This window comes from Stegostoma tigrinum, chromosome 22, assembly GCF_030684315.1.
Source record: "Stegostoma tigrinum isolate sSteTig4 chromosome 22, sSteTig4.hap1, whole genome shotgun sequence".
Lineage (NCBI taxonomy): Eukaryota > Metazoa > Chordata > Chondrichthyes > Orectolobiformes > Stegostomatidae > Stegostoma > Stegostoma tigrinum.
The window spans coordinates 18022887-18094975 of NC_081375.1; the positions used below are offsets into that span (position 1 = coordinate 18022887).

At 40.0% G+C, this 72089-nt stretch overlaps 1 long non-coding RNA gene across 2 annotated transcripts; it reads right to left on the reverse strand.

Annotated features, from left to right (window-relative positions):
* Nucleotides 1-9284: 9284 nt before the first annotated feature.
* On the reverse strand, nucleotides 9285-53406 carry LOC125463810 (uncharacterized). Of its 2 annotated transcripts, none has more exons than XR_007249912.1 (3): nucleotides 53230-53406; nucleotides 46460-46529; nucleotides 9285-9426 (listed from the first exon to the last, which is right to left on the reverse strand). It is a non-coding gene; the product is annotated as an uncharacterized LOC125463810 (long non-coding RNA). The 2 variants fall into 2 exon arrangements; XR_007249911.1 differs by lacking the exon at nucleotides 9285-9426 and adding an exon at nucleotides 38033-38317.
* Between the last annotated feature and the right edge of the window lie 18683 nt (nucleotides 53407-72089).

The window sequence follows — 72089 nt, forward strand, 5'->3', positions numbered from 1 at the left end:
CATCTTCGGTCCGCCTCCCCCTCTCTCCCTATTTATTCCAGCTCCCTCTCCCCATCCCCCTCTCTGATGAAGGGTCTAGGCCCGAAACGTCAGCTTTTGTGCTCCTGAGATGCTGCTTGGCCTGCTGTGTTCATCCAGCCTCTCATTTTATTATCAGACAATTGCAAATATTAGCTTTTATTTACAGCTGGCAAAAATGAACATAAACAAGATGAAAGGAGGCTGCAGTTTGCTCCCACAATGTAAAGCAAACGCTGCCATCATGACCAAGGATTATTTTAAAGTCCAGGATTGCCTGCTGCATCCAGCTCTCATCTCCATTTAGCTGGGTGTCAGTGAGATTCTGTCTGGCATGTCATGTTTCAAGTGTGCAAAGTGCAGCACTCTAGGATGATGTGACACTCACTGTCTGGACTATACTGGAGAGATGCCCCAGATCAATCCAAGGAGTTGGAACAGCATCTTCGTCGATTCCACCGTGGCCCTATTTGAAGCAAGAGTAACATTCGATCTATGCTCTGCATTGGTCATTTGTACCCTCAAACACAGCAGGAACACAAGAATGCTCCAGGATGAGTATCAGCAGCTGCCAGACTAGTGGGCACACATCTCCAAGGCATGGTAACAGTGATCATATATCTCCTGAAGGAACCGTTCTGATGCTGAATTCCACAGCATTGTGATCCTGCCCTCTCAGTACCACGTGTGTGCCATTGATGGCACCTTGCAACTGTATTTCTGAATCCTACTGCCTGGGCTCCAGTAATGGCCTCGTCACTGGGAATCAACATGTGCTGATGTGACCTTGCTCTAATGGCAGTTAATGTTCTGATCTATTTATGTGCGCATGACTAAGAGATCCATTGCTCCCTCAAAGCAGCCTGTTGCATAGAAGTTCAAAGCAGTGTCACCTTCACAGGTACCAGGTACCCACCTCCTGCAGCCCTCAGGTCTCACTCCAGTATCTGTCATCGTTCCATCCCAGTGTCCCAGGACATTTGGAGTCTGCTTCATCATGGTGCCTTGCTCATCCCGAGAAAAGTGGAGTTGGAAGTGAAACACTCTGGTCGTTCCATGGCACCGTTGCTTCCTCTGAGGGGCACTAAGGCTGAGGCCTCAGGATGGCCTCTAAATGAGCAAATAGCAGGCAGACTTGACCTGAACATCCAGTAACAGTGCTTAACTTGTTTTTGAATGCAGCAGTGTTTGACACAAATGCCAGGTCACAGTGGCCTTTCAAGAGGGGATTGATCCATCGAAATGTGACTTGAAAGGAAAATCTTGCAGCCTAACTCCACATTTTGTTCAGAGTGGACTTGCTATTGGAATTGAACATGGCTGGATTGTTTCTTTTGGGCTGAAGTTTCCTCAAAGAATGACCTCTATGCTACGGCAGTAGTGCTCTGATAAATCGACTAGGGCAGGCACCACGTTACTCGTGAGTTTGCTGCCACTTCTGGCCTGCTATCAGAAGCCATCACTATCATATTGGGGACCTGCAAGTTTACTGTTTGACTGACAGCACAATGTGATGTAAATAGATTAGATGCCTTTGCTGTGTACCTATGAATACAAATATAAATATATACTTCACTAGGAGGATTACGTACTTCAAGGAGTGTAAATGTATTATCAATGTGGGCGTGTTTCCTTTTGTATAAAGAAGTTTGTATTAGGTTAATAGAACTTTATTCAACTTCATTTCAGGGTGACAGAGGTCTACAGATGGACGATGCAAGGTGAGGATAAAGAGTGATGAGTTATGGCCAAGGATTGGTACAAGTTGTCACTTAGTTGACGTGGAGGCTATGAGGTACCATGGGCACTTGGGTTGAAGTCCATTGGGTGGCATCAGTTGATAACTGTAGGGTTCAGGGGTAGTGATGTGTGAGGCCTTAATATTCTTATGGCACCCCAAGCTTCAAGTCAGCAAATTAATCAGTCAGATATGTACCTCCAGAGCCTTTGTTGCTGCCTCTGCATTGTTTCCATGTGTGGTAGGGGCTGTCTTAGTTAGTTTCGCTGGCTATCCTCACCATATGTTTCGCTTACTCTTCTCCTCATTTGTCAACAGCATTGAAACCACCATTTTCCAGTCCACTTTAATTCTGAAGTACAGTCATAACGCACTCTGTTTCTTTCACTTCAGATCCTGCCAGACCTGCTGAATTTCTCCAGCACTTTCAGGTTTTAGTGAATTAATGTTTAAAAATAAAACAGAGGAGCAGCAATCACAGTTGGATTGTTGTAAATGATTCATAAACACGTTTCTCCTTTAAGTTTTTATATTGAATATCCTTTAAAGCTGCAGCCCTATTACTGAATGTCATAGGTGCTTCAGAAACAGAAAGTGATGGAGAAGCTCAACAGGTCTGGCACCACCTGTGGTGAGAGAAACAGAGCTAACACTGAGTCCAGAATATCACTTCCTTAGAACATTTTACTCATGTCTTTATGTACAGCTACAGTAAAGTGTTGCTCCTTTTATATTCCATTTCTCTTACAATAAATGCCAAACTTCCAATTGCCTTTGTCACTTGCTGCACCTGTATGTTGACTTGTGTGATTTTCAACTTCAATCATCTGATTTTAATACCTGGGACCTTATGGGTGAGGAAGAGTCACCAGACTTGAAACGTTAACCCTGATTTTCTCCTCACAGATGTTGCCAGACCTGCTGATCTTTTACAGCAACTTCTGTTTTGTACCTTATGGGCTAAAATAGTTTTAGAGAATACACACATTGACTTTGAATGTACATGGTAATCAGTTGACCACAGGTGAAACCAATGTGAGATAAACAAAAAGCAGGCTGACCTGAAATTAACATTTTCAAAAGGTATTGAAATCCAGCTCTGAATTTCCTTCATGGAAAGGTTTCACGTCTTGGAGAAGGAAATGTAATTATTTACGTTGCAACAAATCATCTGGTTTGGAAAGCAGTGAATACTGCGTTGGAAATACATGAATGAACTGTATTACAAGCAGTTGCTTTGGTAGAACAATATAGACAAAGATGGAGGAGCAAATTACTGCAGATGCTGGAATCTGTACAGAAAACAAAAAAATGCTGGAAATCACAGTGGGTCAGGGAGCATCCGTGGAGAGAGAACAAGCTAACATTTTGACTCCAGATGACTCTTCATCGAGTCGTCTAGACTTGAAACTTTAACTTGCTCTCTGATCTGCTGTGATTTCCAGCATTTTTGTTTCCAGAAAGAAAGATGGATTTTTAACGGAAACTGGAGAGGTCTTGATCACTCTCCATTGTTTCTCTCAATGTCTCCCAAAAACACAAACTATGAATAAAGTAAGTTGGAGAAACTTCCATTCACTGAAAATACAAATATATCTGCAATATTCTCTACTGCTAAGGATACAAGACATCAATGAAACAATTATGGTCTCAGGTTAAAATCAAGATAAAATCAACGACATTTTAATGATTTTCAAACTGCATTATCTTTGTTTTAATATAGATTACTGTCACTTTTTAAAAAAATATTACGTGTGTGTGTGTGTGTGTGTGTGTGTGTGTGTGTGTGTGCAATTAATGTTGTGTCTTTATTATTTTCATGGGTTTAGCAAGCAGTAACATTGCTTTCCTTTTCAGTCAGGAAAACCTTGAAATGGATTCCTTAATTGATTCTGATGAAATACCAAATTCCATATCCACTTGAAGATGATCATCTACTCCAATGGGATGGGAAACCAAATATGTCACTGATGCTATATTAGGAACTATTTTGCAATGAAGACATTATGTTGTCACTGGCAGATTGTGATCCCCCACCCCACCCCATACCCCAGAATTATCTGTGGAAACTGACAGCTTTCTGGGTCTGCCTTCTTGGCAACTGGCCAACACGAATCATAGCCTGTACTCCTTTGGAAGGTACTGCAGGCTGCACGCACCAATATTGACAGCACTCTTCTCCCACTGGTGACCACTGGCCATTACCAACTTCTGACACTCTGGTGGTCCCTCCCAACTGAGGTGACTGTTGGTCCACTATTCCAATTCAGCTGGGGCTTCCTGTTAAGTTGTTGCACTTGAGAAGATGTCAGGACACAGATACCTTTAGGGTATGGTGCCAATATGTCACCATATGTTTCGCTTACTCTTCTCCTCATTTGTCAACAGCATTGAAACCACCATTTTCCAGTCCACTTTAATTCTGAAGTACAGTCATAATGCACTCTGTGAGAAGATCCTATCAGCTGCTGGAACTTTTGTACCATTTCTACCTCAGCTGATGCCACCTGATCCGCTGAGTGTATTTTTTTTGCCAGCATTTTGTCCTTTCCTTTCAGATTGCCAGCTGTTGTTTACTTCTGTATTGAACTTCTTTGTTGGGCGAAGTTGGTAAGTGTAATATGATTTCAATTACAAATCCTCCCATTCTGATATCATTCCCCTGCATTGACATCCGCTCAACTTAAACATCAATCCAATGTATAAAAATGGCAACAAGTGTGGAAATGTGATACACACACACATGAAAATATACCTACACACACAAAAAATGTGGCAAAAATGATGGAACTCCTATAAATACACAAAAAAACAGCAATGATCACATTGAGTGTCAGAATTGAGTGACCTGCCTGGGTAGATGTAACAGTTCTGTGCAATTCTATGGATGTGTTCTGATTACATTCTAGAAGCTGTTGCTTCCCCAGTACCTGTTTATAGATATCGATCTCAGTTGTTGCCAATTAACAGACAATGTGAGATCACAGAAACATTGGAGAGATAGATGCATTGCCTGTTCCAAGGCATAGTTCTGGTTTAGAGACAGAATGGTCACCAAAATGTGTACATGTTACCTGTAATATGCAATTAATAATCTTCACTTTCTTTGGTGCTTTGTGAGCACTACACTCTCAGGCAATGTATTTCACATCCTAACTGCTCACCACATTTTTCCTCATATCATTGTGCTTTTGCCAATTACCGTAAACGAGTGTCTCTGATTCTCATTCTTTCTGACAATGGGAATAATCCCTCTCTACAATATCTATTACATATCTGTCTGTCACTCTGACCTCTCACTGTTTTAAATGCTTCTACCAATCTCCAATTTCGGGTCACTGGACCAAAACGTTAACTCTGTTTTCTCCTCCACAGATGCTGCCAGACTTGCTGAACTTTTCCAGCAACTTCATTTTTGTTCCAGATTTACAGCATCCGCAGTTCTTTTGGTTTTTATCACACATCCATGAGATCCCTTTAGAAGGCAAAGCCTTTTATTTGTAATGCAATGGCAAACAAAAAAAAAGTTATATCTCTGTGTATTGCACCCCAGGGCAACTTGAACCTCATGTTTCACAGCTTGCTGACCCTTGTTCACAACTTATTCACAAAAAGTGAACAAAAGAAGAGAAGATATGTCTCAGGTGAAGGATATTTGTGAATAGCAGTATTATTACCAATGCACTGTCAGGGAAAATTTTGTTATGATTTGAAATTATTGAATTCAGTGTTGGGTCTAGAAGATTACAAGGTACCTTACTGAAAGATAACTTGCTGATCCCAAGTTGGAACAGCCTGAGGGACTGAGGACAGAGAGTCAGAGTAGGAATGGTGTGGAAAATTAAACAAATGTGAAATTAATGTTAGTGTGCATGTGGATTGTTAATTTCAGGCAACTGCGATTGTTTAGAGTGATTAGGAAAGCAAGGCATTATTGATTCATTATCGTTGAGAACTGAAAATTGAACAGTAAGATACCAAGCTTGGTGAATATCCTGACCATAGGATGTACAAAGTTTGCTGGTTGAAGGATAAAGGGATAGCTAAATGTTCTGCCTATGGCAACTGATGCTAAATCAGCACAATTTCAATTTAATATATACAAAGCTCATGCTCATTAAAATCTTATATTGCACCTACGTCTCGTACTAAACTTGTGCCTCCTTGTGACTGACTTACAAGTACCTAATGCAGAACTGATTCCTATTCTGTACTGGTTAGATAACTTCAGTTGAAACAATGTTAGTTAGCTGTAATTTGATAGAGCTCCTCAGGATTTACAAAGTATGAAGTTATTACATGTGAACCCAGTCAAAATGTAGAGTGGCTGTGGAAAGAGTAGTGTATGACCGCATTTGGAAAGGCAAATCAGGGCAGCACTTCTCCACTTCATGGTAAGGTCCTGGGGAATGTTGGCAAACAAAGAGCCCCTGGGATGCAGGTTCATAGCTCCTCAAAAGTGGAGCTGCGTGTAGACAGCATAGTGAAGAAAGTGAGATAACAAGGTGTGGAGCTGGATGAATACAGCAGGCCAGGCAGCATCAAAGGAGCAGGAAGGCTGATGTTTCAGGCCTGGACCCTTCTTCAGAAATGGCATTACTGAAGAAGGGTCTAGGCCTGAAATGTCAGCCTTCCTGCTTCTCTGATGCTGCTTGGCCTGTTGTGCTCATCCAGCTCTGCGCCTTGTTATCTCAGATTCTCCAGCATCTGCAGTTCCTACTGCCTCTATAAAGAAGGGGTTTGGTACACTTGCCTCTATTGGCCAGTGCATTGAGTATAGAAATCGGAATGTCATGTTGTGGCTGTGCAAGATATTGGTTAAGGCTACTTTTGTAATTCTGGTCTCCCTGCTATCAGAAAGATGTTGTTAAACTTGAAAGGGCTCAGAAAAGACTCACCAGGATGTTGCCTGGCTTAGAGGCTTTGAGTTATTGGGAGAGGGTGAATAGGCTGGTGCCATTTTCCCTGCAGCGTCGGTAGCTGAGGGGTGACCTTAGAGAGGCTTATAAAATCATGGGGGGAATGGATAGGGTGATTTGTCAAGGTCTTTTTCTCAGAGTAGAGCAAACCAAAACTAAAGGGCATCTGTTCAAGGTGAGAGGGGTAAGATTTAAAAGGGGCTTAAGGGGCAACCTTTTCACCCAGATGTTGGTGCATGTATGGAATGAGCTACCAGAAGAAGTGGTGAAGGCTGGTACAATTGCAACATTTAAAAGGCACCCGGATAGGTACATGAATAAGAAGGGTTTACTGGGATATGGGCCAAATGCTGGCAAATGGAACTTGATTAATTTAGGATATCTGGTCATCACGGATGAGTTGGATCGAAGAGTCCGTTTCTGAACTGTACAACTCTGTGACTCTATGTAATGTCCTCTGCTGTCCTCATGTAACCTGACAGAAATTTACTGAGGTGAGACAGACAAACATACATCTCAAAAACAGGCTTTTGGTAAGTCTTTGAGTGTTGCCTTAAGCAATGGACTATTCAGCTTCAAGAAAGGGAAAGTCAGTTGATCAGGAAGAAAGCCAAACCACATTGTAACCCATTTTACAACATTGTTAAGAGAACTACCGAGTATGAAGGGTCACTGATCACCTGCAGCCTCTGCAATACTAAGCACAACATATCCTTTGTGTCATGCCAAATTTAATACGTGTATTGACCATTTCCTTCAATGAGTTTTTCATACTGTGAGCAGACACATTGCGAAACAAAATGAAACACACCATGCATGTGTCATTGCAATCCAAAAATTACTGAAACTTGCATGAAATTTCAGTAAATTTTGAAATGAAACAAATGTTTTTGGGAGTGATTCACTGGCTGTTTTTTTCCACGAGAGACCCATGGCACACAAATGCTGAGCTTGCATTTCAAGTTTCATCAGTGTCAGAATGTTACAGTGCAGAAAGATAAATTTGCAATGCACACAAATGTGTCAGAATGTCACTAACTACAAATTGATATGGCACACAATATATGACAATACCTGCCTGAGGAATAGGCTGTTGCCAGATTTCTGTGTTCACAGTATGATTCTATAGAGCCCATAAATATGCTTTGCAATTGGGGGTAGTTTAAATCTGTGGCACAAATACAGGAGGGTGCATCAGACAAATTTGACCACCCCAATGATTCTATCTCAAAACCACTACCTTTAAGAAATCTGTTCAGTGAGAGTAATTAAAAATAAACACACAAAACCTTGGGAACATCACTCTGTATAGTGTTAGACTTGGCTCAATGGGTAACATACTTGTCTCTAAATCAGAGAGTTGAGGGTTCAATCTCTGCTCTGATGATTTGGTATGCATTGTATATACTGATATTCTAGTGTGGAACTGAGGGAATTCTGTCTTTTGCACACAATATGAAACTGAGTTCCTGGCTTTCATTTTGGTTGGACATAGATCCCATGCTATATTTTATAACAGAACATGGAAGTCAAATATTTGTCCCCTCACCAATATCATGACAAAAACATTACCTGATCTTATTACAATGCAGTTTGAAGGCTCTTAGTGTGTAAGAATTGGCTTCCACATTGCCAACAGTGACTACACTCTGTAAGTATTTCACAGGCTGTAAAGTGCTCTGGGACATTTCAAGATTATGAACCTCATTACATTAATATAAACTTCACAACACTATTTACTCATGACAGACTGATTACCACTTGAAGCAGCAAAATGAATAAACACTTAACATCTGAAAATGACCTAAAATTAGTGTCAAAGAAAGTAAATTTCCACTCTTTTGCATATTAATATATTAATGGTATACATTCAACTTGATGCAGCCCCAATTATTTACCTGGAACATTACCTATTGTGTATTTAGAAAGAAGTTAACATATAGAAGATGATGCAAACCCACATAGATTACACAGGCAATGCACACAAATTATTTGTGAGAAAAATGGCACGTTCTGTAAAATGCATCAACATGCACTGCTGCAATATTTAACACTGACTACTTGATGATCATTATAGCATGCTATTTATTCTATGTTTTCAATGTATAGAGTTACATGTGATGTACAGCAGAATTTATACACAGTTAATTTTTTTTGCTACTTAATAGCCCTATTTACATGAACAGTGCAGTCCTAATAAAAGTTTCTGCCAATAAAGTTCAACACACTCAGCTGATATAGAGCAAAAATAAAATAATTCCACATGATATAAACCATCATCTCCACCATTCCGTGTGATTAGCTTGTGATGCTAAGTCACACAAGCAAACAACCCCAGGAAAACCATAAACAATTACCTCAGTTACGTTGAAAGACTGCTTGGTGCTACCAGAGATTGCTAATTGAATAACTCCTACCTCAGACATAAACAGTTACCTCACAAATTCAAAACACTTTCTTGTGCTACTGCTGTGCACACAATAAAGTCAAGCTAATTTTATTTTCTTGTTTCTTTATACTCTTTTGTAACAAATGGCAATAATAGGCTCCAGTTAACCTAGTAAACTGAATGAGACACTACCAGGAAAATTTTCATTTTTGCCCTAAAATAAAATCAAGCATTGCTTGGCTGGTATCCAAGTGTAGCAGGCTGGCTCACCCGCTTCTTTCCCGATGTCCAAACTGATGGAGGGTTATTCAGGCAGATTCTGTGAAGGATGATTCATCCCAATCTATTTACTTCTCCACGATCTGGAAAAGGAGTGATGTAGAGTGAATTAGAATCCCTACAGTGTGGAAACAAGCTCTTCAGCCCGACACGTCCACATCGAACCTCAGTGCATCCCACCCAGACCCATTCTCCCTATAACCCACCTAAGCTACACATCCTGAACACAATGGGCAATTTAGCATGGCCAACCCACCTAGCCTGCACATCTTTGGACTGTGGGAGAGAACCTGAGGAAACTCACGCAGACATGGGGAAAATGTGCAAACTCCACACAGACAGACATCCAAGGCTGGAATTGAACCTGGGTCCCTGGCGCTGTGAGGCAGCCGTGCTAACCACTGAGCCACCATGCAGCCCATTGAAGAAAGATGTAAATCAGACAAAAATTGAAAATGACACTTTTGTACACCGGACTTGTAGCTAATAGAGAAAGGCATATTGATTGATTGTACATTTAGATATATCACATTTCAATGCAAAATTTTCACAGATTACATGTTACTGCTGAGCCCTTTGAATCTTAAATAACAGCATTACATATGTATGAATAATTCTCCCCTTTTCATGATCTCTTTTCATGATCCCCTTTATGCTTGCGAGTTTTGCTTGTTAGGAGTTTTTAAGTCAATTGCTCCTCAACTATTTAAACTTCAGAAGATCTGTTCAGCTGCAATCAGCAAATTAAGTGATCCTACTAACTTCATTTACATTCTTCTTCCAAGAATATTTTCGATGTTGAGGTACCTTGCAAGTCAAAACTTTGAATGTAATGCATCCATACTGGGGTTGTAACACAATAGAATGAAAATAAGGCTTACAGAGAACCATTTAAATAACGAAGCATGCAAAAATCTTTTGTAAAACTACAATGTTATTGCCTCATAGACTAACTTAATGTTTAAAGCAAATTTTGCCCACAATGACTGTCATTAAATTTTAGGTTCGGGGTGTATGTGATGACCTAGTGGTACTGTCGCTGGACTGTTAATCCAGACAATTGGATAACATTTTGGGGTCCTGGGTTTGAATCCCACCACAGCAGATGGTGGAATTTAAATTCAATAAAATATCTGGAATTAAGAATCTAATGATGGCATGAAGCCGTTGCTGATTGTTGGAAACGGGTTCACTAATGTCCTTTAGGGAAGAAAACTGCCATCCATATCTGGTCTGACCTACATGTGACTCCAGACCCACGGCAAAGTGGTTGACTCTGAACTGACTTCTGGGCAATTAGGGATGGGCTATAAATGTTGCCTAACCAGCGATGCCCACATCCTGTTAATGAATAAGGGGAAAAAAAGGAAGGAAATGCACTGAATATTTGTCTTTTTTTCCATCCTCATTTGCAAGTGCTGGGCCATGAACATCCGTTGGATTTCTCCATACCTATGGGGAAAGTACTGCAGCAGTTTACCATTGCCTTCTGCAGGGTGGCTGACCAGGAAATTCTCCTGCTTTCATGCCTACCAACAGGAGTACTGGAAGGATTTACAATCTGATCATCAACTGTTTGGCCAAGGTAGTAGGCCAACATGGCTTGGTATATGAGAAATTCAAACCAAGAGCTTCTTGGCCAAAAGCAGGGACATTACAACTGTATCATAAGATCCTCATTATGAAAGGATATTGAGGACAAAAACAGGCCTTATGTCCCAAACAGTTCATGCCACATTTCTGCTCTGGTTTTCTCTCAACAAAATGATCCTGCAGTCGCTCCTCCCTCTAATCCGTCACTTGAAATCATTAAGCTTCATCTGTTAGATCATTTCCATTTTAAAAAATTGTCATGATGAGCACATATTTTAATCTATTTTAGCTAGCTGTAGTGATATGAAGGTTGGATGAATACAGGTATTAGATTAGATAGCAATGCAGTGGAGAGGTAGTGTTATAGTGATAATGTCACGAGACTAGTAACCCAGAGTCCCAGGTTAATGTTCTGGGGCCATGAGTTCAAATCCCACTCTTAGGATGCAATACAACTTTAATGTAACATGGGCTATGTAACCACTGTCAATTGGCATAAATCCCATCTGCTTCAATTATGGTCTGTAGGGAATGAAATCTGCTGTCTCTTGACCTAGTCTGGCCTACATGCGATCCTGACCCATAGTAGCATGACTGACTCTTAACAGCTCTGGATAGCAAATGCAGGCCCAGCTAGTGATGCCCACATCCTCTGAATGAATGAAGGGAAAAGTCTGTGATGCTGACACAGTGAAAGCAGAAGAAAATCAGCCACCCGAAAACCTGAGCAAGACCTGACACCTGCAGGGCAACCTCTCAGCGAGAGTAGAAGACAGAGCAACAGGCATCTATTGAGGCCAAACACCTGTCGGAGGGAACCACCCCTGAGTTGACTGTCATCTATTTTAAAAATAACTGGATGATGAGTATTGGTCAAGGCTAAAAAGAGATCTAAACAGATTGCTAAATAAGAAAGATAATTTTTAAATAATGCCACATCTCTACTACAAATCTTCTCAAAACTCGCTAACATCTCTACTGCGAATCAAGAAATAAAAATATTCAATTTTTGAGAAACTACAGTGGGCATGTTGAAAACTTACAATTGTTGTTTTCTGAGACAGCAACTAAAATTCAAAACTGTCAGTGGCATTCTGTTGAGTGTGATGCATAAACTAAACTTTGAGTATTAAAATAAATAGATCTTCGGTGTATGTGACTGTCAGTGTGCAATTGCCATGCCATATTACTGACAGTAACCTGGTGGGTATTTGATAGAACTGCCACAATTCTTTTGGCATTTTCTGAAGAAAAAGTTAAAATCGCCTTTTGAGGTCTTTGATCCAGTCAGCAAAGGTTCCAGGCAAGATTACAGCCACATGTCTAAAAATATAAACACAACGTTACGAGTAATGATTGATGACTAAGTAGATTTGGAATTGTCCACTCTACCAAAGGGCTTGGGGCAGAGCAATTTATCATTGTTCTGTGAAGTAAAACAAAAAAACTGACACCATTGCAGACTTTTTGAATACAATTTACTTTAACGTAATCAGCGCTGGAAGCAAATATCCAAAATAACACCATCTGCTGAAAATGTAGAATCCAAGTAGGGAAAAAAAATGATTTACACTCAGATACAACCTGAGCCATTGAAGGCCCAGGGGAATCATTGCCCTATTTTTTTTAACCTTCCTAATTCCCTGTTATTTTCCTCTTGTCACCTGTTGAGAACCATAGGGATGACAACACAATGTTGCTAGCCAGTCCTTATTTTTGCAATTGTTACCCATTTATCTGCAGTTCTCATATTCATTTTTAAGGGACTGGAAGGCTTACATTTGTGCCTTGCCTTTCACAGCCTCAGGGTGCCTAAAGATGCTGTACAACCAATATGTAGTCAATGCTGTATTTTGGAAACATATAGCCGTTGGTGTATGGCAATTTTCAAACAAGCATACTACCACAACCAAGAGTTAGTGTATTTTGAAATAAAGGTTAACGGCTGAATCTTATCTGTTTTTGGCTGTCTGACTTGCAGGGAATTTATGAAAGAATTTCTGCCTCTCAGCAAATTCGTCTCATTAACTACATGCCTCACACCATGGCATCTGTCAAGTAGGCATCTTGTGCCACACCCAGAACAACTCTTTGCTCAGTGGATATCCTGGAATTCACCAGCATCCCTTGTGCCCATCGCACACCCGTTCAAATACTGCCAGACCAGAGGTATGCAGTTCCTGACATTTACTCCAGCTAAGGAAGAGAGGGAAAACTAGTGGTCCCGTTTGTGGACAGAGACCTGGATGTCCCGCTGGAGAAGATGGGGTTGACTGGGACTTCGACTTCTCTCTTTACCAGCAGTGTGGATCACAACAACAGAGCACGCCAGCCTGAGATTCCCACCTGGGTCACTGCAGTTTCTACAATCCAGCAGAATGTTCTCAACTGCAGATAAAAGGTCAATGACCTTCTCCACGCCAGCAGCATAATCATCACCATCTTCTCTTTGATACCTCCATGCAGTCTGGGCTCCTGCACCCACCTTCCACCAAGGCTCATATTCTGGCACTCTCACTAATGGCTGCAACACCTTTCCTCATTCACTGCCACACACTCCAACTCCAACTGCACTAACCCTGTATGCCCTCTACGCTGGCCTCTCACTTGCTCGGGACACCTCCCCACCTGTGCCAATAGCTGCACGCTCACTTTCATCTCCTCTAATAGCTGCCTCTCTGTCAGTTCCAGGAGGAAAACAGCCTGCAGAATGGGGTAGAAAGAGCCAAGATAGCTGGTGCGCTGCCTGAAGTTTGGTTGTTCACTGCTTATGTGGAGACCATCTTGACTCTGTTTTCCAATTGGATGAGTGATCCTATTCAAGCCCCTTGACTGTTACCAGTGGCTGCCCTTGACTTTACGCAGTGGGACCCTTGACCAAAGGCTATTGTCCTGTCCTTGACCTAAGGCCTGCTGACAAACTTTTTTTTTGACTTTGTGCCTGTATTAATTGGCAATACTGAAGCAGTATGAGTCTGAAATCTCTTGCTGTGGAGGCAAAGTGCAAAAAGTCAATGCAAGACTCTTCATGGCTGGGATATAGTGAGTATCAGGTCAGTCAAGGTGAGTGAGCACTATGGAAGTAAGTGATAAGCCTGAAGATGCAGTCTGGTCCAGTCCCTGAGCTGGCATGTGTTCCTGAGCACACATTGTCCAAGCTGTGGCATTACAAATGATGGGTGGCCGCACAGCCCAAGATGCAGCATTCAAGAACAAGAGCATTCAGCAAATGGATTGCAGATGTGCCATGAATGTTCTGACAGGCTGCCACATGTCAGATGTTACTGACAATGGATATGCAATCCATGTGGCTGGTGCCCATGGAATGTGCGCTGATATGTTGGGGACTAGTTTCCAAAATGGTGGTCCTTTGAAGCAGTCAGCAAGCTGAATTCACCAGGCACACACTCTGCCTTCCATGTTGAGTTTTCTCAATGTTTCCCTTTTTTATGAGTTTAAGGTAGAAACCTGAAAATAGTGAGGAGTGTTGAGCCATCAACAAGGCTTTCAAAAAGTATTAATGACCCCTTAATTATCAATGCCTCACCGTTTGTCAAAAGTGTAACAGATGAACAAGATGCTCCCAACTTCGAGATCAGCCTCACTGAATTTCTTGTCTGATTTCTGCTCCGAATCTAGCCAGAACCCATGTGACACACGCCCTTATCAGGCTCCACTCAAACCTTTTGTAGATAGGAAAGTATGGAAGTCAAAATGCCCCTTTTCATCTTTGGAAATTGCTTTTCTCTTTCCCTACTGTGAGGAGATGCAGTTGCATCCTCCTCATCGCCCAAATGGTGAAAGGTGTCATTAATTAAGCTATTGACAGTTATTTAACAGTGACCAGTTGATTGATACTCAATTTGGGGTCTACCAGCACCAGTCTTCATTAATGGCCTGGGCTAAACACCGACCAAACTGTTCCTTTGCAGAGCTGAGTTGAGCATGACTGACAACAAAAACAGAAGTTGCTGGAAAAGCCCAGCAGATCTGGCAGCATCTGTGAAGGAAAAAACAGAGCTAACGTTTCGGGTCCCTTCCTCAGAACTGTTCTGAGGAAGGGTCACCAGACCTGGAACATTAACTCTGTTTTTACCTTCATAGAGACTGCCAGACCTGCTGAGCTTTTTCCAGCAACTTTGTTTCTGTACCTGATTTACAGCATCCACATTTCTTTTGGTTTCTTATGAGAATGACTGACTTTGATACCGAAGAAGGATTTGACTGGATGTGGCACAAAATAATCTGAGCTAAAATTAAAATGAGAAACTGAATCAGAACAGCCACTTTTACAAGGAAGATGGTTGTGATTATTAAAGGCCAATCATCTCAGTGCCAGAACATTTTGTACAGAAGTTTCTTAGAGCAGTGTCCTAGTCTCAAATATCCAACATTGACATTTTTGCCACCAGAAGGTCAGAAGTACGAATGTTCATTGATGACTGCACAGTGTTCAGTTCCATTCGCAATTGCTCAGATAGTGAAATAGTCTATAGTCCTTATCCACCAAGATCTGTACAATTTATAAGCTTGGGCTCAACTGTGATGTGCAATATTGCACTGCACCACTCTCAGGTAATAATCATTTCCAAATGTTTATTTCCCTCCATGCAATATTCAATTGAGTTACCATTGTCAAATGTTCAAATATTCGATTGAGTTACCATTGTCAAATCTTCCCCTATCAACGTCCTAATAGTCACCAGAAACTTAACTGAAACAGTCATTATTAAGATATAAAGAGTTTTGATCAATTTATTTTGAATATATTTCAATGAACACATATTGTCATTGATTACTTGAATGGGTTTCTGCCATTAAATTACCTGCTGGACACAATTTCAGTCAATGGAAAAGTCCAAGAGCAAGGAGGTGATGGGAAACTTTCCATTGCGCTTCTAGATAGTAGAGGTTGCAGTAATAGATTATGCTATTGAAGGAGCCATGGTGAGTAATGACGATACATCTTGTAGATTGTGCTCACTACTACCATTGTGCATTGATGATGGAAAGAATGAATGTCAAAGGTGATGGATGATGTGCCCATGAAAGAAGTTGCTTTGGCCTGGAGGGTGTTGAGTTTATTGAGTGTTGCTGACTGTAACACTGCCATTATTTAAATTTAAAATTGTGCTGTAATTACTTTAATGTGTATAAGGTCCTTAACATATCCAATATTTATCGACCCAAGTATCGTTTGGCTGTGATAACTCCCATAGGAATTGGTCTTCAACCTTTTGGCAGTCAATTCTGAATTTTGTTAGTCTCATTAGACAGTGAAGTCTGGGAGGGAAATGAGTGAGTACTGTATGAAACATTTAAAAATATGCTAATAATATTTCAAAAGTGTGATTGGGCATACGAATGAGAAACAAATAACAGGAGTGTTTAAAATTTATAAGGAAATAGTTTGAGAAAAACAAGTGTCAAGAAATTTCATTTCTGTAATAAGGTATCACGTTGTTGGGAACATCTCCAGTGCACCTTGGTCGTGAAATGTCTTGTGTGTGGAGCGGAATGTGAAGTCAGTGGAAGCTGCAGAAAATGTGCAACCAAATTAGTTAATAACTTGCAGGCACAATTCCAATCATAAATCTACTCTGATAACTAAACGCTGTCAAAGTTAGCATTCTTATATGGGAAAACTGCAAACTTAAATATAAACACCCAACTAGGGAACAGAATTTCTTCAAAGTACTGGTGGTCTAAGACTTAGAACTCATCGACTGGTTAGTGTGCTTCTATAACATTGTTTTGATCATAATTTGAATTACTCCTACAATAAGGAAAATGTTATCATACAACACAGAACATAGAACATGACAGCGCAGAACAGGCCCTTCAGCCCTCGATGTTGCGCAAAGCTGTGAAACCAACCTGAAGCCCATCTAACCTACACTATTCCATCATCATCCATATGTTTATCCAATGACTACTTAAATGCCCTTCAAGTTGGCAAGTCTACTACTGTTGCAGGCAGGGCATCCCACGCCCTTACTACTCTCTGAGTAGAGAGTGTCAGTCTTAATATTTTTAAAGCTATTTAATACATGTGTTAAAAAGTAATAATTTGTGTTGCATAATGCCAAAAATGAAGTCTAATTTTGTTTGAGGTCAAAGAGCTTAGGTAAAAACATATCCTCACTATCTAAGCAAAGCCCGTTTTAATGCAAGATAAAAAAGTGTGGAGCTGGATGAACACAGCAGGCCAAGCAGCATCTTAGGAGCACAAAAGTTGATGTTTCAGGTCCAGACCCTTCATCAGAAAAGGGGGATGGGGAGAGGATTCTGAAATAAATAGGGAGAGAGGGAGAGGCGGAGGGAAGATGGATAGAGGAGAAGATAGGTGGAGAGGAGAGTATAGCTGGGGAGGTGGGAGGGGATAGGTCAGTCCGGGGAGGACGGACGGGTCAAAGGGGCAGGATGAGGTTAGTAGGTAGGAAATGGAGATGGTGAAATCGACATGGATAACATTGGGCTGCAGGGTTCCCAAGCGGAATATGAGTTGCTGTTCCTGCAACCTTCAGGTGGCATCATTGTGGCACTGCAGGAGGCCTAGGATGGGCATGTCGTCTAAGGAATGGGAGGGGGAGTTGAAATGGCTCGCGACTGGGAGGTGCAGTTGTTTATTGCAAACTGAGCGTATGTGTTCTGCAAAGCGGTCCCCAAGTCTCTGCTTGGTTTCCACAATGTAGAGGAAACCAAAACAGGTACAGAGGATGCAGTATACCACATTGGTAGATGTGCAGATGAACATCTGCTTGATGTGGAAAGTCATCTTGGGGCCTGGGATGGGGGTGAGGGAAGAGGTGTGGGGGAAAGTGTAGCACTTCGATTGCAGGGGAAGGTGCCGGGTGTGGTGGGGTTGGAGGGCAGTGTGGAGCAAACAAGGGAGTCATGGAGAGAGTGGTCTCTCCGGAAAGCAGACAGGGGTGGGGATGGAAAAAAGACTTGGGTGGTGGGGTCAGATTGTAGATGGCAGAAGTGTCGGAGTATGATATGTTGTATCCGGAGGTTGGTGGAGTGGTATGTGAGGACTAGGGGGATTCTGTTAGGGCAGTTATTGCGGGGTTGGGGTGTGAGGGATGAGTTATGGGAAATGCGGGAGACACTGCAGGGGGGAAGTTGCAGTCCTTGAAGAACAAGGACATCTGGGATGTATGGGAGTGGAATACCTCATCCTTGGAGCAGATGCAGCAGAGACGAAGGAATTGGGAATAGGGGATGGAATTTTTGCAGGAAGGTGGGTGGGAGGAGGTGTATTCTAGGTAGCTGTGGGAGTCCGTGGGCTTGAAATGGACATCGGTTTCTAGGTGGTTGCCTGAGATGGAGACAGAGGGGTCCAGGAAGGTGAGGGATGTGTTGGAGATGGTCCAGGTGAGCTTGAGGTTGGGGTGGAAGGTGTTGGTGAAGTGGATGAACTGTTTGAGCTCCTCTTGGGAGCACGAGGCGTAGCTGATACAGTCATCAATGTAACGGAGGAAGAGGTGGGGTTTAGGGACACTGTAGGTGCAGAAGAGGGACTGTTCCATGTAACCTACAAAGAGGCAGGCATAGCTTGGGCCCATACAGGTACCCATGGCCACCCCCTTTTTCTGTAGGAAGTGGGAGGAATCGAAAGAGCTTTGTTATCTCGGATTCTCCAGCATCTGCAGTTCCCATTATCTCTGATCACAATTTTAACCTCGTTTTAATGTATTGGCATTTGCATTTTTAAAAAAAAATGGGCAGGCTGTAGCATTGAAATCAGTTTGCATTTTTATTGAGCAATTCTCCAATCAACAACATTCAGTCAATTCAATGCCTTCCAGGCCAATGTAGTTCACTTCATAGGCAATGCATCCACCACCATTAACATGCATTCCCTCCGCTACCAATGCACAATGGTACAAAACTGCAGTTTGACATCACCTCCATGTTCTTGTACTATATGCCCCCATAAATAATGCCACTTTATTAACTGTTCTCTCCACATGTGCCACCACCTTCAATGAACTGTGCACACATATACACAGGTTCGCTGCTTCTGGGATAATGGAAACTGCGGATGCTGGAGAATCCGAGACAACAAAGTGTGGAGCTGGATGAACACAGCAGGCCAAGCAGCACCCCAGGAGCACAAAAGCTGACCTCTCGGGCCTAGATCTTAGCATTATGCCCTTTAGTTTGTATTGTGTTTCAGTTTATTTTACCTATCAAAACACATCACATCACACAGTGAACCTCAACTACCATCTAGCCATGCACTCCACAAATTTGCCTATGTCCTTTCAGGATTCTACATTGTCCTCCTCACAGTTTACAATTTTTCCAATTTTTATGTCATCTGCAAATTTTGAAAATGTACCCTGCACACCAAGATTTAGGTCATTTATATGTATCAGCAAAAGAGTGGGTTACAAATCCAAACGCTCGGGAATTTTATTACAAACCTTCTTTCAGCCTGTAAAATATCTATTAACTAATACTCTTTGTTTCCTATCACTAAGCCAATTGTGCATACATGTTGCTACCGCCCCTTTCATTCCATGGTCTATAATGTTCTCATAAATTTGTTGTGTGTCCTTTTCTAGAGGTCCAAATACATGACAAAAACAATGTTCCTCTCATGAGCCTTTCTGTTACCTCCTCAGAAAGCTCAAGAATGTTAGCCAAGTATGATTTCCCCAACAAAAATCCATGGTGACACTTGCTAAGCAACCCACTATATTCATGTGACTTCAAATTCTATCCCAAATAATTGTTATTAGAAAATTTCTAGCAGCTTCTCCACCACTGAAGTTAAAACAACTCATCCATTATTACTGACCTTATCCTTACAACATTTCTTGAACAAGTGCATAATGTTCGTAATTCTTCCAGCTTCCAGTTGAGGTAATGATACGCTTCTGAAAAGTTTACAGGTATTGGATATCGTAGAAATCCTACAATGTGGAAACAAGCCATTCAATCCGTCAAATTCACACTGACCTCTGAACAACATCCACCCCTCTACCCTATTCCTGTAACACTGCATTTCCTGTGGCTAACTCACTAAGCCCACAAATCCTTGGATTGTGGGAGGAAACCAGAGCACTCAGAGGAAACCCACGCAGACAAGGGAAGAATGTGCAAACTCCACACAGACAACCACTCAAGGCTGGAATTGAACCTGGGTCTCTACGCTGTGAAGCAGTGGTGCTAACCACTGAACTCTAGTTTGTTCATCACACAAAAACTTTTTGACATTCACAGTTGGTTACAATGTGCTGAAACTACACTTTCTCCTGCACTAATCTTAGACGTTGCCTTTCAACCTAAGTAAGTCCAACAAGTTCATCTGCATTGGCATATAACAATAAGGAAACAAATGTTAATTGAAATGTTTCTGCCTAAAATTTCCAAACAAAACACACTACAGTAGTCTAGGAACACTAGTAATTTTGTCCATTAAATTTGCTTCGTATTTTGCTCTATTGATGAAATTTATTTTGATAAATTCCTAGTATAGCTAGAATTCAAACCTATAGCAGAAGGCTATGGTGCCGGGCAACTGAATGTAACTTATTATGTTTGAACCTGAGACTTTATTTCATTTAAAACATTTTCCCCAATTTTATATAGACAAAATAAAGCTCTTTGTGCCAGTTATCGCTGCAGATCAAATTCTCCAGAACTACAACAATACAAACAGCCTTAATTTACTTAGCACCTTTACCATAGTAAAACATCAATGCCTCTAAGTGCACTTCACGAAAACTCAATCAAAACAAAACCTGATCATGAGGCATAAAGTTAGTGACAAGACACTTGATTAAAGAGGAAGGTTTTAAGAAACGTCATAAGATATTACAGATAGGGAACAGATGGTTTTTGCTCCTGTTGACTGAACAAAGGCAGATGTGTTTTCACAAAGGAAAAGGTGTTTTAACACCCGAGCGCTGTAATTATTATGAATGGACAAAAGAGAGACTTTCTCATAAGAAATAGTTTAATGAAGGATAAACGTTCATTATGCAACACCCAATACGTATTTGCAATGCATTCACTCACACACTCATAGGTACACTCAAAAAAAGTGGTGATTAAAAAGGAGGTAGCATGTGCCTAAATCTTAAATGTTCACACATTCACTATCATGTTTGTTTCTTCCAGTTTGAAGTCTTGAAATGTTACTGAATGATGCTTCTTTTTTGAACCACTAAAGATATACTCTGCAGGTTGATGAAGATAGATTCAAAGTGGTTGACTGTGTACAGTAAGAGGTTTCTTTTCCTCCACTCGAGCTAAAGCACTGTTTAATCCCTTAATCAAAAATCTTAGTATGGCTTTTCAAAAAGGTAGATAAATGCTAAACCGAATTCTTCACTTATTGATGGATCTTAGCCAGGGTCCTGTTTCTTTGCTGGTGTGGATCTTATTTTCTCCCTCTGCTGTAAAAAATGTGCCTTATTAAATTAAACATCCCTAACTGGAAGCATTTTTTTCAGTCAAGCATCCTTGATTTTCTCACTGTCCTTACAAACAATCTTTGATGATTTGGTCACTATCGAACAATGGGGCACGAATTTCACCAATTCACATAATGTGTAATAGAACGTGTTTTTTTTCCCATGACCATTCTTTGGAATTCCCTTCCAAAACCAGAAGATCAGCAAGAAGTATTGTGAGCAAGCTCATTTAATGAATTAGATAAGGGCAGCATTTAATGCTGGAAAGCTTTGTTGCAGTTTCATAAATTATCAGAAATGTTCTGAAAGCACTTTAGTGTCTTGTCTAGACATGAAAGCTAGCTGCAAGACTTTGCGTAGTTCCATGTATATTGATCGTAAACTCTCTCACTCAATTTCATTGTGTTTCTAAAACAGAGGCTGAATAGCCTGAGGAATGACAATCACACCCAAGTTGTTGGTACTCTCCTTTTTCATGTTAAGAAAGAGTTCTACATTTCAATCAGAAGATTCTGATCAGATTACTCACAGTCCAGGACAGTGAGTGGAATGCAAATCATGCCCCTTCTTTCATGGCAGACAACTGTTGCATTCTGTGATTTTCACAAACTTTATTCCTATGAATATCCAAGCACATAAGGTAAGCGTGATGTTAGAGGTACAAGAGGTTTGGTTCCCAGGGTGGGGGATTGTTGTTGGATGCAGTGGTGTTAGGGGAGGGGATGATAATATGGGATCCTTGGGGAACAATGGTATGTCAGACTCCAGTTGGGCCGCGAGGAGGGAGAGGAGGCACTTAGCCTGTCAGGAGGGAGGGCTGCAGGTTCTGAGACGTAAAGGTCCTGGGAGGGGAGGGTGCAAGTGGGTGTGTCTTGTGTCCGGTGGCGATGCTGGTGATGGTAGAGCATTAGATCCTATAGTAGAGGTGCCAGGGATAGAGGGGGTGTCAGGTTGAAAGTTAGGATTGTTGTTTTGAGATTAAGTGGGAGGTGAAATGCGGGTGTGGTATGTTAGTGGGGAGGGGGGATTCAGTTTATTAATTATTCAGGAGTTAGACTAGTTATTTAACTGAGTAATTTTAGCCGGGTAACTACTTGCCTAACTGTGGGGGAGGCTTTCAGGTTCTCTAAGTTAAATGGATACTCTCATAGGGTTCCAGGTGGAGGTTAATGGTACAGTGAACCTTCAGTCTCCCAGGCAATTCCCTTGGAGTGTGCTGTGCGGGAGAATTTGTAGGGTCCACTTGAACAATTTCTAACTACACTGCAGAAATGGCGAACTAGTGATTGGAACATTTGAACCAACATGTCCATTCCTCATTTTCTTTTAAAGTAAAGTATTCATTTTGATTTGGTTTGATTTATTATTGTCACATGTACCAAGAGACAGTAAAAGATATGGCATTGTGTACTAATCAGACAAATCATACCTTATGTAGGTACAACAGGGTCTTAGAACAGAGTACAGAATATAGCATTACAGCTACAGAGAAGGTGCAGAGGTCTATTTGTACGCCTGACAACCATGGGGAAGAAGCTGTTCTAAAATCTGCTGGTTTGTGTTTACAGTTTTTTGTATCCTTTATCTGACGGAAGAGGGTGGAAGAGAGTATAACTGGGGTGGTAAGGGTCTTTGATTATGTTGGCTGCTTTCTAGAGGCAGCCAGAAGTGTAGACAGAGTCTATGGAAAGAAGCAGCCCAGCTTGTCCCTGCCTCCCTAACCTGTTCTTCCTCTCACCCATCCCTTCCTCCCACCTTAAGCTGCACCTCCATTTCCTAACTACTACCTCATCCCGCCTCCTTGACCTGTCCGTCTCTTCCCTGGACTGACCTATCCCCTCCCTACCTCCCCACCTATACGCTCCTCTCCACCTATCTTCTCCTCTATCCATCTTCAGTCCACCTCACCCTCTCTCCCTAATTATTCCAGAACTCTCTCCCCATCCCAGTCTCTGATGAAGGGTCTAGGCCCAAAACATCAGCTTTTGTGCTCCTGAGATGCTGCTTGGCCTGCTGTGTTCATCCAGCCCCACGCTTTGTTATCTATGGAAAGAAGGCTGGTTTTTGAGATAACAAAGTATGGAGCTGGATGAACACAGCAGGCCAGCTCCACACTTTGTTATCTCGGATTCTCCAGCATCTGCAGTTTCCATTATCTCTGGTTTTTGAGATGGACTGGGCTGCCTTCACAAGTCTCTGTAATTTCTTTTGTTATTGGGCACAGCAGTTTCCATTGCCAACTGTGTTGCTTCTGAAAATGATGCTTTCTATAGAGCATCTATAAAAATTGGTAAGAGCCATTATGAATGTGCAGAATTTCCTTACCCTTTGGAGGAAGTAGAGGCATTGGTGTGCTTTCTTGATTGTTGCGTCAGGATGGACCAGGATAGATCATTGGTGATATTTATTCCTATTTAATCTTTATTGAAACTGTCACCCACCATTGACCCTGACAGGGGCGTGTCCTCCACTCCCATGCCACTAAGCTGTCTGTCTCTTTCCTGTGGGGGTGGATGAACACAGCAGGCCAAGCAACATCTTAGGAGCATAAAAGCTGACGTGTTGGGGCCAGACCCTTCCCTGAAGCATCAGCTTTTGTGCTCTTAAGATGCTGCTCGGCCTGCTGTGTTCATCCAGCTCCACACTTTGTTATCTCGGATTCTCCAGCATCTGCAGTTCCCATTATCTCTGTCTCTTCCCTGTACTCTGTCTCATCATCATTTAAGATTTATACTGCAGAAAACCACTGGTCCACATTGTGGGAATTTGGCAAAGTAGGAAAAACAGGTGGAGAAGAGAGTTTAAAACAGGAATGGGCCGAGGTAGTTGAAGACATGGCCACCTGCAGAGACACAAAGGGAATCAGCAATATGCATGAGGTTAGAACATTTATCAAAACCCTATCCTGATGAAGGGTCATGGGACTCAAAATGTTAACTTAGCTTTGTCTCCACAGAAAATGCCAGTCCTGCTGAGATTCTCTAGTTGTATTTAATACTTGTTTCAGATTTTCAGCATCCACAGTTCTTTGTTTTTGTTTTGTTCACCATTTTATCGCATTGTCTGCAGTTCTCAATTTTGTAAACTTCACATTACTTTCTTGGTAGACATAGAAGCTTCTAAAAACAAAGTTACAGCTACTTTGTGGTAATGATGAAGACTTGTGAACTTGTTGCACAAAACTTTCTGGATCAATTCAAATGAGCCTTCATCACACCTAAATTCAGGAATGCCTATCCTCAACTCCAAATTTAAAATAGAAATGAATCATAATTTGCATTGGAATTTATTTTTCATTTTGCCAATACAGAGATCTTTAAACAGTCTTCATCCTCGACGTTTCTCCAGAGATGTCTGAGCACAAATAACAGATTTTCTTGTCATAATTCCAATGTAATCTTAGCAATACAGAACGTAGGATTTCACAATTTTTATCAAATGGTGATCACATTCCCATACAAGGAGCCTCATTGCATGGATGATAATCATGTGTGGGCAAATACAATATTAAATTTCTCTCAGGAAACTGATTTTCTAAATTTTACTTTCCAGTTTTCATATAATTCTTGAACTGGGGAAATGGATGTCAGCTCAGGCATACCAGTACTAGGAGCGTTATCTTCAGTTAATTGCACATCTAACTTAATAGTCAAAGTGTTATTTCAGCAAAACACTTCCTTTCCTTTCATAAATACTAGTTGCATTGTTACGCTTCAGTTTCATTTTAACAAATACTTTTAAATTGGATTATTTGTGAGATTAAATGGCCGTGAGAGAATTGCAAAGCTTGAACCAGCATCCCATAAACAGGATGAGAAAATCCAGAGACCAGAATGGCTGGGTGATTCCTGTTTCAAAACAAGTAAATTAGGAATAATAGTTAAGTGAACTAAAAGGTTATAAACCAAATAGTATTTCCATCAATTCAGGTACATTAATAACACATGGGCAATAAAATATGTTCATTTTGAATTTGCTGCACTGTCACCAGCAGTCACTTTACAGTCCTTGCAGTTATTTAATGATCCAGCTCATTACAATTCCATCCAATTTATTATGTTCTCTTTAGAAGTGTAATTAACTGGATGTTAGTTAAAAGTGTTCCTGACATCTATTAGTTGTGGCATTATGTGACATACTGAAGTGCGCCCGAACAAGAGAGTATGGAATTTGGACAAGTTTATTCTAAACATATGTTACTACTGAGTTACATGTAAGAAACAGAGGCATTGAGGAGTCCTTTGGGTGTCTCGTACTTTTGGGTGGGTGACAGAAAATGCATATGCCCCACCCACACAACAGAATCAGTCCCAGCCAAACCAACCAAAGAGGGATTAAAACAGACAACTTAAGCTGTTTGGGTGTTAGGCCAAGCGTTCTCTCTCTTGTGCTCCATTATTTGTCAATATTGTGACTTGTGAAACCTTAAAAAATTATCACAAATATGCAAGAAGAGTTCTTATTTTCTCAGTCACAAAAGCATTCTTTAAAATGTGCTTACAATTTCTAAATAGCAACCAGAGAGAGGATCTGTGTGTGCCTGTGTGTGTGTGTGTGTGTGTGTGTGTTTGTGTGCGTGTGTGTGTATGCGTCTACATACACCTATTCAAAAGAACTGGCAAAATAATCTCTCTGCAAGCTGTAATTTTATAGGAAAGACCCCGGCAGCACGATGTGAAGAGAGAAAACAAATGCTTCACTGCAGTACGGTTCTTACAAGGCCTTGTTAACCCCAATAGAGCTACAGGAAATTGGCACCACAAAGTCCCGCGAAGCATTGTTCCATGATTCAGATAAATTCAATTATAACCTATTTAATCTGAACCAATTTAAATGATTTATGGCCATTTTGCCAATTGTCAGTTATGTGCTTGTTCTTGCAATCTGCACAGACATATGTGAGTCATCCATATGTCACTATCACAATGCATTATGAGAGTGACGGAAATTACTGAATGCATGCTGGAACAAAGATTGTTTGTTTCAAGCTTTGTGATGAGCTAATATTTTAATATCCTGTTCAGTTTTATTTATAAATTATTATTGAGCAGAATTTGGAATGGAGAAACAACTTAACAGTTTCACTGTAACTGGTTCCTGCACAGTGCTCAAACAGAGAAACTAATTTTACAGCTCCAGCACGTTGCACTGTATCATTTACTTGAGCTGTCTTCACTTTTAGTTGCAAATCAGCTTGTATGATAGATCTGAGAGTCTTTGGTTTGTAATTGAAAGTATTAAGTATTGCATTACTTTGAACAAAAGGTAAGGACAGACCAGACTCTGCCCTCAGCTCTGTGCTGGAAAAAGACCTTGATAAATTAAAATGGATGGGATTTTATAATGTTTTCTTAGCCACCACCAAAGAATGATTTTCATTGGACAGTTTCAAAATTGTGAATATGTTTCTTCAGTGAATTGTGTGCGCTTGTCCAGATAAAAGCTGGGGAATGAAACTTTTCCCATTATTGGCTTAAAGCACCCTTGATCAGCTATAATAAAAGCTCCTTTTGCTCGGTCCCACAATCATGCTTCAACTTCAATGTCAGCAGAATACTTTGATAACACAAGTGTGGCGCCTTCACTCTATGGCAAGGGAGAAGGTCTGTTTTCATCTGGGAACTTTACAGACAGCAGACAGAAGACGTTATATCAACCTGGGCTGAATTTGACACCTGGTCCCGGAGGTGGCAGTATCTAACCCAGTGCATTATCCGGTTCTTTCATGAATATGTCTTTTATAAATGTATTAATGATTTCACTACATAGAGCATACAGAGGAAATCCTGTTTCAGTCTTTCACATTTTACATGATGTGTTCATGAAGTTTGCAGTCGCTGATGAATATCAATAGATCTGATTTGCTGTAAGCCTTCCTATAAATGGGTCTGGAAAAACAGTAGTATAATATTAGCAGGGAATCCAAAGAAAATATGGAGAGGGTGGATTTCCTGTGTGCTCTCAGAGCAGCAGAATTATAAAATCTTCTTAAAGAAGGACTTTCAATTTTCACCACACCAAATATATAAAGAGAAATTCTCCTTCGTATTAGAATGTTTATGTGCATTGCAATATAAACCAAAACTAATTCAGCATAAATTTTGTATATTAATATTAGTATGATTTAATTTGACCAAAAAACATGCAGTGATGCTGAGAGCTCCGGAATAGGCAGCTACTAAACATGCACTTTATCTAAAGCTGTCATCTGTCAAGTCTTTTTCTGAAGAAGGGTCCCGACCTGAAACATCAGCTTTCCTGCTCCTCTGATGCTGCCTGGCCTGCTGTGTTCCTCCAGTTCCACTCTGCGTTATCTCAGAATCCAGCATTGGCAGTTCTTACTATCTCTGTCAAGTTTTAATTGTTTGTTCCTTGTGCAAGTCCCCTCTTGGCACGTTTAGAGAGTGAAAGCAAATGTGCGCTCGATCGAAAACACTGGAAGTGTGTTTGGAGACGTCGGAATCTGCCATGCACTTGTTACGTGTTTTTAGCTTGGTGTTCATCGGTGTTCCTCCATTAAGTTTGCGTAACTCTTCCACTTTATTCCAAATCTCACTAAAAATGTCAAAGGAAATGAATGAACTGATCGTTACAATTACTGACTGTCCTTCGAAGTATAATGATGGAATCATACACAGTGCCCATGTAACTGACACATCTCTAAAACAATAAACTATCAACTAATGGTGTAGATATAATGACAGCTTTGGACAAATTTTCTAAATGAACATAAAGAAAGCTACAGTGTTGGAGAAACCAAGATGATTCAGTAACTAATGCAGCTATCACGGAGAAGGCAGTGACAGATCACAGTGGTTCTCTAAGTATGCCGACCACCAACTCTGCCTTAATAACTGGGAATTGAGGTTATTCGTAATTTATTAGCAATTTAAGTAAATGATTGTGGTTGGACACTGGAAAGTGGCTTCTTGGTTGTACAGGTGTCTCAATCTTGAAAACGTTAAAGGAAACACAGGTGTAGATATTCCGGGGAACTCCCAGCCTGTGCATTTCCTTGATCCTCCCAAATCAATTCATGCAATTTTTGTCCTGTACGCTTTCATTTCTGGAAGACAGTGCAAGCATTTTAGATTAAAGTGAATTTGACATCAATTAGACTTGTGAGTGCATAATATCTAGGTTAGTGGTGGAGGGGCTTAGATTAGTTCATAGGTCAGTGCACATCGAGGGCCGAAGGGCCTGTTCTGTGCTGTATTGTTCTATGTTCTGTACGTTCTGGTGTGGCGGTCTGTACATTTTACCTGAAAGGTTTGACTCTTAGGTTTAAAGGTTAATGCGGCATTCTGCATAGTTGATGGGTTACTACATGGGTTAATAGGCTAGAGTGATATCCCCAACAAACATTTGCACCTCCTGTCATTGTTTCTACCTAACATTGTGTCCTATGCAGCAATGTCCCAACCAAGCACAGCCCTGCCCCAGCGTTGTAGTGTATATGGCACAAATATTTCAAATAATTTCTCAAGGAATAAAGGCATATTAACACAAGTTGCCATTAATTCTATATACATTTACTTCTTTCCTGTACTTTCTTCTTTTTCATGAATGAACCCATCTTTATGAATAACTTTTAAAATTTGATCTTAATGTTGGAGTTATAATTTTGAATAGTAACCTTGCAAACTTTCCATAGAAACTCTGTTCCTTCAGCGTCACAAAGATTCCAGAGTACAGGGGGCTCCATCACCACTGACGTGGGGAACTGTCAATCAAATCTCCTGACAGATTCCCTGACTGCAAATCAAATCTTCCGCATTTGTCGTGACAGCTGTTAATTTGATCATTATGGATCCCTTGAGCCTAATCATTAATATTTACTCAGACAGCAAATTTGCTTCAAAATAAGTTAGACAGACTGTCCTGAGATATCATCTGTAGGACAGTGCTCGAAGAATTATGAATGAAATCAGGGCATAAAAACTGCATTCATTCTTCACTGCGTCCACTGCTGGTTCTGCACCATTTCATCCAGCAGACCTTCAGATCCCAGCCTACAAAGCGGGGCATTGATTGTCCCTGTCTGCCATGTCTGGGGCAAATGTGAGGAACTGTGCGGAGCAGCTCTGGACTAAAGGTACTTGTCCAGGTACACAAAGGGCCTTTAAAGATGGCACTGGGGATGTAATTGTTTTGGCAGTCATCTGCTAAGTGGCAAGGTTTTCCAAGAATGACGGGCTAAAAATGGGCAATGGAAAACCCCATAGAAACAATGAGGCAGGTTTGATCAGATAGTGTGAGAATACATGTTTTCGCTCGCAGCAAAAAAAATCCAAAAACCTAACGCAACTCAGACTTCATGAAAATCAGTAAGGCTTAGCTGTTGTGTCAGAATCCAAGTGGCAGGAAAAGTGATCAGGTCAGCAGTGGGAAGGTAATGAAATTGACTGTTCCCAAGAGATCCACTTGCATCTAATTTAAATACCATTTGATGTGATTTATTCTACCTCCCTAAATCTAATGAACATTACATTTGTCCCATCAGTGACAACTGGTGATGTATATGTGGCTTCAGCAACATCACTGGGAGAGTTGCAGGGCACCAGATTGAAGTTGGAGATGTTTTCTCTGTGGAAAGGCTTGGTTGAGCTGAACGTCTGAGGGTCGGAAGCTCAGGCAGGAAATTCTGACCCCAGACGTACTGTATCCAAAATCTAAAGGGGCAGAACAAAATTAAAGTCCAGAGTGGCCATCCCTTAATGTGACATCACATATCTGAGTAGCGCAGGGGATGATCCTTCAGAGGATGTCGGCAATGGGGAGGCAGTGGAGGCATGAGAATGTTTCACTCTGTCGTTCTTCATCCTTGAGTGCCATAGAATGAGATGTGTGCAGTTGAACCAAATGTGCCCCTCACCTTGTGAAAGATTCACTGCAGCATCTTCTTGAATGTGGAGATCCACTGGGCCTGCTTGTTTTAACGTAGTACTGGAAAGCTGTTTAATGGTCTAACTAGAAGAGGCTTTTGTATTGAAGTAGAAGTTGTTTACTGCATGATTAGCAGAAAGATAGGGTTAGATTGATACAATAGATGTTCGAGAGATGATGAGGTCAAACTATGTCTCATTCTTCTGAGATGTTGACTGTTCTCCCTATCAGTCCAAATGACTTTATCATAGTGGGTATGGTTTATGGTGATCCTCAGTATTAACCCTCTCAGCCCCTCTCAGATTCCAGTTGAACCCATTGCTGTGATGAAACAATCTCGTCTGAGTGTACAGAGGGCTTCTCCCATCTAATTGGAACGTCCTTTGGTCTTGGAGCAAAAGAAGTTCACAAGGTGTACATTATAATGATGGAGCTTTCTTAAAAATGCCTGCAAGCCTATTTCCATCTCCTGCACAGGGCTTTTGAAAATGACGGCACCTCCTGACTGGCCATCAGTTGATGTGGCCTTCCTGATGTCAGACACAGCCCCTGCAATGTGATCCACACCAGATCCATGAAAGTTTCCAGACCTAGCAGCAAATGCCATGATGTTAGGATTAAATACAGCCCAAAGTTTCCACTCTTAGAGAAGGATTATAAATATACGGTCATTGCTAATAAAGCCAATAAGAAACATCAGCAAAAACATACTTCTTTCACAGAGAATGGTTAGAATATGGATTTAGCTACTACATGGAATAGTTGCAATTATTAACTTGATTGCATCCGAGGAGAAGTTAGAGAGAAGTTGAAAGAGATTTAGACAGATGTGTTGAAAGGGTTAGATGAAATTGACTTGGAAGAAACATGGATGGATCATGAGCCAGTCACCTGAATCTCCTGTTTTTGTGCTGTGAAATTCAATGTAATTCCATGTTCCTGCCTGTTTGTGTAGTTCATATGGAACACCACCCTAATTCTACATGTGAGGCAAGCAGGAAGTCTAAGTGGTCCCAAATTTCCTTGTTTGCACTATGTTACTTAGCTCCTAATTAGCTCCTTTCGTACGTGCCAAGTTCTTATTGGAACAAAAACCATTCCCAGAATAGCCCAGACAAAATGGGTTTAACCTGAAATGTGCCAAAAGAAACACAAAGTAGCAGGAGTGGGGGCTACCTCATATATGTTGTGTCGAATGAAAGGATTTCAAACCAGACACTACTTCATACTACTTCATTATCTTTGTGGCTATGAGCAGTTTAATATTGACATTTAGACATTATTATTATTTTGCTTAGGGCATTTATTTATTAATTGGAAAATTCCAGTTTTCTATAACCTTCTGCACTCTCACTGGACGCAGATGAAAGGCAGAAAGTGGATGCTGCCAGAATCCAACTCTTTATCACGGTAATGGTTTTATATAGAGTAGGCTTCATGAGTAATAATAGAAAAAAGATGTAATTTAAGTTAAGAAAATGTATCAGTTGACAAAAATAGATGTTGTAGCACAGTTTCACATTTGTGCAACCTGCCCCTTCTACATAAAATCTCAGACCTACAGGCATTTATGATTGAAATATTGTGATATCTCTGTGATGTTGCTGTTTGGATTACAGAATGAGTGTGAATGAGCAAGAATTCAATATTGTCTCATGCTAACTATCTGCTTACCACAGCAGAAATGAATACTAGACCATTTTCAGCTGCATGGGTCAAAGACTGAGAACATGAGTATTGTGTGGGTTAACAGTATAACCCAACACTAGGTTCAGCTGATCAATGTGATTTGCTGAGCACCTTTCCCTTTAATAAAAGAAAATCACAATAATATTTCAAATGCCAGTATTAAAATTGCACATAGTGATCAAGACACTGAAGGAGTATGAAGCAGTGTCTGGTTTGAAATCATTTCATTCTAATATAATTGTTCACAGAGATAATTATTTAGGAAATTGAAAGATTTTCTCAGCACGAAACTTTGCGCCCTCTTTTAAATTCACAGCAGTGATCTCAGCTGCATTTCACTGTTCCTTTACCTGAGATATCAGAAACCTTTTGTAGTTCTCAACCTTGGAGAGGCTACACTCGCAAAATTGAGTTCTTCAACCATTGATCCTTGAATGCCGATTGTTACCATTAACTTGTAACTTTAGATACTGTTGTCTATGCACAACAGCCAGATGTAGTGGCTACCTTACTGTACCTATTACCTAAAAAGGAGTAGGCCGTTTGACCCCTAAGATTATGGCTGATCTGATTGTGGTCTCAACTCCATTTTGCTGTCAGCACTCCTGTGGCACTTTGACTCCCTTGTCATCAAAAGTCCATTGAACGCAGCCTCCAATTCTCTCTGGGGTAAAGAATTCCAAAAATTAATACACTCTTGCAAAAAAATTCCCCTTCATCTTAATCCTAAATGGGAGAATCCTATTTTTCATAATGTATTCCCAAGCTCTAAACACTCCATACGAGCAAACATCTTCTCAGTATTCAACATGGAACGCAAATTCAAATTCCACCATATAATAGTTTGAGAGTTGAGCTTAGTTCAAAAAAATTCGAAAAAATCCAACAAGTTCACTAAGAGATAGTAAGAACTGCTAACCCTATCACCGATGCCCTTTACGGAAAGGAAGCTGATATCTTTATTTAGTCTGGATGTAACTCCAATTCCTTATCAAGATAGTTGACTCTTAATTGTTCTTTAAAGTTACTCAGTCGAATCAAATAGTATTGTCATGTTCTTTAGGACTTAATATTGAGTTCAACACCTTCAAGTTGTGAACCCATTCCTTCCCTTTCTTTTAGCATTGTTTGTTCTATTCTCTGTCATCCTCTCTCACCATCCCGGTGGGACCATCTGTTCTTCCCAGTCTGGCAGTTAGACACACCACTGTTCTGCCATTCTCATATTCTGATCATTTACTCTGAACTATCAACATCCTTTGCCCTTCAGCACCCCAACTAACCCCTACGTCACCTCTACTATTGCATAAATGCTTCACTTCAGCTCTGATGAAAAGTCTCTAGATTCAGAATGTTAGCTTGCTTTATCTCGGTGGATGCTGTCTGACCCGCTGTGCACTCCAGTATTTGTTTGTTTTCAGTATTGTCATGTTTACGGGAGAAAATAGACAGACGTTACATGCTGGGTCTTGGTAGAATTCCCACAATGTCTAAGCTTCAGAACATATTTTGACATAGAACTGAAGGATGAGAGACTATGTGAATCTGTGATTTTGAGGGCAGATTTCTTTGAACAGTGAATACTGGAATTTTTGCGACGTGAAATATAAAGAACACAACATAGAAAGGACAGAGAGAGAATGGTATCTTTTAAGGGATGAATTTCTAATCATTTGAAAAAGCGGAAGAAACTGGCGTAGATATCATGGTGTTGGAGGATCCAACAGCTGAATATTATCGCTGACTATTATATGTAAACATTACATTCTTCAGTCAGGTACGTGACTGAATGAATGTTAAGCACTGAGATTACAATGAGTAGCATGCTCTTAACTGTGTGCCATATTTCAAGGGATCCTGGAGTGAGATAGAGTCTGATAACCTTAAAAGCCTCAGGTCACATATTATGATACAGTGCTGATATCACAAGCATATCTCTTATGGCATACAGATTTACTGATCATGGAGTTTAATACATTATTTCTCTTTTACCAATGATAAAATCTTATTCCAAGCAGTTATGCATGATTGTCCATTGTCACATTTTTCGAATTGCTAATTACAAAAACAGGTCAAAACTAATATTTCACAGCTCTATGTAATATACTTAGGAGGTTTGACCAATCATCTTGATCTGATGATTACACTCAACTGCAGAAGTACATGTTGTTCTTTACTGCAATCTCTTTACAGCCTGGTTGTTGTCATTCAAACTCAACAAACAATCATCATCCAGCGAATTTTATTCCTCCCTCTTATTGTGCATGATTGGTGATAGCCGGCTTCAGTTCCTTACAATGTAACATCATAATCAGTATTGGCTTTGTATGTTCTGCCGAGTTGGATATTCTAGAAAGTTTTAGCTTTTAACCAATTATTTGTGTTTGTTTTTTCTAACTCATGCTTTCTGTCCAGTGTACAGTTTTGGTAGTTCTGTACCTTCTCGCTCAACATGTAAATCTTTCATTCTTCTCTCTCTTTGAAGAAGAATGCATCATATCTCGGCTTTGTTAGACAATTTATTGCTGAGCAAACTCATTTACCTTCCAAATTATGCAATGGTTGGTAATCCCTTCTCTATTGACAATGCCTAAAAATGCAGTAATTCAATCTGAAAATCTTCTGCTTGACACTTGATTATCATTGATTCAGTCATAAGTACTACACATTCTATTAGACTCTTTGAGAGAGGATAGACAGCAAATGATGTTATATAGATCACTCCCCACTTAATTCACAATTTTCCAGTGAGCTAAAGTTCATTTTCATGCACTACCTGATCCACAAAAATGAATATACTGAAAATAATACTCATCGTATCAGCAACGCTCACAGTTCTTTCATTACTAAGTCAGTGAAAAGTACACTGACATGCCGACCGTGTGACATAACACAATGAAATTAGCATGGAACTGCCCTAGCTCATCCACTTCCATTTGCTTTTCTTTCCATTTTTCCATCTTTTAAAATTTTCACTTTTTTTCTTTGTTGTCTTTTCTCTTACCTTTCCACCTCCACTGCAGTGGCATTGGTGAGAGCGGGACCTGCAGGGAATGGTGGGCAAAGATGGCAGCACAGGCCCAGTGACTAGTGAGGCCAAGTAAATGACAATGGAAAGGGTGCCGGCACAACAACACCAGGACGAGGGGAACACGACTCCACCCCGGCTTGAGGTCTCCTGGTGAGCGAGGAGCAGGTCCCAGGTTCAGACTTGCAGGCAGATCGGAGGCTCCAGGTCTACGGCTAGGCCTGGGCACCTGAAGGTGGGGGCAGTGTGCGTTTGGTCCCTGCGCAGGATCCTGCATCACTGGTGGCATCGGTGAGGTCAGCCCACAGTGAACTTGTGACAGCTGCATTGGTGGAGAAGAGATGACACCAGAGAGTGGCGACTCTTTGTTTCAACAGTGGCAGCCCCGCAAAGCGCAGTTGTAGCAGTGTGACTGGTTTAGCAGCAGGAGTTCGAGGCTTCGGGATGGAGGAATTCAGGCCCAAGGCTGAGTCAGAAGCGAGAGCTGTTCCGAAGTCAACCTGATTTTACTGAGATCAGACTACAATATGAACTTCATTGTTTTATTTCTGTGGCTTTATATTCTGTGTTTTGGTTTATTTTCTGTTTGTTCAGATGGCTCCAGATAATGACGACACTAAGCAACACTTTTCACTTTATTTGTTATAAGTACACATGACACTAAATCTAATCATCTGTCAAATCATATCAGATTAATGGACTGGATAGCCATTGGTCTATTTTTAGAAATGTTTTGCAGATATAAAAAATGCATTTCACGTATTTGAGTTGTATATACAAGGTTTCAAGATTTCAGAGAGGATGCAGAGGGATTGTCTATGAAGGGATAAGAGAACACATTTATACAGTGAAATGAGAGAGAAACTGCAGTTGCTCTCTTTTGACCAGAAAAGATTAAAGGGAAATTGATAGAGGTAGTTGAGATTATGATGGGTTTATTTCAGAGAATCAGGATAACCTCTTTCCACCTGCAAACAGAGGGCAAATGTTCAAGATAATTGGTGAATGAACCAAGGGAAAGGAGAAGGAGAGCAAGTTATTATGAACTGGAAGGCACTGCCTGAAAGGAGGGAGGAAGCAGACTAAACAGTAACTTTCAAAATAGTTTTGAATTAATACCTGAACTGGAGGAATTCACATGGTTTTGCCCAGGCTGGTGGATGTAATTGGATAGTTCTCTCACACCCAAGATTGGCCAAAAGAGCTCTTCCTCTCTTGAATGGTTCATCAAATCTAAAGGACTCTGGGGTTAAATAAATACAGTTAATGATAAAATGAATCGGCCTCAAGACTAGAGTAAGGAACTATTCCATAAGTTGCAGAAAGAAACATCCACCTCTGTGTTCTTTGAAATTCAGAGTAAGAGTACTTGACGTAGATATTTCATAGCATCAGAGGAAGAGTAAAGTCAATGCATCTGTTGAAAGGTCCTGACCCAAAATGTTGACTTTCCTGCTCCTCTGGGGCTGCCTGGCCTGCTGTGCTCCTCCAGCTCTACACTGCATTGACACTTATTTCAGCATTTGCTATTCTTGCTATCTCTGACATGGATATTTCTATCTGCTCCTTAGTAGGACAGACTGAAGCCAATGGTTCGGCTCAATCCAAGGAAACAACTGTCATATTTCAACCCAAACTTGTAGCATCGTTACTCTCAAGTTATACACAACTTATTGTCTAGCTGCCATGAATGGAGATGCCTATGGCCCTTTGTGAGCTATGACTTTTTCCTTTTTTAAACAAATTACAGTTTTTAAATCACCTGGCTCAAAGATCTACCTTGGTTCTTCTTAAACTCTCCATTTCTAATTCAGGTTTAACATTTTTCTGGGACTATTCATAACATGTACTCTGGCCCTTAACCATCCGTTCCATTGGCTTCGTCATTCCTTGTGTGGCATGTGTATCCTGGTGGTATAGCATTTTCCCATGCCAATTCAAAGTAGAACAAACTCTAAATTATACAATTCTTGGTCTTATGTAGTGTAGTGGTAGTGTCTCCAACTCTGAGCCAGATGACCCTGCTTCAAGTCCCACCTGCTCCAGAGGTGCCTCAACAGGTTGATTTGCAAATGTCTACTGTTCTACCTTTCAGTTAGATTTTGCCTGCCATCTTCAACACGTTTCCAAAAAATAAACTGGAAGTGTTCAAAGAAATTGAAAACAAATATATGTGGCATTAACGCTTTTGTTTTCTTCTGTAATGCCTAAGGCCCTCGGAATTAATCGTCAATTCCCAAACACATCAGGATAATTCTAGAGAGTTAACAATACAAGCTCTCTCATATCTAAATAACCAGATCTTGAAATGGCTCAATAAAGCGGGCACTAATTTGGACAACTACCTTTTATGATGTAAGGAACTGTGTGATAGTTCTGAGTGGGTGTTTTTCTCTATAATTAGGAGATCACACTGCATAGCAACACTCAGTGGGCGTACAGGCTCTGCCACAAAATGTAACGAAAAGTCAATGGTTCACAAGGTTGACTTGCACAGAATGAAGCAGAAAAAGATCCATGTAAAATTAATTCATTTCTGAATTACAGTTAGACAGGAAGCGAGAGAACATATTAGTGATTGATTATGTGGTAAAACAAAGACCTGGAAAGACATGTGAGTAGAATGACCTCACCATTGAGTTAGTGAAACAATGGCCCAGAGCTGATGAGCCCAACCCTGGCAGTAAATCCATAAGCCTAAAGTATAGGAATTTGAGGGAGACATATTCTGAAGGATGAATGGCCATGACACTGTATAGAGTTGGAGGATGGTTGAGCTGACCCTTTTGAAAATAATTATGAGTGTTGGAGAGACTACTGAATATTCTTTCTTTCAGTCATTTAAGTATCTCTGAATCCGACCCGCAGAGATACTACTGCATCGTGTTGATGAATACGATACAAGGGCACCGAAATGAACCAAGCTTTTATTAATAGTAAGTAGACATTTTATAAGTCAGCAACCATGAGGTAACCTCTTTACTCAAGATCCTTGGCTGAAAGTGAATAGCAAAAACACAGAAATTATGATTTTTTTGAAAACGGAAATCACAGAGTAGTGTAACAAAAGAAACATAGCCAATTCTTATTTTGACTTTGTTTAACATGCAACTGTTGCTAAGGAGTTGCCCAGATCTATTTTTATTATTTAAAAAAGAGCGGGCATGTAGAGAAGCAGTTAATCTTACATCCACTATCATGTTGCGTGTGTTAATCATTTCTCATTTCCATTGAAAGACTTTCCAGATACAGCACAGAACATGTTCATAGGACTTTGTTTTGAAGACAGACTGGAATGGATCACCCAGGGTAAAGAGGGTCTTCATTCTGTGTTTGCATAAACTACACCTAAAGGAAGAACAGTTTTGAATTCATGTAGCATCTTTCAAAATCTTAGACTGTTTCAAAAATTTTGCAACAAATAAAATATTTTTGAACTGTTGCTGATGGAATGTAAGAAATGCAACTGCTAACTCATACACTGTCAGGGGAATCTTGTTTGAATGATGCTGTTGAAGGATTATTATCGGCAAATACAGTGCAGTGACATATCCTCCTATTCAAATAATGACATGGAGTTTTTTCTTACATCAACTTGAAAGTCTGCATTTCTGATGGTAAAGCTATCCCTCAGTACCACACTGGAATGTCAGTGTTGATTAAGTGCTCACATCACCGGAATGGGACATGAACCCACAGCCTCCTGACTCAGAGGGAAATGCCATCCACTGAGTCACATCCAACACTTCTGTGATATTCCAATAAATGACGCATAAAAAAATCGCTATACAAACATGCAACATTTATTCCATCCTACTGCTACTCTTGCCTTCAATCTAAATGTACCGTCTATGAGTTGGGAACGGTTTATTGATTTAACATGGAAAAGACAAGCTTATTCCTGAATCACAGGGAATATGTGTGATGAGCTAAAATCATTTAAAACCTCTTTCTTTCTGCAGCATGTTCTGTTCATTTTCCTGAGCTAATTCTGATCTCACCTTATCCTCCACTTAAAATGAGTGTCTGGATTTGCAATGAATCATGCTTCCTCTGGTTTATCATAGTGTTTATTTGTAGAAGTGAAAAGACAAATTACCACTTCTAAAAAATCTGACTGCCAGTCAGTTAAAATAAGGAAGAGAATAAATGATGCTGAGTAGCAATTTCCTGCAGCACTTTAGCTATTACTCATTTTTGTGGTTCTGTTGTAAGTGTTGGATAAATCTAACTGAAAACAAGTAGAAAATAGTGCAACACTTTAGCAAATCATATGTACCTTGCTCAAAACGACTGCAACAAGGATATTCCCATTAATAATATTTGCATTTGTACTTGGTATATATGCAGACTTCCAGCAGTAGAAGACAATTATCAATTAAAAATTCTTTGAACACCCACCTGCACACACACGTGCACACACACAGATACATGTTCCGTGCCTAAAGTTCAATAATTAATAGTTGTTAATATTAAGTATTACAACAATGTTAACTTGTGAAAAATATATTGGAAATTAATAAATTCTGCTCCTTTGAGGCAACAATTAATTTTGTTCAGCATTAAGGTTCAGGTCTGCTTTCAAATGATCAAAGTTAACTTAATTTGAGCTTCATTTCTCACTGCAGAGATAGTGAAATTTCTATTTTGTTCCACTAACTGCTTTGTTATCAGTGCAATCCTGGTACAGTGAAACACGTGACTTCGATAAGTAATTAGATATTAAATACTAATATGCCTCATGAAACAATTGAACAGGTAAAAGATAGCCAGCATTATGGTTCAAAACACCATGGGAACCAAGTCTGGGAACACGACAGGCTTTCTGTGTCAAGAACTCCTAAAAGGATCGGGCTTCCAAAATGACAACAATTTGCGTTTATATAGCCCCCTTTAATGGAATACAACATGTCAAGACTTTTTATAGGAACACAGCAGGGCAGGTATTGCTCTAACAAGGACATGGGTAATATTATAGGGTTAAAAGTAGAAGACATGTAATAGATGCTCATCTCCAGCTCAAATAAAACTTAAAAGTTTTAACGGTCTGGTTCAAGCACCAACATTTGCCATGAGGAGGACTTTGTTATGGGGATTGATTCCAATATTTAGTTTAAGGAAATTTCAGCTTCTCTAGGACTGGATGTCTGACAGGCAATCTGCAGTAATATTGAAAGATTTGAGTAATGTAACTGAATATGGAGAAAACAAGTTATTGAGAAAAGTGGGAGGACACATTTTCAATATAGAATTATAATCTATTAAACGTAACCACGTTAACATCAAGAATTTCCAATGTTTGACTTTGAACCATAAATAAATGAATAATTACGGGTCTTGCTACAAAAAAAAATCCATCAGCTAGGTGAAGAGTGAGTGCAGTCTGAGTGAATTCACTCCAGTGTTTTCACTTCTGATCAAACCTGGCTATGCATCTGTAAAGTTTGGATGTTTGAGAGGAATGCTAGGAGTATCTGGGATTCAAAGGTCATGAATACTACAACAAGAATACAACATAAGAGCAGAAAGAATGGAAGTGGATGTAGTATCCTTGCCCCTTGAGCTGGATTTACCATTCAATAAGGTCAAGGTGTTAACTGCACTTCCCTGCATGGCCCCCTTAACCTTTGGCTTCTTTGTCAGTGGAAAATTTGTCAGACTCAGCCTTGAATTTGTTGAAATGCCCCTGCTGCTCACTGCACTCCAGAAAAGAATTCAAAAAATCAGCAAAGTACTTCACCCTCATCTCTGTCTGAAGCCCGTCAAGGCAAATGTTCTCTCAGCATATACCTTGTCAGGCCCACCAAATATCAGACATTTTAATTAGGCAACCTCTCATTCATCTAAATTTCAATGATTAGCAGCATATTCTGCTGAATCTTTCCTCATAAAACAACATCATTTGAGAAATCAGCTTTGTGTACCTTCTCTGGACTGTCTCCAAAACATGAGTATCCATTCTTAAGTAAGGAGACCTAAACTGCATAGTGTAATGGAGGGGCAGTAATGTCAATGCCCTGTATAATTATAAAAAGAATTTTCAAATTTTCTATTAGATTTCTGCATTGCCTTCAATTTGCCTTCCTCATTATTTGTTGTGTTTGCGTGAAAACTGTCTGTGACACATGGAGCAGGATATCCGTTTCCATGCAAATGGGAGCATTCTTCAGTCTCTCTCCATTTAAATAATATTCTACTTTTCTATTCTTCCTGCTAAAGTGAGAAACCTCATAATTTTTCACCTTAGACTCCACTTGCAAATTGTTTACCCACAAACTTAACCAATCCATACCCCTTTGCAGATTCTTTGCATACCTCTCACAACTTGATTGCTTTGTGTAATCAGCAAATCTGATTACAATGCACCGAGTCATATTATTCAAGTCATTAACAAAGATTTCTGAAGACCCAGCCCGAATCCTTGAAGTATTCCATTAGTTTCACTTTGCCAATCTGAAAACCATCCATTTAGTCTGTTTTGGTCACAAGATACTAATCTTCTATCCATGCTAATATGTTACCTCCATTACCACCACCGCACCCCCCACCCCACCAAAGAAGCACACAGCATGTACTCTTATCCTGTGCAGTAACCTTTTATGAGGATTTTTATGAAATGTCTTTTGGAAAACTGAATACACTACATCTACTGCCTCCCCTTTATCTAGCATCTGGTTACATCCTTACAAAACTCTAATAAGTTTATCAATCACAATTTCCCTTTAATAAAATTAAATTGGCACATCCTAATTCTAAATGTCCTGTTATTACCTAATTAAGGGATTTTCCCAAGACAAATGTTAGACTAACTGGCTATAGCTTCATATATTCTATTTTTCCCCTTTCTGAATGGATGTGTGACATTTATAGCTTTCCAATCCACAGGGACTTTGCTGGAAGCTAGGAATTATAGAAGATTGTAACAAACGCATCTATGGATAGAGGTCATCAGGCCAGGGGACCTGTCAGTCCTTACCCCTATCAGTTTTCCTTATTCTTTTTCTCTAGCAATGATGATTACTTTAATTTCTTCCTCTCCCTTTATGGTCAGGTGGCCAGCAGCAGAAATGGCTACTAGACTTGTTACAGGGTACAACCAAGCATGCTGGGAATTTTGGTCACACTAGTTTAAACTCTGACCTCAGTTAAAACTGCAGCCACAACATGTTGTGACCAGCAATTTCCCGTGTTGACTAAACAGGGCAAGTGTCATGGTGGTTTCTAAACATGTCGGCCCCATACTACCTTATATGGAGCATGGAATGTCACTGTTGAAGGCTTGCTGTCAATGTTTGGGAGTTGTTTACCAGTATGCTCCATTGGCTGGGATCAAACAATGTGACCAGGATTTGATCAATTCATTGGCTGAGTGCCAGAGGTCTTTCTGGAAAGGATAAACTTTACAGATAGGTTAACAGAAGAAAGGAATTTTCTCAAAGCATAAGAAGCATCTCAGACCACATTTGAGAGACATGAGCCCTGATGTAATCTTCAGAGAAGGCACAGAACAATGAAGCTAGATCTACACGGAGAATAAAGTTGGCTACTTCAGTCAAATCGAGGTAGCATTTGATTCAAGCCAAACTTATTGAGTTAAATGTGGATTGAATTAAAATAAGATAAAGTGAAATCAAACGGAGTGAGTTAAAATTGAAGTTGCGGCAGATGAAGTGAGAAGTAAATGTTGCAATGAATGTACCTTTATATTAAGTACTGGTACTCAAGGCGTATTAAACTCTAAGACAGTTTCCTGCCTTTTGTATATCACACAAGGGAGGAATACCAGGAATAAAAAGTTTGAGTACTCCTTTTCAGGCAATACTTTCATCCTTTGGTTTTCTTCTGTTATCCTTCAGATGATTTTGTATACTTTATCATGTAGACAGGTAATAGGTATAGATACCATCGTCCTACTCTCTCTCATTAAAGAGAGACAACTGGTCGCTTTTTAACCTCAGGGTCCCCATACTCCAGGTGAGGGGAAGAAGTTAAACCTTCTTGGTAACCTCAGCTGGTCCAGAAAATAAACCTGTACTGTTGGTGTCATTCTCTCTTACAAATCAGCTACAATGCTAACTGAGCTAATCAGTGAAATATGTCTGTGTTTAGAGTCAAGAAACATCTTTGAAAGTATTTGTCTTGCTTTACGACTGTTTTATGTTCTAACCTGCCTTCCTAACCAACCTTGTCTTCCTCCCTTCTTAGCTGCCTTTATTTAAGTTTAAAGCACTAGACTTCGACAAAGTTTCTTACTCTCAAAATCAATGTGGCTTAGACAACAAAACAAATCTTGTAAAGAAGTTCACAGGTAAGAAGATTACAATATTTTAGGCAGATTTCAAGAACAAAACAAAAGTGGGCTACCTTTCACAACTCTGGTAAAGAAGTAAGTGGAATAAAAATCCAAAGAAAACATTGCCAAAGGTGATTTGCTACAGAAAAAGAAAAACTGTGGCTATCACAATGTTAAGTGAATGGTATTGAAGATAATTTGTAGAGTCTCATTTCCGAAATGTTCTACTGCTTGTGATTTGAGACACAATTATTTATTTTAGTATAATTGCTACAACTGCAACACTTCAACGTTACAATGATAAATAGTATGAACATTGACGTTTACAAGGCCATTATGAATATGTAGTAAGGTGAAAGGCATTGCACTCATTAGAACTGGTGGAAATTGTTTATATGCTAAAGACAGTTGTTCAGTTATGTTAGAAATCTGCTATAGCTGCATTCTCACTATTAATTGGACTTAGCCCTACCTGAGCTCGTTATTAACCAGTGTAAAGTTTCTTCTCCATTAGTCATTAATGGCCTTGTAATAAAGTAGCATTCAAATATATATTTTTACACTCAGAAAAGTCTCTGATAGGTTCAATGGTACAGTGACATATTACTGGACTAGCAATTGAGAGACAAATTAACCTCAGTGGACATGGGTACAAATCCCAATATAGCAGCTGGTGGTCCTTACCTGGTCTGGTTTTTTTGTGACTTGAGACCAACAGCAACATAGTTAACTCGCAATTCGTCTCTGACATATTCAAAGGCAGGTTGGGCAACAAATGCGGGATAGTGGCAATACATTTAAAACAATTTTTCATGCACATGACTGCAGTCTATCTTCTGGACTTGTTCATAGGCAAGTAAAGTCTCCACTGGGCATCCAATAGAGCCACCAAAGGGCTATGGCTTGATCTTGAGTTCATGACATATGCTGTGTGCAAATTACTGTTTGAATTTTGCCGTATGCCCAAAAAATCTATATACAAAAATTACATTTATCTCACGGGACAGTCCATTTGGCCCAACTAGGCTGAGAGATACAATCAGAGTCTCATTGATAGGTTGTAGAACAGAAAGAAACAATTCCATCCTTTGGGTCTTTCTGTTTCTGGAGCACCTCAGCTCACTGCCAATTAAAAAAATCATTCGTGACTGGGCCAACATTTACTACCCTTTGAATAAGGTGTGATGAGCAGTTTTCTTGAGCCTTTGCAGTCCATTTGGTGTTGGTAGAACCAAATATTTTTAGGAAAGGAGCTCCAGAATTTTGAACCAGCGAATGTCAGGATTTGTGATATATTTCCGAGACAAGATGATGCATGGTTTAGAAGGAAATACGCTGCCCTTTTCACTGGACCTAAGACGTTACCTCTGACTTTTTATTTGCAGATGCTGCCAGACCTGCTGAACTTTTCCAGCAATGTCAATTTTTATTCCTGGGATTTATGTGTTGCCTCCTTCCACCCTTTTCATCAACAGCCCACGCATCTATTCCTCTTTTTTTCTATTTATTAATTCAAATGGTAAATATATCAAAGGTGGAGTGATCAAAAGCTTTATGAAGAAGGTAGGTTTTCACAAAAGTGTGTTCTTTAGCGTATTCAAGAGGTGCTTTAATATCAGCAAGTGGACCAAAACAAAACTTGTTCCATTCCTATACTTTCTATCTTTTTCTCTATAAACGTTTACATTTTTCTCTTGAGTGTCTGATGACATACTGGGCCCTATTATTCTGAAGCATTATTCTGGTCTGGAATTCCAGAAGATTCCTCAGAGAAATAGTTTAAAACAGTAACTGTTCTGAACATCATGTCAATCATCTGCAGAGTTAACAGGAGGCCAAATGTCTGAACAAAAATTAAAAACAAAATGGCCAGAACAATAACTGACATTGCACAGTGCCTTTAACATAGGAAAATATACCAAAGAGCCTGGAGTCACAGGTGCCTGAGGAAACAATATTTGCCACTGACTCGCAGTCGGAGATATCATGGCAGGTGACTAAAAGCTTGATTAAGAAATAGATTTTAAGGAATGTCCTAATAAAACAGAAGATTTATTTTTATTTTTATTCATTCATTGGTGTCAATCTCACTTGTTAGACCTGCATTTATTGTCCAGAGAGCAGTTAAGAATCAATCACATTGCTGTGGGGCTGGAGTCACATGCAGCCAGACCAGGTAAAAATGGCAAATTTCCTTCACTGAAGGACATTAGTGAACCAGATGGATTGACAGTGATTACATGATCATCATTAGTTTAGCTTTCTGATAGTGAAATAACTGCACAGAGGACAGTGTCCTGTCACCAAGTCCCCCTTTATTTATATGTGCACAGTACACTAGCTCTGGAGTCAGTCAACAAAGTGAGGAGACTCCAAATTTCCTGCTTATATCTGTCGGTTTGGGCTCCCTGACTGGCCCAGGTTAACAACCCCAATCAAGGGTCTCATAGTCAGTACGATCCACCTGGTTCTAATCACTATTGATAGAATTCAAACGTAACCATTTGCCAAGGGAAGGTTCAAACCTGTAAACCCAGAACCATAGCTTGAGTCTCTGGATAGCTAGGTTAGTGACAATACCAATGGCCATTTCCTCCCTGAAAAAGTGAAAAGGTGGAGGGAATTCCAGAGGTTAGAGCCCAAGTAGCTGAAGGCAAGGCTGCTAATGATGGAGTGATTAAAATGGGAGATTCAGAATAGATTAAAGTAAAAAAAAAGACATCTTGAATGTGTGACAGGCTTATTAAGGTTACTGTGATGAGGAAACACCTGAACTTTTCAAGTGCTAGATACGTAGGAAAGGGAGTTACTCTAATTCTCACTGCTTTGAAACAATATTTTCAGAATCAACAAACCAGAAAGAAAGGAGAATAAAATTTCAGGGTCATGAATGGCCTAGCAAGTCGCTCAGTTCAAGGGAAATTAGGGATGGGCAACAAATACTGTGTTTGACCAAAATGCCTACATCCTATGAAAAATATAACAAAAAGACAAAGTTGTCATGGGATGTAACAGCTCAGGCAGGCAGTTGGAAAGGATGGTTGAGGGCATGGTTTCATTGAGGAGGTGCTGGTCTTGAGGCCAATGGCTTATTTGCGCTTTTGTGCTGTAAATTATATTTAGAAAAAAAAAAGGATTAGAAAAGAAGCCAGCCCTCACTGGTCTAACAGTGTATAATTGTGCAGTTATGAATTTACCTGAAATAGCCCAGTCTGTTTCTCCTTGGGCTACAGATCCGATTTGGCTAATATTCCTGTCAGGAAAACCCTGTAAGAGCAGAGGAAAGGGAATAATCAGTCAAGCAAGCCTGTTAAATCCCACTGCAGGTCTTTAAATCCCATACAGTGGAAAGTACCATTCCTGTCACTAAGTATAGATATAGCGGCATTGTGAATTAGGATTTCCTTTGGTTAGTATTTCGATTAAAAAGTTCTATTTATGACTTTACTCTAACTAATAATTAAGGAAATATCCCTGAAGGCACACAGACTGTTCCAAATGCTGATTGCATCTGTTTCTTTTCTGATTTATTTCTTTAGGAGATATTAATGTAAGATTTATTTTAAGTAGTGGTCAGAGAAAAGGACAACCTGTGAAGATTATATGTGAAGAATTGTCATCATCCCTTCAGTCTCTCTAATCCCAGTGGAAAACGAATTGAAGAATTAGTGGATCCAGTTTGGTTATTATGTTTGGAAATAATCGGCCTTTAGAAGGGTTCATTAAAGGGTGGCTGGAAAAGTCAGTTTAAAAATAATGTTGTCTGGTTCCTATTTAAATAATGCAATTAAAATGCAGCAGGATAATTTAGATGGACATTTAAAGAAAACTAAAAAAGAAATAACCTGAGCATTTGTCTCCTTTGTCAACTTTTAAAAGCACAAGTTACACTTTTATCATGCAGGAAATTGTGGAAATTTACAATATGAACATGATGGCAGCCTTTAAAGGTGCAGTCCACTTTGCTTGATGTTTCTTTTTAAGACTCCTTAACCCTAAATGCTGTGCCTATGACCTTCAGACGTGGGAGAGTGAAATGACATGGAGACTGTACTCCTTATCAGGCAAAGCCTAACTTTTCTCAGTGGGTTCGTGGAGTTATCCTTCAAACAGTGATACATATCAGCAAATCAGGTGTCAAACCAGCCTTAAATTAAAATTCAACCTGGGACAGTCAACGTACACTGCTTCAGGAATCACCAATAGCAGAGTCTGATCCCATATATGCTTTTATTGATGACAGAGTTGTGATGGAAACACAACAGAATACATGAGTAAAACATGATTTGCACATTATTTCAGTGGACTGTCATACTCCAATCACTTTTCTTTACAGTAACAAAAAAAACTTAGAATCCTGACAGTGTAGAAGCAGGCCATTCAGCCCATTGAGTCCACACCAACCCTCCAAAGAGCATCCTACCCGATCACTCTGCATTTCCCGTGGCTAATCCACCTAGCCCGCACATTCCTGGACACTGTGGGAAATTCTGTATCGCCAATCTATCCACCCTGTACACTTGGACTGTGGGATGAAACCGGAACATGGAAACTCCACACAGACAGTCACCTGAGGTTGTCATTGAACCAGGGTTCCTGACGCAGTGAGGCAGCACTGCTAACCACTTTGACAGGAGTGAGGGCCATCGGCTGTATCAAATTTATTTATTTAAGAATCACACCTGCTCCCTCAACAATTTGGTGAGAGTTTTTATTTGTGTGCTCTGATGCACGGGTGTTTAAATCAGGGGAGTGTAAACTTTGATTCCTGGTCTGTGTTGGGTTAATCAAATCTCAGGAAGTTGGTGGAACAACGGGTCCACTACAATTGGCTTCAACATGGTCTGCCTAAAACGGAGAAAAATCAGGCACAGTTCCCACTGCTGATCGTTATCCTCTGACTCATGCTGGAAAGCACTTGTGGATGATGAATGGATCAGAATCTGCTACAACGGCCCTTCAGACAGAACAAGGCGGAAACTACAATACCTGCCAAAGTGAGGGCAGCTTTCCCTCCACGCCCACAACCCCACTCCCACCTCTATCTCCACCTTACCTCCCAATGATTCATAGAAATTTGCAATCACTCCCAACTTTTGATCAAACACAGGTAACACTGTATAACACTGGGCATCAGAATCAGAACAATGTCTGATCAAAATAAACAAAGACAAAGACAATCGCATTGAGACTTTGTTCTTTAAATAAAGCTGATAATTGTAACTAAGAAAGGAAACTGCGCAGAAAAACAGTTATCTTGCATTTCTTGCAAATATCTACTTGGCTTGTTTAGAAGGCACTAGTATGAGGGCAAATAATGGACATTGCATTATAACATGTCAACGAGCTAATAAGTTATAAATGTGAATTGAATACGCATTTAATGCCCTCATGATGGTGGGTTCGGTTAAGTCAATGGAGTGGTAAATTAGGGAGGATGTGTGATTTACAAATGGCTGTCTGTTCATTAAAAATTGAAAGTGACATCCACGGTCTATTCTGTTACAGAAGTAATGACCACTTGAGTATAGGACATCTATGTATTACAGGCATCATCAGCTTGAGAAGACAAGGGCCACACAGCTGTGGAATAACAGTTGTCTGGATAAGATATGTTTGGCCATACATAATGTGGAACATGAAATTTTCAATCATATCTACACACATTTGTGTTTATAAATGTTTAATCAAGTGCTGTTTGACATTTCTGGTTTTTAGTTTGATGTTAGTTTAACAAGATCAAATCGTAATTGTCACTTTAAGAATTGCAGTCAAAATAATGTATGCCCCCACTTTAGAACCAATGGTTAGATTAATAAGATTGGAACTTAGAAGTGAGTGGATAATTAGATTTTTTTTTCAAAAAGCAGGACCCAGGCTTTTAAATGTGAGGTAGACTAATTAGTTTTAATTGGTTTTATACTGGTTCGTGGCTTTGGGTTAAACCACCCCCATGATATGTGACTGCTGCGTTAAAGAGGCAGTGGGCTGTTGGTCATGGCTGAGATGTGTTCTGGAATGACCAGCCAAGTTTTAATCATGAAAGTAAACAGGGTTTGAGATAAAGCAGACTGGAATAAACAGTTTAATAATAAATTTGGAATGATTTGAAGGCTAAATATCTTATGCTAATATGAATTCTCACATGAGTACGAGAGGAAAAAAATACTTAGGCTGTTTTCTGGAATATATTTCTACTCAACCTTTGGCACAGAACAACCACAAGGAGTGTAGTTTTATTATCAAATGTGGAAATCTCTATGGAGTTTCTGATAGTTGATGTGTACCATTCCCAAATCCTTTCTGCGTGCACACTTACTGGACTAAGTGGTCTCTGGTGCTTATTAGTGGTTTCACAAGAGGTTTTCCCTGCCTGAAGCTATGTTGCGAGGAATAAAAAAAGATTCCATGTCTCTACTTTCCTGGCATACTACCTATTTATTCAGATTACTACCTCAATAAAGTCCAGGCATGATCCTGTTTATACTCCAGTTGTAGCAGATCAGCCCTCGTTACCAGAAGCAACATACTTCCATCTTTCACACTGGGGCTGATGGGGATATGCTAAAGGATGCTATTGAATCTGTTGATTTTTTGAAATGTGGAATAGGCTGGAAAAGTGTTAATTCCTATGTTCTGCAGTCTGAGTTGAGTTTCAGGGAGTGAAAGTGGAATACAAGCGAAACATGTTTCGAAGATGTTGCCACTGGTTACGTAAAACATATCTTGTAAAAAAGGAAACATGCAGGAACAAAGTGTCTTTGGTGGGATCTGTAAACTTCTAAATGTCAAATGATCCAAAATGCATAGCTAAGAGTGTATTATACGTCAAATGTTATTATGCTGTGAGAACTGTTTTAGCAGAGTGAGCGATAATCAGCTGTTACTTAAACAGCCTGCTTGAAGTCAACACGCCAGTGAGTCTTCAATTTGAGAACAAGTATTAGTCCAGTGCTTAACTTGCAATAAATGCCAACTTAACATTGGACTGAAGTACAAATATGCTTTTTATTCAGTATCCCAAGTGATCATACAAAATGGGAATATCCAAACACTTTCTTGCTGACATTTGTACAGATTTGTGCAGAATAAAATATGTGTACTCAAAATTTAGCTTGTGCTGAAAGGAATAAAGAAAGAATAAAATATTTGTGCAGAAAATTTTCACTTGCACGTGTATAGCATGTGTGATAGTTGTGTGGCAGCTGTCAGACTCGGAAAAATTCAACCCCTTTTATCAAATCACAGAATCCATGATGAAAACCTTCATTCTGCCACCTGTACACCCAGTTAGGTTCTGAAAAAAGAAACTGAGTAGGACAGCTACTGGTATTACTCCTCTGCCCTGCAGACCAGGCCTTGGAGGCTCTAATTAAAATGTGATCAACAACTGAAAAAGCAGCAGAGGCAAACTGAAACCCCTGTTTTGTGCACTTGCTTCCCTCCTAGTGCCCACCTTTGCTCCCACCATACCACACACAGCCAGTAATTACTTAGGCAGCTGTTGGTCAACAATATGTGTTCACCAGGCCTCAGATCCCACGTTTGTGCAGGAACACAGTTGCTTGACTGCCTTCTGAGCTCATTATGTGTCATATTAAAGGGAAGGCAAACAAAGCTAAAATATCATCAGAACACTTTTTTGCTGCAAACGTTTTCATCTTGGGTTGGGACATCTTGAATTCTTTAAGCCGATGAAAGGTAGAGTTGGTGGGAGGAGATGGGCAAACTGTGTAGACAGGATGTTACTGTTTTAGTGGAAGTTTGGGAGTTCAGTAGACTTTCATCTGATGACTTAAATCTTTTTGTGGGTTTGGGGATTGATTGTAATGTGACACGAAGCCGCACACCATCATGGTAGTTTGGCAGGGAAGGTTACCTGTCTTTTATAGAACCTGTCTCATTTGGTCAGGTTTGTTCTGTTAGAAATGCCTGCTTGATAGGTTCTCTGCGATGATCACATTCTTAAGCTTGAGTCTGCCTCATATATCTGAGTTACCAAAAGACGGATGAAGATTCCGGCAAAGTGGCAACATTTATAAATCTATAAAGAGGTGCATGTGTGCATATTGGCAGGATTAATGTAGTGTCATGTAATGATTTCCCTTTTCTCATAAATTTTGATCAATATTGTAGCCCGAACTGAAATTTACCAGACTTGCCTGATTTGTTTGGTTGGAAATCTGAATGAAAGGACCTTCCATTATATGGAAATGAAAAGTAGATTTTTTTTTCAGCTAACATCTTGAAATAATTTCAGAACATATTGCCACTGACTGCAAAATCACAGCAAAGAAACACCAATAAACATTCATTCTGCTGATAGGTGCCCACGGTTATCCTCTAAGGAGATTGTCATAAAGAACACTGACCATTCTCATGGAAATTCTGGTCCATTTTGATCTGAAATTAGGAAGAAACAAGTATTTGTTTTCGCCACCTACTAATAAAGTTGAAGTAACTTTTAAAAGCCTTGATCTCTACAGTTACAGCTCTATGCGTGGCCAGCAGCTCAATGTTTAGCACTGCTGCCTCACAACAACATAGATCCACGTTTGATTCCACCCTTGGACAACTGTCTGTGTGGAGTTTGCACGTTCTCCCCATGTCTGTGTGGGTTTCCTCCGGGTGCTCCGATTTCCTCCCACAGTCCAAAGGTGTGCAAGTTAGGTGGATTCACCATACTAAATTGTCCATGGTCCAGAGATTTTGGGGTTAGGTGATTTAGTCATGGGAAATGCAGGATTATATGGAAAAGGTTAGGGTGGGATGGGCCTGGGTGGAATGCTGTTTGGAGGTGTGGTGCAGACATGATGTGGCAAATGGCCTGCTTCCACACTGTCGGGATTTTATGATGATTCTATGATTTGGGTGATTTGAAATCCAAGTCTCGGCAATGTTTATGTTCATGTTACTTGTTTATTCACATTTATTACCAGAGGGTGCATTTTTTAAAGGAATAAAGTTTAATGACCTGCATGTTGTAGTCATAATGGAAGCAAAGTATTAGCTTTCACTGTCATTATGTCAGCCAGCCTAACAATCACATTGGGAGTCTTCAGAAGTGGAGAGCCTGAATTTATTTGTCAGTGATTGGACACTTCTCCAGAAGGTGCACTGCTGAAGGAATCACAGAAAGCACACAATGGGAAATCCTGAGAACTTCCACTTATTCACTGTTTGTCTTGCTGTCAAAAAGACTTTAAGAAAATTAAACTTTTTAAATCATATGTCACTGAGCTTTCAATGGTGCATACACATCGTAATTATGCTTATAATGATTGAATTTTTTTATTTGTGACATGCCAACTTTTATATTGATAAAAATGCATTTTTAAAGTAATTATTTTATGTTTAAAGCTTATCTTTCTTTTACCTTATTTCTTAATTCAGTTGGAGTCAATTATTTCACTATCTGAACGTTTAAATTAAAAGCCAAAAGCATTGAATGCTTTTTACTTCTTAGTTTGCCACCTGTGATGATACTTCTATATGGCAGATTGTTAACCTGTTTGCTGGCATCACTGCTTCTGCATACTCAGATTTCTTCTTGATTTCGTTGATGGATTTAAACTGACTAATGAAGAGGAAATCTACCTTTCAAAGATCGCTAGGTGTCTAGGCAGCCTAGGTCACTACATTTGCTAACAGTCAGGAATTTATTACAGAGCTTGAAAACACATAGGCTGCCCAGGGACAAATATATCAGAAAAAAAATTTTCCTTTGCTTCATGTACTACCACAATACAAGTGCACCTTGATTCAATAAATTCTAGGCTGATGACTGGAAATTAACTTGTCTTTCAATATAATTCCAAACATCATTATATTTTCACACAATAGAATAAATATTCACATTTATATAGTATTTTAATACATATTCACTGTCTATCACAAACATTTCTCTGCTAGTTAAAATAAAAGACATAAAGAAATAAGCACACACATTTATAACATGAATACATACCAACCAGCAGAATATATAGACACTTCACTGATCTTCTCATATATAAAGTCAAGGATCTCTCAATGATTATCGAACACATGGTTTTAAAGGGAAGCACGCACCTAAATTTTAGCCCTAGAATAATATGCTTTTTTTTAGGGAACCATCTTCCAAACATCACAAATGCAGCATCTTCTGACTTGCTGTGTAACAGTACAACAGTTCTGTCGTAATGCCTCAAGAGGTGTCGCAATGCAGCCCTCACAGCTTTTTGTAACGATGTAACTATTTTCAAAAAAGAGTAATTATCACTGACTACTTGAAATGGACAATTTGATGGCATTTCCAATTTGCACAATTTTTTTATGAAGTGGCAATCTAAATGTTAACTTGGCTGATCTGTTCACTCACCAGTTCATAACATTTGTAGTGTTATGTGAATATGGCTTTGCTTTAGCAGCAGGATAATGCACTACACCATTATACTATGGTGTTATGCACAATGCCATACCATTACATGTTTCACGAATCCCTCAGAGGGATTGCTATTATTTCATTTTTGCACATTATTGTCTGTCACATTCACTGCTCATTGAAAACTCCATTTAAACTAAACATGCAGAAAATATGGACTAAGTTGTCAAGAGGCAGAATTTTTCTCATAATCTTACGAGCTCGGAGAGACACAAACTAATGCAGACTAATAAGTGGAGTTCATCTTTGGCCATACCAAGAGGTGAATCGTTAATGTCATGTTATGGCAACATGAGGAAGGGTTACTACTTTCCTCTTTTTAACCACCTCATGGCCTGTACAGCAAATTATTGTAACTTTTTTTAAAAATTGCACCTACCTATGGCAATTCAGTTAATTTAGTTTAGTTAAACTGATCAAAAAAATCATACAGCTTATTTCAAGGTTTAATCGAATGAGCAGTTTTATTGACGGAGAGTGTAATTCATTATTTACTACTCTGAACCAAAAAAACACTCACAAACATAGCTCAAAAGCTTACAATGGTTTGGGGGAAGGAGCGTCCCTTACAGATAGAAAGTTAAAGGCAATGCTGCTACATTTCTGAAGAAGGGTCTAGGCCCGAATCATTAAACTTTCCTGCTCCTCTGATGCTGCGGGCCTGCTGTGTTCATTCAGCTTCACATCACGTTATCCAATCCGTTTACTTGTTGTCCTGTTACTTTAGCAGTGACAGAGTTGCACATCTTGAGCTTCCAATGAACAATAACTTTTCCAATTTTGCTTTTTCCTTGGTGCTCGTTTCTGTGATTAAGATTTAGACTGAGGGTGAGAAAAAGAGCGAAAGACAGAGAGAAACTGGTACTCTTGCCCCTATCTGTCCATGTATCTTTTTGCTCAAAGGATGTTTTGACACAGCATTCTTTTCAAACTGTATCAAATCAGACAACTTTCCATCTCTCAATAGGTATCCCTTTTCTGCAAACCTGATTAAAACAAGGGATACAAATTTCTTCACACCCTGCAGAGTTTTAGTGTTTGTTAATTAAGATGCTAATTCTGAGGCAGCCCATTTCACATGTGGGTTGTTTGGGATTGCTGGTGATCACAACAACAGTTTTAGGTCAGGTATTAAAGGCAATTGATCAAGGTGGAATATTGATGTTCCATTTTCACTGGGATTATAACATCATACTTTTGCTTCTTTTATCAAGAGCTGTAAAGGCTTTAGCAGATATCCATTGACAATAAAATGTGAGGCTGGATGAACACAGCAGGCCAAGCAGCATCTCAGGAGCACAAAAGCTGACGTTTCAGGCCTAGACCCTTCATCAGAGAGGGGGATGGGGTGAGGGTTCTGGAATAAATAGGGAGAGAGGGGGAGGCGGACCGAAGATGGAGAGAAAAGAAGATAGGTGGAGAGGAGAGTATAGGTGGGGAGGTAGGGAGGGGATAGGTCAGTCCAGTGAAGACGGACAGGTCAAGGAGGTGGGATGAGGTTAGTAGGTAGGAGATGGAGTTGCGGCTTGGGGTGGGAGGAAGGGATGGGTGAGAGGAAGAACAGGTTAGGGAGGCAGAGACAGGTTGGACTGGTTTTGGGATGCAGTGGGTGGAGGGGAAGAGCTGGGCTGGTTTTGGGATGCGGTGGGGGAAGGGGAGATTTTGAAGCTGGTGAAGTCCACATTGATACCATTGGGCTGCAGGGTTCCCAAGCGGAATATGAGTTGCTGTTCCTGCAACCTTCGGGTGGCATCATTGTGGCACTGCAGGAGGCCCATGACGGACATGTCATCTAAAGAATGGGAGGGGGAGTGGAAATCGTTTGCGACTGGGAGGTGCAGTTGTTTTTTGCGAACCGAGCAGAGGTGTTCTGCAAAGCAGTCCCCAAGACTCTGCTTGGTTTCCCCAATGTAGAGGAAGCCACACCGGGTACAATGGATACAGTATACCACATTGGCAGATGTGCAGGTGAACCTCTGCTTAATGTGCAAAGTCATCTTGGGGTCTGGGATAGGGGTGAGGGAGGAGGTGTGGGGGCAAGTGTAGTACTTCCTGTGGTTGCAGGGGAAGGTGCCAGGTGTGGTGGGGTTGGAGGGCAGTGTGGAGCGAACAAGGGAGTCACGGAGAGAGTGGTCTCTCCGGAAAGCAGACAAGGGTGGGGATGGAAAAATGTCTTGGGTGGTGGGTCAGATTGTAGATGGCAGAAGTGTCGGAGGATGATGCGTTGTATCCGGAGGTTGGTGGGGTGGTATGTGAGAACGAGGGGGATCCTCTTTGGGCGGTTGTGGCGGGGGCGAGGTGTGAGGGATGTGTTGTGGGAAATGCGGGAGACGCAGTCAAGGGCGTTCTCGACCACTGTGGGGGGAAAGTTGCGGTCCTTGAAGAACTTGGGCATCTGGGAGGTGCGGGAGTGGAATGCCTCATCGTGGGAGCAGATGCGGCGGAGGCGGAGGAATTGGGAATAGGGGGTGGAATTTTTGCAGGAGGGTGGGTGGGAGGAGGTGTATTCTAGGTAGCTGTGGGAGTCGGTGGGCTTGAAATGGACATCAGTTACAAGTTGGTTGCCTGAGATGGATATCCATTGTCCATTTGGGTGCACCTGGGCTGGGCAAAACAATCTTTTGCAACAGGAAACAAGAGCATTAGGATCACTCCAATGTGACAACTATAAAATAAGAAGGAAGTAGCATTAATGTCTCATTCTAAAACAGTTCAAAGTATCCATTCTTTCAAATGCAGTCAGTTTAAGTGAGCTAAGCATCTCACATGTTCAGTGCCTATTGTTGGATGTGATACTATCTAAAGTTTGCTCCAGACTAAAGTAGTGAATTTCTTAATGTCAAAGTGCAATTGAATTAAGCTGGAGTTGTGCTGTAGGTTAGCATGTCTACAGCTTCCTCTTCGCCACCCTTGTATGAGCTGTGAGCTGACTGAGTATTCTTCTGCTGCCCCTGTTTTGTGAAATCTGCAGCAACTGCTCAAGATGGTCAGTTCATTTGATACTTAAGGTAGACAAACCAGAGGCTGGAAGAAGACAACAAGTCATGCTGCATCTAGAGGAAAGGAGAAGTCAACATTCGTAGTATTACCCTTCTTCAGGCCTGGAGACTGCTAGAAGAATGTAGACTCTGCTGGTTGGAATGTCAGAGGACATTGCTGAGACAAAAACAATCTGTATTGTCCACATTCTGCTTCCACTAGCCTCTGACAGTTGTAGGAATAGTAAGCAAAATGACATTTACAGCTATGAAAATTCCACCCTCTAGTCATATACCTACTGACAACTCTATCACTGTTTCTCCAGCCATTATAAGTTTCTTCCAGAAAATTCAACCGGATTTGTTAATATTTTGTGAGTTTGTTTAGCATTTGTCAAATCAGAAATACAAATGACATACTTTTCCATTTTAAATCGTCCAAAGCAATATTTGAAATCTTGCTTCAGAATATCACGTAACTACATTATTGTTGTTACCTTTTTTTTCATCTAACCAGACATTCACATTCCTGCCAAAGCAAAATAAGCAGTTGGTGGATGGTGAGGTGCTTGTGGTAGTGGTGCACTGTGTAGTGCAGTGGGGGGGAAGGGATGTTGCCATGGTCTGGAGAGACATGAAGAGTGCAAAATCTTAGAAACAGAAAGATACACTGCACTCATAATTATATGAATGTTGAGAGATTAGAGGCAAGGCAATTGATTGACTTGGTACAAGCCCCCTGAGACAAAGACAATAGACCTGGGTTTGGAATATTTGAAAGGAAAGACAGAACTATTCAAATGAGTCCAAAGAATATAAATTTTATGAAATGGAAAGCATAGGTGTAAATTGAAAAATAAACTACAGACAAGGAACAGTATTTTTCAGTGATTGGCCAATTAAGTGAGGCACATTGTGATTACAATAACTCAGAAATGCCACTTCCAACTCCCCTGCAAATATTGTATGATTATTTTATCAGTCAGGCAATGGAAAGTTGCTGGGATTTGCTACATTTAACTGTTCTAAAATGTTAATTACATTCAATATTGTCTGTCGATAAGGGCTGGACTTGTTGAAATACTTTCCATAGGTTATTCAGAGCAGTTTGAGTGCTACAAGAAAGCCACTTTTAACCAATTAGATAGAGTTACTGGAGTGAATTATTGTGCAGAACCCCATGAGTGAAGAATAGCTCCCTCGACTTGACTGAAAATTCATGATAACCATGAGCAGCCACTAACTTCCTGCCTGTGCTAAATGAAAAAGCAATGCAATGGTACTGTGAGCCTGGCATCACTGTCTTGTGGGTAAAGCACAAGAATTCAAGGAAATGCAAGCAAGGCAGTGATGTCATGAGTATCTTGGTAGTTTCAAAGTGAATGAGTGCTAAGAAAGCAAGCAAACCTCAAGAATAAAGTTGACCTTTCTCTGCACCTTCTCTGTAGCTGTAACACTATATTCTGCAATCTGTTCCATTATCCTGATGTGCTTATGTAGAGTATGATATGCCTGGATAGCACACAAAATAATATTTCAGTACATGTGACAATAATAAAAATCAAGTCAAATAAAACTGGTCCAGTCCATACCCTGCACGTGTACCCCTCAGCACAAAGTGTCTTTGCTGTAGAGTTACAATGATAGTTGCTATTACAAACTGAATTGCAATAATGAAGTGAAGAAGCATATTATAAGTAGGCTGGAGATGTGCCATGAGGGCTCTTAGAGGCTGGTACAACTTGGAAATCAAATTCGTAGACCTGCAGTACATGTGTCTGGTGCCCACGTAGTGTGCCCAGAGATGTTGGTACCTGGCTTTCAACACCTAAGTCCTTTGGAGCAAGCAGCGAGCTGGAGTCACCTCATACCCAATCTGATTTTTATGTCAAGAATTCTCAGCATTTAGTTTGCTCATGATGGATAATATGATAGAAAACTGTACATTGATGAGGTGAGATCTGAACTTATTAAGGTCGTGAACAAGAAATATTTGCCTTAATGGGCATTTTGCTGCTGCCTGTGAGACTCTTGCTTTGATGCCCTGGACTTGGTTAAAAACAGCAGCGAGTTGTTCCCAACATGGGAAGGATCTGAATGGACCTCTCAATGATTCTGCTATGTTGCTCACTGTAACCTGTGCTGCCCAGGACCATATAAAATTTCACTCAGGGCTTCTGTTACCCATGTTTACTTCAGGTTAATTCTAATTGGATGATCAAATATATACTGTAGGTGATATTACTGTCTCAACTTAGCACTGTAAAGTTTATTGCTGCTTATTAAAAGCAATGAATCTTCTGGCTTTATTTTCTTTCTATGTCCCTGGTTTCTTAGACACTTTAACAAAAATGTTACTGGTCCCTAGACAGGTAGTAACATAGATTTTGCAGTCTGGACTGGGATTATAGTGAAATAAGGGGAAAATAAATTTGAATTTAAAAATAAATAGATGGTTGTAATGTAAAAGATCAGATAATGGCTTTTCATTATTGAAATATCTCATAATATATCATTTGCAAATATTCCCAACTCCAAAATAATTACAATTTTTATGTTATACATAAGACCTCCATTGCAATGCTATTATTTGTATAAAATCCTTACCACATCTTTTAACAGTGACATTTACTGTATAGCCATATTGCATACGTAGCTTCAAATAGCTTGCAACATGTGACAAGAAAGTCTTCAGCAGGGAAGGGGCAATGAGTTAACATGAATTGGGAAGACGGTTGTCAACAAATAAGACACACACAATCTTTCAGGAGTTTTTAATGGGACATGATGTGTGTCAAATGCTCTTTGAGCTTGAGGTGTTTTATCCAAATTTATATGATAACGTGTTTAATCACACAGTTCACCATTATGTTCGAACCGTTAGATCTGCTTTACTTCCTTATTAGGTTCCTGTAATGTTTTCCTATTTTTACAACAGTCAGATCAACTAAGAATTGGATGGAAACAATGACATAGTTAATACTTTCCATTGTTTTGGGGTAAAGAAATATGACAGAAAAGTAGTCCAATAGCTTATTTAACTCATTTATTGTGTAGTTCACTCATTGGATATACAATCACTAATATGTGATTCAAAGCTTGTTCAGTTGCTTGTGCAAAGGTCTCCAAGGTGATTAGGGAGGAAGGTAGGTACGTGTTGGTGTAGCCACCCCAGCTCAAAGAGTTAAGACTCCTTACTTAAAACAAGAAATCACAATGGGTCAGGCAGTATCCATGAAGAGAGTAAGCTAACGTTTTGAGTCTAAATGACTCTTAATCAGACTCTATACTTTGTGAGAAACATAGACTTGGACAAGTGATTTGATTGAAATTTTTAAGGTGATGAAGGGATTAGATTCTCTTTGTTTAAATATTTTGTTTCAATGGAGAACTAAGGGCTCAGAATCTAAATTTTGTAAAGACTGGGTGGGGTTAAATACTAATAGTGATTGTTCTAGAGAATGAGCAGTGTGGGGACCTGGTTAGCATTGAGTGGAGTGGAAGCTGATTCACTGAATTGATTAATGAGAGAGCAAGATATGGTTCTGGTTGTGAGGAGATCACAATATACAAATGGTACATACTTGATGATTTCCTGGACAAGATTTGAATGCTTCAGGGAGGGGCGAGGGTGGGTGGTGGGGAAGGGTAGTCTAGTTGCAGGGATGGAGAATGTATAGGGGTGGAGTTGTTGTTGTCTGTAGCAAAATATTTCCAGATTTTTGTTTCAACTGGATCTAGGTTGTTCCAATGAGGTTACATAAGGGTGGGGGTGAAGTCTTTCTATATATATTGATGCATAAACAACGTATACGTGAGCCACAGGTTAAACGGACACATAGAAGTTTTCCATTGTGCCATTGTTCATGCATCCATAACATTTCAGTAAAATTTCCAAAGTACATGGGCCAAGAAAATCTGATTTTATGAGGGTTAGCTGTGCTTTCTAGTATTGCAGTGTTCAGTGCAATTGCAGTGCACTTCCTACAGACAAAGGGGGTGGCCATGGGTACCCGCATGGGCCCAAGCTATGCCTGCCTCTTTGTAGGTTACGTGGAACAGTCCCTCTTCTGCACCTACACTGGCCCCAAACCCCACCTCTTCCTCCGTTACATTGCTGACTGTATCGGCGCCGCCTCTTGCTCCCAAGAGCTCGAACAGTTCATCCACTTCAACACCTCCCTCAACCTGTCTCCATCTCAGGTAACCAGCTAGAAACTGAAGTCCACTTCAAGCCCACCGACTCCCACAGCTACCAAGAATACACCTCCTCCCACTCACCTTCCTGCAAAACTTCCATCCCCTATTCTCAATTCCTTCACCTCCGCCGCATCTGCTCCCAGGATGAGGCATTCCACTCCCGCACATCCCAGAAAATCTGCATTCTTCATGCACCGCAACTTCCCCCCCACAGTGGGCAAGAACGCCCTTGACCGTGTCTCCTGCATTTCCCGCAACACATCCCTCACACCACACCCCCACAATAACCGCCTTAAGAGAATCCCCCTCGTCCTCACAGACCACCCCACCAACCTTCAGATACAATGCATCATCCTCCGACACTTCTACCATCTACAATCCGACCCCACCACCCAAGACATTTTTCCATCCCCATCCTTGTTTGTCTTCCAGAGAGACCACTCTCTCCATGACTCCCTTGTCTGCTCCACACTGCCCTCCAACCCCACCACACCCGGCACCTTCCCTTGCAACCGCAGAAAGTGCTACCCTTGCCCCCACACCTCCTCCCTCACCCCCATCCCAGGCCCCAAGATGACTTTCCATATTAAGCAGATGTTCACCTGCCCATCTGCCAATGTAGTATACTGTATCCACTGTACCCGGTGTGGCTTCCTCTACATTGGGGAAACCAAGTGGGTGCTTGGGGACCGCTTTGCAGAACACCTCTGCTTGGTTCGCAATAAACAACTGCACCTCCCAGTCGCGAACCACTTTAACTCCCACTGCCACTCCTTGGATGACATGTCCACCATGGGCCTCCTGCAGTGCCACAATGATGCCATCCAAAGGTTGCAGGAACAGCAACTCATATTCGGCTTGGGAACCCTGCAGCCCAATGGTATCAATGTGGACTTCACAAGCTTCAAAGTCTCCCCTCCCCCCACTGCATCACAAAACCAGCCCAGTTCGTCCCCACCTCCCTAACCTGCTCTTCCTCTCACCTATCCCTTCCTCCCACCTCAAGCCGCACCTCCATTTCCCACCTACCAACCTCATCCTGCCTCCCTGACCTCACTGTCCTCCTAGGACTGGCCTATCCCCTCCCCACCTATCTTCTCCTCTATCCATCTTCGGTCCACCTCCCCCTCTCTCCCTATTTATTTCAGAAACCTCTCCCCATCCCCCTCTCTGATGAAGTGTCTAGGCCCGAAATGTCAGCTTTTGAGCTCCTGAGATGCTGCTTGGCCTGCTGTGTTCATCCAGCTTCACACTTTGTTATCATCAATTGCATTTATACTGCTTCAGTTTTTTTTATTCATTCATGGGTTGAGGGCATTGCTGGCTGGGCAGCATTTCTTGCCCATCCCTAATTGCCCAGAAGACAGTTAAGAGTCAACCATATTGCTGTCGGTCTGGAAGCACATGTAATCTAGGCTAGGTAAGGATGGCAGTTTCCTTCCCTGAATGATATTAGTGAACCAGATGGGTTTTTCCTGACAATTGACAATGGATTCACGGTCATTATTGGACCCCTAATTCCAGGTATTTTTTTAGTTCAAATTCCACTATCTGTCATGTTGGGATTCAAATCCAGGTCCCCAAAACATTACTGGGTCTCTGGATTAACAGTCAAGTGATAATACCGCTAGCCCATCGCTTCCCTGATTCAGCATTTCTGACTGTCTCATTAATAGATCCCTGATTGACAGTGGGCAGGTACTAATTTGTACAGCAATGACAGCTGGTGCTGAGGAGTCTTTTAGAGGAATAAATCAGGTCAGTGATTATAAATTTATCTGCTTCTGCTACTTCATTTAAAGTGGCCTTTGAAGTGGGTGTGCAGAGAATGGCAGTGTCACTGGTACCACTGCACTCGTGTTATTTCCTTCCAATGAGTCATACAGAAGCCTCATCATTTCTTGCGCAGTTCAGCGGGCTCATGAGTAATTCCTCTTTCCATTCTTCACACTGTTGAAATTATGATGTGAAAAGGGGCCATGTTATGAGCATCTTCAGTTATGCCCTGGTGAACAATAACAGAAAATGCTGAAAAAGCTCAGCAGGTCTGGTAGGATCTGTGAGAAATCAGCGTTAACATTTTAGGTCTGGTGACCCTGCCTGGTAAATAATATTCCCTGTTAGCATCATGACTGCCTTGCTATATTGACTCTTGAAGAGGTGCCACCTTTCTAGATGGTGCGATTGCTAAATGTTTAAACCATTAAAATAACTTTGGAAGAGTACAGCATCCATCTGTGTATTTTAAGTGTCACCATTCTCAGGTAGGGTTTAAGTTAGGATCTTGCAGCATGAAAGACAGTTGCAATGGGCTTCAATCAAGTTGTCTTGTTCCATAGTTGCTTTTTAAAACTATATTTTTCAACAACACCTCAGCGTGTTGTTTTCCACATTCATATAAAAATGTAGCTTATTACAGAATAGCATTCAGTAGAAAAAAGTATACAAAATAAAACTGCACAAGATAACTTTACCAATGAAGGCTTTTAGAACAGATAAACTTCTGTGTCATTTAATTTTCTTCATTTTTTCTAATGCTGTGCATGATGGTAGATGAATGGGGACCAGTGGAAAAGAGAATCTACCACTCTCAAGTTTCTGCAATAATTTAGGAGGAAGAGGGCACTGATAACTGACTCCCATTGTTTCAGAAGACATTATAAATGTGCAAATACTCTGTGAAAAAAACCAAAATTACCAATTTGTCTGTCTGATTGCCTTTTGGGACAAAGACAAGTCATACCAGATTTCATTATTAACAGAAAATAACTATTTATTGCAAACGCAGTTAACTTTCAAAAAAAGACGGAGGAGGGAAAATGTTACCAGCTACAACAATGTGACTTAAACTAAACTCCTCTAAAATCCCAAATGCATACGCTCATTCACTGTGCAAACACACAAAAGATAAATAGCTTGATACAAACATTGTGAATGGAAAAATATAGCTATGGAAAATCTGAAGGTGAGAATTCCAGATCCTAAAGGTGGGTTAAATTGTTTCTCACAGTTCCTTTTGATTTTTATAATGTTAACACACTGTTGTCTGTAAAGTGATGATCAGCCTTTATATTGATAGTTAATCCAGTGGATTAAGCTCTTTTCTTATATATTAGAACTCTTGTTCTTGTTTTGTCTTTTTACTCACACTGAGAGAAAGGAGAGCGATATGTTTTCTGGCTCTGGAGATCTCTGGCTGCATTGTACTTAGATCTCTGTAATGTCTGCAGCACAAACAGTCTGAAGTCTGCTGTCAGACGACTTGTCTTTAATGCAAAAAAAACTCCTGGTGCCACCTTGACTTAACAATGCATATCTTAAATACTTCCAAGTGACAAAAATTCACCTGCAATTATAGCTATAGAGTCATTGAGAAAAACAGCATGGAAACAGGCCCTTTGGCCCAAACTGGTCCATGCTGCCCACTCAGCTAGTTCCAATTACCCGCATTTGGTCTATGTCTGTCTAAATTCTTCCCATCCATTTACTTACCCAAATGTTTTTTAAATGCTGCTATTGTACCTGCTTCAACCACCCTATCTGGCAGCCCATTCCATATATGCGCCATCCCCAGTGTGAAGAAGTTCCTCCTCAGGTCCTTCTTAAATCTTTCCCCGGTCATCTTAAACCTATGTCCTCTTGTTTTCAATTCCCCATTCCTGGGGAAAAAAAGATATATACATTCATCCTATCTATGCTCCTCATGATTTTATACACCTCAATAAGGTCACCCCTCCTCATTCTGTAACGTTCCCAGGGATAAGATCCTATCCTGACCAACCTCTCCTTGTAACTTAGATCTGCTAGACCTGACAACGTCCCTGTAAATCACCTTTGCACACTTTCCAGTTTAACTTGTCTTTCCTAAAATAGGATGACCTTAATTGTGCACAATACTTCAAGTGCAGCTTCACCGAGTTATACAACTGTCGCATAATGTGCCAACTCCTATACTCAATAACTTGATGGATGAAGGCCAGCATGCTAAATGCCTTCTTCACCACCTCGTCTATCTGTGATGTCACTTTCAATGAACTATGGATTTGTACTCCTTCTTCAGTTCCACGACACTCCTCAGGAGCTTACCATTTACTGTATAAGTACTACATTGGTTTATATTTCCAAAGTGCAACACCTCACACTTGTTTGTATTGAATTGCAAGTGACAATCCTCAGCTCACTTCCCCATCTGATCAAGATCACTGTAATCTTTGATAACCTTCCTCACTATCACTGATACCTCCTAATTTTGTATCATCCACAAAATTACTAATCATTCATCTGCAAACTTACCATATAGCAATGTCTGACTTCCAGTTTATAGTTCAAAAGGGAACAATATCTGGTCCACAACATTTCAACATGTCAATGCATGCAATGACCAGAGGCCAAGTGAAATGTAGAGGGTTGTGCATTTATACAGGAATCGAAACTTATAGATATCATGCACATGACTTATGATATGATTCAACACACATTGTGCATTTTTAAAAAAAATTAATACCAATATTTTGTTCAAATGTATTACTTTGGTCTCATGAAAATAAGTGAATGTTTGGAATAGAAATAAAATCATTCAGTCCCTCAGTACAACTCTTTTGAGATCTTAGTTAATCTGCAACTCAACTACTTGCTCTAGATCTCTCAATGTTTTCAAACCCAACAAAAATATCTGGATCTTGTCTTGAAAGCTCCAATTTTCCTAGCAGAATGTTAATGTTCAGATTTCCAGGTACTGCACAATGTGCAAATTAGTACCTTAAGTTATTAGCCCTCATGGCTAATAAACTATCTGCCTCCAACCATTGCTAATCTATTTAGCTCCAAGGTGGAAGTATAAGCAACGTGGCTTTGTATGGTCTTTAAATGCTAAGTGTCATCCTTGGCACTGTCTGTTTATTTGTCTAAACATCTAAAACCATAAAGGATTTGGACAAATTACAGATTCTGATGGATTATGTTCCCTAGAGTGTACACATGATTAGTAGGGTTGGCCAGGGACATATACTTGTCGGCTTGTAATAAATCTGTCCACTTCCAGCAACTACCTGAATTTATAGCAAGTACTGGCTCTTCGGCTTTTTCACACTCCTTGGCTCTCTGTAGTCCACAAACTGTAATCAATTTATCTCCCTGAATGGTTGGACAATATCAGTTGAAGTATATTTTGTTTCTTTCAAAATTTTCACCAATGGGCTATGGATTTTTTATATCAAAGATGCACAATCTTGTCTCATTTGTAGCTTCAATAACTAATATCAGAAATGCACTTTCCTGTAAAGAAAATCCAAGTTAATATGAAAACATTAGAAAAAAGGCAGAGTATTAGTACACTTTATAAAAGATAAAGCACCTGCCATCAAAAGCTATGTTACATTGCAGAGAGTAACAAAATATATTACAGATTTCATCCCACATTACAAAAGATCCCATATTATGGAGAATATTTCCTTACTGTTTCTGCAATGTCTAACCAGCCTACAACATTGCAAAATCTTTCAACGTCTTGCATTCTGATTTCCTGTCGTCTAATATTGGTGGCGACACACTTGCTTAGGCCTCTCGTTCTGAATCGCATCCCTCAATCTCTACCTTTCTTCCCTCCGTTACGTCACTGCTTAAAACCTACCCATTCATCAAGCTTTAGGCCACATGAGCTTATATCTCTTTCTGTGGATCATTGTTTGTCTGTTAATGCTCCTGTTAAGAACCTTGGAATGTCTTATTACATTAAGGCACCATACAAGCAGAAGGTTTTACAGTATGCAACCTTTGATCCTTCTGATGAAATTTTGTCTGTGCTTTTGTCTGCCAAATGCACTCAGTGGAGACACAGGTTCATCCTGAGGCAAAATAGCCACCCCCAAATTAATCACTTACTGGGCAATTGACACCCATGACACATCTGGAGTTGCAAAATAGGACAAGATTGTCTAAAAATCCGAACTACATTTTTCTTGTTCAACCAGTGCAACTTGTTTCTTACAGATGCTGAAGAAAATGTAACAGTGCTCCATCATTGCCTCGGATTGTTCGTGCATTAAAGAAAGTGTTTACGTTTATTGGAAGCACATTAATTGAGGTCTGGCCCTTTTTGAGGTTTACATTATTTATTAATGGAACTAAACTGTAACTAATTTGAAAGAATATATATAATGTAAGTTTTAAAAGACAAGGAATTTTATAAGAGTTTATTCCTTGATTAGTAATATACGTGACGAGGGCGAATTTACCAACCCATCCTTCTACACCCTCATCCAGGTCATTTATAAAAATGACAAACAGCAGTGGACCCAACACCAACCCTTGCGGTACACCACTAGTAACTGCTCTCCAGGATTAACATTTCCCATCAACCACTACACACTGTCTTCTTTCAGCAAGCCAATTTCTGATCCAAACTGCTATATCTCCCACAATCCCATTCCTCTACATCTTGTACAATAGCCTACTGTGGGGAACCTTATCGAACGCCTTGCTGAAATCCATATACACAACATTAACCGGTTTACTCTCATCTACCTGTTGGGTCACCTTCTCAAAGAACCCAATAAGGTTTGTGAGGCTGATATTATAATACAACTTAACGAAATTAGTGAAAATTGCCACAGGACATGGGGCTGGGAATGTTATCTTTTGATTCATAATTTGGAATCTCTAACCCAGTCTACTGAGATAACCATGTGGATTTATTTTCTGTTTGTCCCATACAAAGTAAGTATCTTCTTCATAAAGATACATGCCCCAATTACCTGATCACAATGACACCATCTGCCCCAAGCTGAAAACCAATTAAGTTCCATTCTGTTGGTATTCATTAGGAAACTTAACTGTTGATAGAGTTTTTTCACTCTACTGAGAGCTTTACCATTAAGTATTCACATGTGACAGTTATCAAGACAGCATTTTACTTGCGTTTGTTGGAAATTCTTAAATGGAATTTTGAGACCTCTGCCTCCAATGTAATCCTATGGTCTTTAAAGGGTTAACATCATTGTTTCATGAATCACTTTTATATCGTTTTCAAGGTTTAAAGTTATGCAAGTGTCCAGGCCCAGATTTTATCAGCAGATCCATCTGTCTGTTTGAGTCCCAAGCAACATGAGGTTTGATTGAATAACCCAACAAAATAACAAACAGTACAACTGATAAGAAACAGAAGGATTTAAAGTCCAGCTCAATCTCCTAGAATATGAAGCTGTCACTATTTCAGTATCATTTAGACAGTTTAAATAAACACCTCAAAGTGCTCTCAATGCAGCTTCATAGTGGGGTCAAGTATTTTGTCAATTTTAACTGAATGGCCTACACTAGTCGTGTCATATCTGAAAAGCTTCTGACTGACATCAGCTCAGTTCAACCCAGTACAACAGACAGTACTTTAAAAGCAATAAACTTTTATAATGTAAACATTAACTTTTCAGTCTTAAAGACTGAGGTTCTGGTTCAAGTCTACTTTAGACAGGGATAATTTTCCAATGATAAATTTAAATTGTAGTCTTTTGAGGGAAAAAAAATCTTTGCTGTTAAAAATGGAGTAAGCATTTTTATCTAAAAAGCAACTTTGGAGATCTAGCCCCACTTTGACCCTGTTCACACACTCACTGTCGCAAATGGAAAACCTGCATATTGCTAAAATCTGTAACTTCTGTAGCTTTGCTTGTACAGTACCAATACCTGCTACTAACTGTACATGGGAATGTGATTATGACTAATACAGCTAATATAACTATAGATTACAGTGAGACTTGGCTATGTAATTAAAAATCCCACATGATTATGCACAATGCAACAAAAGCAAAGATTTATGTACAAATAGATACATTATATTATTGGTTGTTGTTTATATGAAGAAACAATGTTAAATTTGCTCTTAGATAATGAAGCTGGATGAACACAGCAGGCCAGCAGCATCTCAGGAGCACAAAAGCTGACATTTCAGGCCTAGACTCTGAAGGGTCTAGGCCCAAAATGTCAGCTTTTCTGCTCCCGAGATGCTGCTTGGCCTGCTGTGTTCATCCAGCTTCACGTTTTATTATTTTGGTTTCTCCAGCATCTGCAGTTCCTATTATCTCTTAAATTTGCTCTTAATTTGTTAATGGGTTATGGGTGTCACTGGCTAGGAACCATTAATTACATAATTACCTGATCCTACAACACTTCATAGCCGATGCATTACTTGATGCAGAGAATAATTAAGAGTTCGGTCATCTCATCGTTTTCAGAGAAATTGTTGGCTACATTTCCACAGTACATTGGAAGCATTGCTCCGTTTCAATTTTACTTCCTTCATCGGTTAACTGTCCAAGATCTTCCAAAGTACTGGACTTACCACAATTCAATTCCAACAGAAATACACCCTCATTGTCTGAGGTCATCAGCAATAGCTTCTTTGAATGAAATGTATTTTGTTTCTTATCTGCCTGGGAGCAAATTATACCACCCTAATACTGCAAAGAAAAATCAGAAGTTTAGAAATTACCCAACAGAATCCTACCTTTCATTCTAAGCGATGGACTGTACTACTTCATTGTGAAATGTTATGTACAAAACAAGAATTTTAAGTTTCATTACAAGTGACAAAACATTCCCGGTCTCCCTTTTTCTTCTACTTGCTTTTAACTCTCAGCATAACATGCTGTGGATATTTTGCAATGTTAACTAGATATCAAAAACAACAGTGTGCTGTTACAAAGGAACATTTCACCCAGTTCCACATTTTGCCTTCTAAATCAATCTAAATGATTCAGCCTGCTGATTACCAATTAAAATACTCATGTGACTAGTGTCCTCCCTTCAATTTGCAAGTGTGTTGCACTTACTAGGGGAGGAGCTGCTTAATCACACCCACAGTACAAACTGGTCAATTAACTGGTTAACTAATGTCCTGCAACTGCTCAGTTCCTCAACACCAGAATATCACAATAAAGCAAAGAGTGAGTGTTTGCTTGGTTAAATGTACTAAATCACCCTCTATGGCACCATTAGTGTGTGCTTGACTGTGCACATATGTGAATGCATGTCAGCAAATGTGTGTGCATACACCCATGTGTGTGCATAAATGTCAGTCTCAGTAAAGCATTCAAACCCCAGGATATGGAACAGGTACTGCAGTGTATAGCCAGAAACATTTATTTCTTCCTGTGACAGTCTGATCCCAAATCATCAAACTGTGCAATTTTTAAAAGACATTTTTGCAAAACTTATTAGACTGGGTCTTGTCAACTGTAAGCTTTTGAAATAAAACAGTTATACAAGTGGAAAACAGTGATTATTTGTATCATTGTAGTTTGTTCTGTATATTTAAAAGGAAGGAACTGAATTAACATATACAGTTGGTTCTGAGTGAGTTTATGATTGTAATTCTATTAATGTTAAATAAGCTGAGGGGTCAGTTAGTTCTGATGGCTGGTTTGCAATGCAGAATGACGCCAACAGTGTGGGTTCAATTCCTGAACCAGCTTAGGTTACCATGAAGGACTCTCCCTTTCTCCTCGCTGTAGGCATAGTGACCCTTAGGTTAAGCCACCATCAGTCTTATCTGTCTAATGAGAGAGCAGCCCTGTGGTCAGATAAAACTATGATGACTTTACTTTTTTTAATTGATTTATCTTGTAATTTGCCTCAGTGTCTTCTCATATCTAAAATTTTGAGGAACATATTCCTATGTTTTCATCAGAGCGAAAAATGGGGGGCTTTTGCCCATTGTTTGACAAAATAAGGACCCCACTACGTACTTTTTTTAAAAGGCTCAGTCAGTATTTTTCACGCAGGGAGTTACAGGTTTACCAACACTCAGAGTAAAATAAGTACAGACTAAAATATTAGAAGTAATAATATTAGGGTGAATATTGCTGGGATACAATGGAATTAGAAGTGTATTTCACAGTTAGATCGCAGAGGAATGACTTAGATTATTCTTTCTTCACTTTATTTTACCCTGTTCCTTATACTATTCCTTATTTCTCACATACACACATCTCATTACCTGTTTCTCTCTAAATTCCTGGAATGTGTTGTTGATTCTCCAGTTAATAGCCATCTTTCCTAGACCTCTATGTTTAAATCTTCCCCCCCCCACCCCCGACAGGCCCATGCTCTTGTCATAGTACTTCAAGGGTTTTTATCAGAGTCACAGATGACATCCTATCTGACTGTGATAGTGGTAACCTCTCTCTCCTTGTCTTTATTGACTTGTCAGCAACCATTGATACATTGACCACATAATCCTCCTCCAATTTCTCTCCACAATTATCCAGCTGGGTGGGTCTGCACTAGCCTAGTTTCATTCTTACCTGTTCAGTGATATACATATCCCTCCAAAACTTTAATTACTTGTTATGGATGACACCAAACTCACTTCAAATATATCAAAGTGATATCATAGACACTAACTTTTATCTTATTTAAACACAACTGTAAGGTGCTGTGTTCTAGATGTACTCCAATTGGTCACACTACTCAACTTTAAGTAAAATACACGTGTTCTTATCCTCAGTTAAAATACAAACAAAAGAAAGAAGAATTAATATAACTTTAACTCTATTGGAAAGCTTAACAGCATAAAATATTATTTTAATTACGAAACAGCAACAGTCCCAATATAGTAATATTCCACAAACACACTCTTGGCAAAGGCAAAGTCAGTAAAACAGATTGTCTCACATGCAATTCTGGCAGGAGAACCAAAGCTTTTCACTGTAAAAGAGAGAAAGATGTTGCAGCTTTCATACCAACTTCAAAATCTCATCAACTACTGAAAGCTAAATTAAAACCCTGGTTCTATGGGAGCCTGGCTCCAACCTTTCATGCTGTTTCTATTGTTCCAACTTAAAAAAACCCCTGAGGCCTCGCAAGATATTTACTTTATAGGCTTGAAGGAGATAGCTCTGCAATATGATTCAAAACCTCTTCAAAAAGACACCATGATGAAATATACCTCCAATAGCCATAACACTATCACACACTGGTGTCACTAAGGAGTTTTCCTTGACCTGTTCTCCTGCTCATCGACATGTTGCCCCTCAGAAACATCATACAAAAAACAGCATGAGTTTCCAGAAGGACTTTTTGACACCAACTCCAATTTACCACAATCTCTTTTAACTCCCCACTATCTCTAAATTACCAGACTGTTTGTCTGACATCCAGCACTGAATGAACAGAAAAACCAATGTGATAACCATTTTTTCAGATTTGATTCCAGGATCAGAATACCAAATTGGCCAC